At 38.2% G+C, this 72,089-nt stretch overlaps 1 protein-coding gene across 5 annotated transcripts; it reads right to left on the minus strand.

The window, feature by feature from the left end:
- Window positions 1–29,554: 29,554 nt before the first annotated feature.
- CNR1 (cannabinoid receptor 1) lies at window positions 29,555–54,406 on the minus strand. Of its 5 annotated transcripts, none has more exons than XM_028510492.2 (3): window positions 53,528–54,406; window positions 52,022–52,058; window positions 29,555–35,091 (listed from the first exon to the last, which is right to left on the minus strand). In XM_028510492.2, the coding sequence occupies exon 3, from the start codon at window positions 35,026–35,028 to the stop codon at window positions 33,613–33,615; it is 1,416 nt and encodes a 471-aa protein (XP_028366293.1). In that variant the 5' UTR covers window positions 35,029–35,091; window positions 52,022–52,058; window positions 53,528–54,406; the 3' UTR covers window positions 29,555–33,612. The 5 variants fall into 5 exon arrangements, with proteins under 5 accessions (XP_028366293.1, XP_035880343.1, XP_028366291.1 ...); XM_036024450.1 differs by having other exon boundaries at window positions 29,555–38,116; XM_028510490.2 differs by lacking the exon at window positions 52,022–52,058.
- Window positions 54,407–72,089: the final 17,683 nt, after the last annotated feature.

Below are 72,089 nucleotides of genomic sequence, written 5' to 3' on the forward strand. Positions count from 1 at the left end.
CTCTATTTTTACTTCCAGAGCTTTCTAGAGTTACTGCTTAAATAAACTATTGGCATTCAAATTTTTATCTCAGGGACTGATTCTGAGGCATGGCCACCATCAACTAAAACTAATTATATTTATGTATAACCTGTGATCTCACATTCCCCTTCTGAGTTTATATACAGGTGGGGCAAAAGTAGGTTTTTAAAGTTGTCTATATGGAAAAAAATATAATAACTAATACAATAAAATAATACAATCATGAACAATTTTAATCATGTACTCACAACTATAAACCTACTTTTTCCCCACCCTGTACAATGAAAATGCATACAAACATATGCCAAATAACATGTACAATAATACCTGTAGATATCGATATAGATAACCAAGTTGAAAACAACTTCCTTCAACCATAAGGTAGGTAAACAGATGGTAGTATATTCACAAAATGGAATACTATACATTGAAGTGAGTGAATGAACTGTCACTAAACATGACAACATAGGTGAACTTGCAAACATAGTATTAGGCTTAAGAACAGAGATATGACAATATATACCCTGTTTAATTCATTGGATTCTTATATCATAGTATTGGTGCTATGTTGTTATTGGAGGTAATAACATACAACACAGCATATAAACTATATAGTAAATTGAAAATGAAATATCTTGTACTATGCTTTGGAAAAATAAGGAACAATTAATTGGGTTTTTACCTTCTTAAAATGATCTAAATTGTTATCCCATATATAAGGCTTAAAAATCCACAAAATTCCCTTATTTATGAATGTACATTATAATGCTAATATCTTAGTGAGCTTCTTTGCCCTCAGCCTCTGATTAATTACATGCACTCAATGACATCCTGCTATGTATGTGATTCTCATTGTAATTGATGCAATTAAAAGTAATATGGCACCAATTTTTCAAGTTTAACAAGCAGAAATTAATAAATGGATGGTTCACATTTTAAGTCATCAACATATAAAAAAGCAACCAGGGCAACTGCAGGTAACTTTTGGTTGAGATAATTGGTTTGCTGCTCCAAATCTAATCCTTTGGGGTCAACAATTTCTTCAGTAACCATATTAGCATATTTTAATACCTGTTGAATCTGGAGACTCACTAATATGCTTAGTAAATGGAACAGCTATTTACAGTTATTAGCATATTCAATCTTCATTCTACCTATAAAATTTTGAAAGCATTATTAAAATCCCATTGCAGTAACAGAATCTCTGGGAGTGCTTAAAATCATTCTGCTTTAGAGCAAGCAGGAAAATATAATCCCTTCTTTTAGAGAGGACCTTTTCCATTTTGGCCTGGACTCATATGCAGACTTCTTGAGAGGCAGTTCAGTGTGGACTCTAGAATCATACTGAATGTCTTTGAATTCTGGCTCCATTACTTAGTAATAAAGTGGCCTTGGGTTAATTACTAACCTCCCTGTGCCTCAGTTTCCTCATCTGTAAACTCAGAAAATAACAATACAAGTTATTAAGAGATTTAGATAAATGCAATGCTCCTTGAATTGTACCTGGCATAAAGTTATGTACTTTTATTTATTCAACCAATGTTTATTGAGCGCCCAGTATGTGCCAAGGAATATGTAGGCACTTGGCTACATCAGTAAGTAAAACAAAGGGTCCTGCTGTAATGAAGTTTATTTATATTCTAGCCAAGATGAAAAAAAAATAAACATAATAAATAAATCATGTTTATAGTGTGTTAGAAGATAATGGGAACTATAGAAAAAGGCACATACAGAGGAAGTATGTAAGGGAGATCAGGCAGGTTGCAACAAAAGAAGTGGTCACAGTGGGTCTACTGAGAAGGTGAAATATGAGCAAAGACTTGAATAAAGCAAGGGCATTTAGCTAGTGGTTATCTGGGGGAAGAGAGCTTTAGGAAGAGGAAACAGCTGGGCCAAATGTGCTTGGTGTAGTCAAAGTACAGCAAGGAGGCCTGTGTTGTTGGCCATGGCTCTTTTCAGGGGTTCAGGACTTGCCAAAATTGCCAAGGATAAAGTCATGAGTTGTTGGCCCAATCCAGGTAGGGTTAGATCCAACCTATGTGTATGTCCTACGGAATGATCAGCACTGTTACTTAGGTAGTGATGGCAGGTGTTGGCTGAATTTTTATCTGTTCAGAATCATTTCTATATTGGTGTGAGTAGGCCAGTCACCAGCCCTCTGGCTAGCAATCATTCAAGGAAGAAAGTCCTCTAGATGCTTCCACACCTCACCAAAACACTTCATTAAGCCATATTACAGTAAGGATAGAAAATCCTCTTAAATGAGGAAGAAGGGATATGGTGTGAGAAAAAGGAAGAAAGTTCTTTGTTCTGTTTCCTCTCTGTGTTCCAAATCCCTGCTCCATCTTTCCAATGCATAGTTCTAGCATACAAATGGTGTGCAGGGATTGCATATGGTGTGCAGTTTGGTGTATGTCTGTGTGCCTGTGTGAGTTTTAAGCAATGCCCACTGTTGTGGCTATGTCTTTCGTCAGCTAATAAGTGAAATAATTAACAATGGTTTCAACATCTTACAAGCATAAGATAGCCAAAAAATTCACAGGACACTCTGGAGGCCATAGAAAAATGTAATTGCCTCTTCTTGCCTGTGCCTGATTTTTGGAGAATAACCTCAGTCGCTTTCCGAAGCTTGCCTCACTTCATGATTCTCCAGGTCAGCATCCAGTTCCCACTGCTGAACAGATTTTGTTTCCAATTTTCTGTGCATAGGAAGCAGGATGTGATGACTCATTGTATCTCCCAAGTTCTTTGAGGTTCATAACCACGATAGATTCTTTAGCTTGAATCATTTTCACTCTACTCCCTGTCTCTCCATGTTCATGGCTATATTGTCTTTTTGGGCCTTGGGGGCCACACATCTGGAAAACTGTAATCTGCTCTCAGAACCTCCCTGCCTGCATCCTGTTGTCCTTCAGGAAGTTGTGGAGAGTTTGGCAAATGTGTATAAACAAAAGCACCACAATGTTTTTGTTGTTTCAAACATTTACAAATAATTTAATAGCTCCAAATTATTTAAAAGCAATTTCACCAGAGTTCTCAGAACCTTCAATCATATTTTAGTATTTGCTGCTATGACAATCTTTGGGAATATTTTTCCATTCTTCTGGGCTTGTTATTGACTTTTTTTCTGTTATCTCTTACATCGAATTTTTGTTTGCCTACTCTTACTTTTGTGGAAAACATGATCTTTCTTTGCTTTCCTCTGGCTTTCTTGTTCCAGCCAGCAGAATTTCACTGAAGGCCTGAAGAAATTTTCTTTTGCAGTTCTTTCATCTTTTTTCTTTGGTCCCCGTCTCCCCCTCCCCAATAATTACTGAGCATCCATTATGTGCCAGAGGTTCTTCCTTACAACCCTCAGAACAACTTATCAGGGAGATTAAACATTATTAAGCCTTTGTTACAAGTAAGGAAACAAGTGTGAAGCAGGCAAGTTATTGACTCAAGGCCACTCAGCTACCAAGTCAAAGACTTAGGATTTAAATATATTCTTCTGCTCCATAGCTCTATTCCTTTTCTTGTCTTTTCCATCAAATGGCTTCTCATTATTGGAACATTCTCTGTCATATATCCATTTGCTTTGTCTGAATCTCTGGACTTGATTCTTCCACAGGCTATTCTAGCCTGTCCCAATCATATTTGGGAGTGGGATAAAGGAAAAGAGTGCTTAGACAGCCTTACAGATGCAAAACCTATCGACTCCCCTTTAGTGAAAATTCTGGTGTATCGTGTGTAGCTTACACAGTGTTTATTAAAGAAGGTATTTAACCCATTCAGACTTCAGGGACTGGATCCCCACCACATCAGAACAGAATTATTTTGGCACTCTCTGAAGTACAGGAGGAAGACAAGTCTTCCTTTATTTCCTAAACCAAGGTCTCAGGACTTTAGCAGGGTTGAAGGACCAGAGGGAAAGAGGGTGGCATTTATACCAGATGGAGGTTGACAGCAGTGTCTTTAAACGGAGGACACTCAGGGAGCTGGGAATTTAGTTTCTCTTTTTGTATACCAAGCTGCCAAAACACTCCCCCTTTTAGAATTACTTAGGTTTTAGTAGGAGCTGGACTCTGAGGCATATATGTTTGTATATATGTGTGTGTGTGTGTGTGTGTGCGCATGCGTGTGTGTATGAGTGGTAGCTTTCTCCCAAGACAACGAAATCTGTGCGATTGCAATAAAAACTGGGCAAACTCAGACCAGATTTGCAGTACTAATCTCTCCCCTATGTTCTTTATTGTCTGTTGACTCAGAGAATTTAGACCTTTGTTTTCAAGGCACCTTCCTACCCTCCATGCTCTGGGTGATCTTACCTCGTATTTGAATGACCCACCACCCTTTTAATCTCTAGCACTATCTTCCCTCTTCTTTGTACATGTATTCCCTACCTGAGTTTTCCCTGTCTTGAAGGTGCCTTTATTTGTGTACCTATCACTCTCTCTCACCGCAACATTCTTTCACACTATATTCATAGCTAAACTTAAAAATAAAGCTGTATACAACTCACAACACCCATCTTTTTCCTCTCCCCAGATCAATTGAAATTATTCTCTTAAAGATTATCATAATCTCTTTGTCACCCTCCTGATGGTTTCTGTTTATTCTTCTTGGACTTCCCATTGGTTTCACTACCTTGATAATTGTTTTTCATTATTCTTGCCCTTGTCTTGAGAGTGTCTTCCTTCTCACCTTCTAACCATCAGTGTCTGTCTTCCATTCTCGGAAACTCTGGCTCTGTGTGACTCTCTCTGAGAGACTCATCCCTTCCAAATAACTCAAATAGGATTACGAGGCAAATGGCTCTGAGATTTACATGTCCAGTTGTATCCTTTCTCTTGACCCCAGCCCTGCAATGTATAATTATTAAATATTTCCATCTAGATGTCGCATGATCATCCTAAAGATGAAATGTCATAATAAAGACATCATTTTCTTCAGAGTTAGTCCCTCCTGATGTCCTCATATTTGGTAATAGCACCATAACTTGTAAGTCATTATAGTATAAAACTCAGTCCTCTGGTGCCTTTCCTTGTTCTACTGATGATGTATATTTTCTGCGAAATCTTTTCTATGAATATTTTTCTGTCTCTTCTCACTCATGTCTCCTAGTTCTTCCTTGATCTGTTGCTAATCTATTTTACTTTTAGTGCTAAATTCCCTGTACTCTGGGTACAATATCTATGCACTTTGTGTGTTGCTACCAGACTGATGTCCCTGAAAGACTTCCAATCATCTCATCCAAACCTTTTTCTGGCTCCTCGTTGCCAGCATAGCACAGCCTTACCATTTAACCTTGTATCCAGACTTTACTCACCATGTAGACTGCCTCCTTCACCTTTCCAGCCTTATCTTCTATTTCTTTTCCACAGAAACCTATGCACCTAAAGTTCCTCTGGTTTTCACTTTCCAAAATTACCTTGCATCTTCCTTGCCTGTCTTCTTTTCTTCTTGAAATGCCTACTCTTCATCTTTATTCTTTCCTTTAGAAATACTACCACCCTCTTTCACCTTACTTCCTCCAGGAAACATCCTAATTTCCCAACTGTGGCCTCAGCTCAAATGGATACCCTAGGGTATTTGGTGTCTCTGTCTCTCACGTGTTATTACACACATGCCTTGATGCTTCCCTATGCAATTCTGTAGTTCTGTACATTCGTAATTTCTTCCCAACTACACTGTAAGGTTATGTTTACATTTTCTGTGACACTTATACTAGAACCTTCTCTTATTAATTGAACAAGACCAGTCTCCTCCGTGTATGTGTAAATTTGGATGGAGAGGTTACACAGACAATTCTTTGAGATATGGGAAGAAAAAATTAACTTCGATTTGTAGAAATTTTTCATATTTATTTTAAATTTCTATTTTGTGAATGTTTTATAGTGAAATATTTGAATAAAGTATGTATATATTCAACATTTATATGCAGTATGCATTATAACAATATATCCAAGGCTTGTCTTAAACTGAATTCACTTGAAACAGACTCTGAGGTGAAGAGTTGTATTCATAAGTTTGAATGAGAGGGTTCTTCAGAGATAGACCTTCCAGGAAGGGAAGAGGCAGGATCAGGCAGAAGGATAAGGTGACCTGTGATATGTTTGTGGCTGAGGCCTCGGTAGATCCTACTGCCAACTCTGGAGCTGGGAACACCCTTTGGAGTTATCTTGAATTAAAGTAAAGGCACTGGTCTTCCTACCTCCACACTGGCCAGTCATTAGCCATGGGCCACCGCAGGGGAGGAACATATCTTGAATGAGTCAGTTCCCTCTAGCTGAAGGCAATTGCCGGTGAAAGATGCAACTGTTACATCAGCAATCCATATTTCCAACAGCAAGGAATTATGTGCATAGCCCTGAGAAGGGGGTCTGAGGGGTGCACCAAAGTATCCAATAGTCACTCCAATGGTCAATGGCACATTCTCAAATTTTTCATTCTCTCTCTTTCACTCTGTCAAAAAAAATCTTTGGAGACTCCTAGATCAGAAGAATGATGAGGAAAAGCAGGGTAGGAAGACTAACATCATTTAAGGTTTCTCTTTCAGGCACTTGTCCAAATACTTAACATACTCTTCTCCATTTCAAAGCATAAAGGGCAAAGAATAAAAAGTGATTAACATCCTTCATGCATGTTTCATGCTGCCAGGAAAGTGAACTATACATTGAATTTAGTTTCTAAAGATGGAGCTATATGATTCACATGGGGATGACTCAAGAAACAATCATGTTTAAAGAAAGATGCTCCCTATTTCCATCAATGGCCACCACCCAACTTGGGAGGAGACAATTCTACTCAATTATATTACCTTTCTTGTTAAGTAAAGGTGTCATTCGACAAAACTTGTTATTTCCACTATGTGGAGGAATAGATATTGAACTGGAACATAGATTCTCTATGAGTTTGCTTTGAACAATTATGGAATCCTTTGTTATTGATGAATAATATCTCACTTTATCTGCAATCTCTTCTAAAACTCTTAGAGACTGAGAACATTTACCTTCTAATACTTTTCCCTCTGGTCCTTTTTAACTATGCAACTCTTCAATCCCTTCTCTAGTCTATTTGGAGGAGATAGTGCAGCCTCATGGTGTCAGTGAGGACTCCCATGTTAGACAGATTCGGATTTGTTTGTCTAGTTGTACATCCTGGGGCAGGTGACTGACTTTCTTTTAGCACCAGCTTCCTAATCAGCAAAAAGGAGAGGAGATTAGTACCTATCTCCCAGGTACTTTGTTATTAAAGATCAATGCTCGTGAGGCTGTGATAAGAAATCAAGAATAAAATTCTTATGAAGTTCTTAGCCAAGTGTCTGGCTTATAGAATTTACACATTAAATATTAGCTATTTTCAAATTTCTGACTTTTATATTTTTTTTGCTTTTCTCATATTTTTAAATATTTTTCTTCCTATTTTCCAGGAGACTGTAATATTATGAAATTTCAGACTGATGAGAACAAAAGGGTTACAGAGTTATATGGCACATTTCCATCTTTAATTGCCTTTCCAATATCCTTTATACTTTGCTCTCTGATTCTCCTTTCCAACTCTATTTTTAATAGCCTCCTCCTTCACATTTTCAGTTTGAGCATCAGATGGCACTAGGGATACATTCTGTTTTTTAACACCCAGGGGACACCCAAAGGCCAGCCCACTATGTGGCACCATGCCCTAGGCATGGCTACCTGTGAAAGTCCAGCCTGCTCACTCTGCCGTCTGGTGTGGATTAAAGCCCAGCGGTGTCTGACTGCTGTGCTTGGAGCCATGCCAAGTGTTAATCTGAAATGAAGTAATTCATGATAATTGTGACCATGTTTTCTAATGCAAAAACAGCACAGGTTCAGGCCAGCCAAAAGGGAGCCATTTCACACAAATGCAAAGAGAAAGGGTCAGGGGACAACCACATGACCAATAACTTCATGTCGCCTTGTGACCATGAAGCTATCAGTATGAAATTATTTAGCCTTTCGAAAGTCCTGGTTATTGATTCCTTGTCTTGGTTGCTGACAACTTCTGAACTCATTGCTCTACAAATGCCCTGACTGCCTCTCTCTCCACAATAAACTTTATGCTCCACTTTCTTGGTTTCCATTTTTTTCTTAGAGAAATGAATAGGTCAAATATCCTCTCATGTTGTCCTTAGGCCAAATTTTCAAGGAAGGCAAGTTCCTGCCAAAACCCCACAGCTCACACACACACATGCTCTCACACACACATGCTTATACACACACACACGCACACGCACATGCTCTCACACACACATGCTTGTACACACACACACACACACACACAGAACAATCTCCAACTCATACCCTTTTTCAAGGGCAAAATGCCTTTTTGTCCACTTGCTCTGGGAGCCTCTCCACCAGCCTGTGTTTATATTCTGCACCCTACTCACCTAACTCCTCTTGCTGCTTTATTTTTGGAGTTTACTCTTAAAGCCCATTCCAGGAGGTCTTGGTGTCTTTCCAAGGCCAGATTCTTTGCAAGGTCTTTCAAGGCTCAGGTTCTAGGAGTCTATAGGAGTTTCCCTTTTGAGTCTCCCCAAGTGACCGGCAACCCAGTGGACACAGCCCAGTTCAGCAGACACTGGCAGGATTTTCTATCCTCCTGGTACATTTATCAGAATCCCTGTCAGTTTTATTCTGGTACTGTGCAGGAGGCAGAAAAATTCCACTGTGAACAACAGCTGTTAACCAGTTCTCTCTGACCTCTTCTGGCCCTAACTGACCCCAGAACACAGTCCATAAAGATTCATCGTGCATATGCATTTGTCATTCTCCCAGAGATTTTCAGACCCTTTGAACAAGGAACAACCATCTTATTCTTTTTTTTCTTTATTTCATAACTTTCTCATACATGCATTCCTGTGGAGCATGGGTATGTTTTTTCATTTTCAGTCATTTTAGCCATAATCAGAACTATAATAATATACAATCTTACAGCACCCTTCATCCAGCAGTCTCACTGCACTTTATAAACAGTAACTAATTGGAGAGGGACTGCTGTGTATTTATTTAATAATACAGTTGTATCTTCTGTTTTAACAAAATGTTCGGTTCTCTAATGTTTATTGTCAGTGTAATTTCCCTCACATAATACAAATTAATGAGGAGAGAAAAAAGCAAATTTGTTTTTCATTAGTCACTAATTTAAGTATTTCCAAGCTGATTAATCAGAGTTCTTCCTTTGCTCCCATGCACTCAACTGATCAACCACTTTTCTTCCTAAGAATATAACATTTTCAGTTAAATATTTGTTTCAATTCTTTAACCTGTAGTAATTTTCCATTATAAATCTACATTTTTCATAGTTCTCTTTTTCTTTTCCTCCCTCTCCCACAAAACCCATGTGCATATGATACAAACATGTTGCACCCTTTCTCTCTCATTTCTCCAGCAACTTTCTCTTCCTTTTGATCTAGTCTCTCAAAATTATGCCTTTCTCTTCCTCCCTCCCTCCCTCCCTCCCTCCCTCCCTCCCTCCCTCCCTCCCTCCCTCCCTTCCTTCCTTCCTTCCTTCCTTCCTTCCTTCCTTCCTTCCTTCCTTCCTTCCTTCCTTCCTTCTTCTCTCTTTTACTACTTTTGACCTTAACTTAGTGACCTCAAGGCTGATATCTTCCAATTTGGTGCTATCTCCAAATACACACATGCAAAGATAGACCATAGCTTTCTGCTGCTGGGGAGATTATTAACTGCTCACATGACTTTATCACAGACTTTTTTGTGTCTGACAATTGCTTGTAAGATTTATATTTTTTCCTCCAGCTCTCTAACAGCATTTCTATCATTATCACATGTCTTCTCCTATTTTGGGCCCACAGGGGAAACCCAATTAATAACTGTGAAATAAACAGTTCTCCAGCAAGAGAGACCTTTTCCATTTTCATAGCAACTTTCTAGCAGGGTTGTTTCCATGGACACATGACCTGTGAAGTTGTACAGGGTCCCATGCTTAGAAGGGCCCCATTCTTGGTATAATGCTTTGTTGTCATGGCCTTAAAATTGTTAATAACTTTTTATCAAGGGGAATTGCATCTTCATTTTGTGTGGGGCACTGCAGTTAAGTAGTCAGCCTTGCTTCCTTAGTATATCTGCTTCTTTCTTCTATTTAGAGGTCCTGGGACCACAAGTGAAGTCAAAGGGGTCAGACTGGCCCTTTGGTATGTATTATTATCATGGAAGGGGGCACAATAGACTTCTTTCACCAGTAGGAACTTTCCATCATCCTGTTTACCTTCACTGAGAGAATCCCTCCAGTCTCCTACATCATCTGGTGATTTTTACTCCAATATATTCTTTTCCCTGGCCTTATATCTCAGTTTTCCAGCTCCCAGGGCTTTTCATCTGAACTCCACCTTCAGGTCACTAATCCTGATCAGGTGATTGAGGGTCATTACACAACTCGGTGATTCAATGGCAAAGTGACTGATCCTGGTATCTAAGATCTTCTGGATCTAAAGTCTGAGCTCAAATATTCAGCACAGCCTGAAAACAACTTTCCTGATAGTGACTAAAGTGATATCTAGAAGCAACAACCAAGAGGTGGGCTGAGGGGAAAAGAAGGAAACAAACACTTGGAAAGAAATGGATTAGAGGATGATAAGATAATCTACAGGAATCAAAAAATAGCAGGTCTAAGGAAGAGCAACATATCCATCACTTATGAAGATATGTGCAAATAAATATGCAATGTTATGAGAAAGGAGGCAAGGAAGGTCTCTCTGTGAGTATAAAGCTGATTGTAATGTCAACTATCACCTGTTACTTCAGATACTATTGTAAAGTAAAAGCTGAGGCTACTGGAAAACAAACCTGACAAGAACTGGATCATGTCTTTCTGTTTTAAACATCCAAACACACACATATACATATGTCCACACAGAAAATGTCAGTAACAATCATGACAATATTCTATTCTACCCAACTTATTCTGTTAGCTGCTTTTAGGGATAAAGGTCTTTATCTTTTTTCTTAACACAGCCATTTATCATAGTGTCTAAGACTTGGTGTGTGTTTTCAAAATACTAGCTCCTTCTTTTTAGTACCTGTGTGTTCTGCATGACATTGATGTTCAATGGAGATTCAGTAAGAGTAGAAGGGTAATGAGCATAAGGTATACTGATTGGCCTCAAATTCCTGATTTGCTATTGCCAGTTCTGTAGCCTTGAACACATGTCAAATTTCTCCATGCATCAGTTTCTTTATCTGTAGACAGGTTGTTGTGAGGATTCTATGAGTTAATATACTGAAAGCACTTACAATGCCTGGTTCTACACTCACTAAGTGTCAGCTGTTGTTATTGTTGTTGCCTTTCTCTCTACCTTGTGAGAAAACGGGGATGGACTCTGCAAAGTCTGTAGAGAGGCCCTGCTTTTTGGGATTTTCAGAGCCACATTTCCTGCATTGGGGAAGAGCTATAATTTTCCCAGGGTTCCATAGCATCCTCATCTCTTACAGAAGGAGCAAGGCTTGATATGAATGTACAACTCAGGGCCTTTTCCTTTGTTTCTCTTTCCAGGCAAAATGGCTTATTTCCTGAGGAGGAGAAGAATATTTCTGACCATTCACACATAGAGCAGACTACAGAAATATGAGTGTACTCTGTGGGTAATGTTATTTCCAGATACTGATAGAGCTGGTGCAGTGGTGAATGGGACAGGTAGATGAGGATGATATATTCAATGCATAAACAAGGACAAAACATAGTACACTTGGGGAAAATCTCTCTGGGAAATCAGTGCGACCAAGTAGTGAAAACACTGACATAACTGGTAGGGCTACAGCTTCTGAAGAAAGTTAGGTGCCTTTCTTTCCATATCTCTGCAGCCCCTAAAAAGCAATAAAATCAAACCCATTATACAATAAATATTTAGAACACATTATTTAGTTTAACCTGCAGCTAACACAATGATAGACCTTGGCATTTTCCATTGCTTATAGTTTCTTTGTGGAAAGAATTCACCCCATTAAGTGAGAGCTGTCCTTGATACTAAAATAACATTAAATCTCTCTTCTTGTTTTCAGGTGCAAAATGGGACATTTGTGACTTGCTTTTATAGTGCCAAAAGCACTTAGGTTTTTAATTGATTATTTTTTTAGAACAGCCAAGCTTGCCATTGGAGAATTGTTTGGATTTTCAAACAAAGCTCAATGCCACAGAAACCCTGCAGAGTCCCAGAATAAAGCAACATTATATCTCGAAAAAAGCATTTGATTTCAGCAACAGCCGTGCTAACATTCATCAACAATATCCTTCACTGCCCCCAGTAGATGCACATAAGTGGACTCCTGCTGGATGAGATTGTCATGTTCTGTGACCTTCCAGATTGTCATGTTCTGCGACATTTTCTTTCTACACAAGCATCAGGTCCTCAGACTGCACTTACTGACCAGACTCAGAGAGCCCCCAAAGTCAAATTATAGAAGACAAGAGCTCTCTATAGAAGCCAAGGAGAAGAAAAACAACCTCTGTGCTCCAAGCTGGCTTCTGTTTGAAGGAGATATGTGAGAACATTTGTGAAATTATGAGAGCAGAATCATTGAAGTCATGTTTGCTCCCTGAACACTGCATTGTCAACAGTTACATTGCCAATTGCTTAATTTAATTGTTTTGAATTTTTTTAACTAGTAAAATAGTAATAATAATATTGGGTTGAAAGAACAGCTTCCTATCCTAACATTTCTTCAGATCACAGCTGAGTGACTTAGGTTTCTTTCTTTCTTTTTTTTCTTTTCTTTTTTTTTTGCAGCCCATCAACAGGAAGGGACAATAGAGCTATAACATGCTACAAATATTTAACCTACTTGTTTGTTTTGTTGATTAGGTTCCATTTATAGAACCAGAGACATGGAAATAAAGAACAAGTTGACAGTAACCAGAGGGGAGGTGGGAGGGATATAATGGCGCAAAGAAGGGGAAGTGTCATCAAGGAACATGTATGAAGGACCCATGGACAAAGACAATGTGGTGGGGGGAGGATTGAATGTGGGAGGTGGTGGTGGGTAGTGGGAGAGAGTAATGGGGGGAAATGGGGAAAACTGTAACTGAACAACAATTAAAAAGCTACTAGAAATATTTAGCCCAATGCACTGTGACACTAATGTAATACATCTCAGACATGATAATATGAAACTATTTGCTTTAACTCTCTTGGGTTGCTGGCAACCACACTGTGACAAGTGTCATCTTCAACAAGAAGATAACCTTTAACATTTAATTTTAGAACAAACATCTTTTACTAGCATAAGAAATCCCAGAAAAACAAGTGTTTCTAAATAAATTTTCCTTGTGTACACTGACCTAAGATAAAGAGACGACAAAGACTGACTAATTAACAAAATGCTTTGAAGCTAATGCTCAGGAGTGCCTATTCTTCTGATTTCTATCCATAAATATTTTATTTTTTCTCTGCTTGTAATAAAATTTGAAGCTAGTAGACTTTTGATTGGCTTTAGGAGTTGTTTCTGGGGGTGAAGGTGGGCACAGAATTTCCCTCAGTCTAGTATGTCAATATACAATTTGCTCTTAGTGTATTCAGAATGTATAATAAAATGTTTGGTGTAGGATTTATGTCTACTCCTGCACTATCTTATTACTATTTCTTTAGTGTTCAAAAATTAAAAAGGTTCATCTCCCTCACTGTATAGGAGATGGGAGTGGGGCCCTTTGAGTTTCAGCTAACAGAGTGCTTCTTACACTCTCTTGAGGTTTTCAAGATCACAGAAATTTCCAGAACATGTTTCCAAAGGGACTGTAGTCAGTACCAAGGAGAATGGGTGAGGGCAACTCACTAAATCCAAACAAGTCTTTTAAAAAGTCCAAGATGCAAAGTCAAATATTTCAGGAACCAAGAGGATTCAATGAAAGAAAAGATTTGAAGTAGAGGGAGGTAGGTGAGCTAAGTGAATGCTCTGATTTAAGATTCTGATCCTCACTCTGGCTTTTTAAGGGTTCCTATGGCCCCTGGACTGGGTGTGTTGAAAGGGGCCAATTTCAAGTGAGTAACATGACTGTCTTCCATATGTGGGATTGTTATTTTTACATGGAACTCAGACATCTCAGAACACACTGTATTTAGAGGTAGTTTTCATGCAATGGAGAGTCTAGAGTATACTAATATGGGACAAAAAGACAAAAAATGTACACAATTTCTGTGATGAGCATGTAATTTTTCAGTAGACCCACAGGTCTTTAAATCATTCTCTTGCAGTTTAAATTTGAGCTGTATTCTTAATTACCTCTATTCACTGGGTTGGGGAATGATGTATAAGTGCAAAAGGATGGAGTTAGAGCATAATGTATAGGACATGCAGGGTGAAGATGAACATCTTCACTGTAATTAGACAAAGGAGAATGATTCCAAGTGGACAAATGTGGCTTTGGGTGATTTCATGAGGTTTGAAAGATAGGTTAAAAAATACCTGGGTGGAAAAGATTGCTTGATGTATTTGAGAATACTAGATGTTCAAAAAAAAAATGGAGATATAAGAGAGAGGAGGGAACAAGGTCAGATCCAAGAGAATAAACCTAGGTTCAGAGTTGATGGTACTTTTTAGGACTACCTGCCAAAAAGCCACCTTTACCTTCCCTAGGTATTGATTGAATCCTTGGGCCTCAGTTTGCACAGCATTAGGCTAAAAATAGAAAACCTGAGTTTTTCAAACTGGCGAGGCAACTTATTATCCATGAACACTGAAGCAAGTGTCTTGAATTATTTTAAATCTACAGAAGTTACCTAGTGTAAGAGGACTTGACTAATCTTTTTTGAAAGTTATTAGGTAGATCATTTAAGAAAGCATGTGAAAATATTCTTAAAATCTAAAATGGGACTTTCAGCAACGTGGAAGACTAAGAATACAAGGGTGCAAATTCAGGTGCTGAAAAAATATTTCTCCACCAATCATTTAGTACATAGCCAAAAAATGAAAAGAAAATCCTAAGTGACAGAAATTAAGAGGGAAATCAAAACTAGAGTAGTGCGTAGGAGCTGATACCACTTTCCTAAGTGCGTTTCAGATCTGGTAGGTACCTAGAGTCCAGACATTGAGAACCAGAAACATGGCCTTGGATCTGTGTGAGGTTGGGGGGCTGAAGAAGAACTCTGTGCACAAATTGGGGGATCTTAAAAAGCTAGACCATTTGTCTAAAGAGATCTCAAAAACTATTCTTAGCAGCTCAGAAAAACAAATAAAGCTCACTATTTGTCCAAGGCCTTGGGGGAAGGGGAAAGTTTTACTTAAGAAAAATTTAAAGCCACATCTGGTTGTGCCAAATGTAGGTATAGAGCCTGAATTTATTCTACTAGAGTGGTATGGAAAACATAAACCACGAAATTAGCATTAGAAGCCGATTTAGGACTATTGAATGACTTCAAATCCCTAGTGAAAATACATCGGAAAGGACTCAAAAGTGTTTTATTTTTTTCTCCACATTTAGAGCAATCAGGATCTCCAGGGAAAAGTAAGGTTTGCAGACGATGAGTTTACAAATTAAAAAATTACAAACCACATGAGGAAATGAATCACCATGAAGGAGAGTCAAGACATACAAATAAATGAAAACTAGCTACTGAAGTCTTCAACGTAATAAATTTGAGACTACATAGATTTTGAAAAAATTGGATAGAACTTCTGGAAATAAAAACAGTAGAGATTGAACTTTTAAATGCTAAAAAAAGTATTTGTATGATGAGAGGTTATATATCAGAAAGAGATGTTTTTATTTTACACAGTAATTGGAAGTATGAGAATAAGGGAATTTTATGTAATATTTATTAATGCACAATATTGAGATCTATGTTAAGTTCTGAAGACACCAAAGCCAGTTAGGGTGCAGTCTAGGACCTTGTAGAGCTCATATTCTAGGGCACACCACAATAGTGCAGTAAAAGCAATAAAATGTTATAGATGAACAGAGTACAGTGAGGGTGAAATGGGGGGACTAGTCAAGTCTATCTACTTGGGTTAAGTGGAGAGCAGTCAAAAAGCTTTGCAGGGTTGGAGATGCTTGAGTTGAATCTTGAAAGATGGGTGGGTGTTTTCCAGGTCCATTTGCAGAGAAAGCCATTCTAAGCAAAAGGGGTATGATAAAACCACATGGGCAGTTCTATGTCACAGCTTGTTAAGAGACAGACAGGTGGTGTACTCTTGGTCCATACCTAGGACTGCCAACCTCAAAGGAAAATCAACTGTTGACCTCGCTGGAAGTTCAAGCAATAAACACAGCATCTTTAAGGTTGAATCTAGTCTAAAGGTAATTTTCATACCTTGAACTTTGTCTGTAAGTTGATTGTTTAGCATGTGGAAAAAGTTTTCCTATCGATATCTTGATGCCTATGATCATTAGGTAACCATTCCATGCCTGTAGAATAGCATTAATATTGTGGCTTTTAACTAGACATAATCACTATTTATAAAGGACAAGGAGAAATGTAGTTGGAATATAGCTCTCTCCCTTAATGATAGGGTCACTAAAAGCAACATTTGGCGACTCAACACTGGGCTAAGGAAAGGGTAGAGATACATTTCTTCAATAAGAGTGTAGTATTTTTTATACTTCTACATCTCTATAGTGGAAAAAAATAGTTGTGAGCAAATATAAGAAGACTTCTAAGTGTACTGCACTGAACACCACAACCATTTTGATGAGTGGGCAAAGATGGTGGGTGAATTAGGCTCCTGGTCATTTTAAAACCAAGAAATAGGGGTAGGACTGGCTTTGGAGCAGCATTTGAATGTGGTCCTAGAGTCGATTCCCAGTTGGAGATATTGACATTTTTTAAGATAAAAAGCAAGAAAGTGACTGACAGTTGGAAAAACTTTTTGTGTATGGCCTAAGTATTGGAACCAATATATGATTCCTAATATTTTAATACAAGTGCAGTAGAATGCCTGGATTTTTTTTTAGAATCAAACCATGATAAAAGTGCTCCCAATGATATTTTGCCATGAGTAGTGGGATTACAAAGTTCCAAATTCCTCTTTGGTATTTGCTCAAGGTCAGACAGTGATGGAGACAACAAGGGTAGGGGTTGGTGGTCACAGAAACACCCCATGATACAGGTGGAAGGCAACTTTGCCAACAGATTTTTCAGTGTAGGAAACTGGTTATTTTGGGAACTGATATTGAAGATAATATGGAAAGCTGAGAAGGATTAGTTTCTAAGTTTTCAGTGGTTGACCCACTGCCTTCTAGGCATAATTTCTCATGAACTCTCAAAATAAAACAAATGGAGAAGCCTAGAGTAAAGGAGAGGCTAAGTAACTTGTGCAAGGTGACAAAGTGGTAAGCTGGGGTTTCAACCCAGATGCTCTAACTCCATAACTTCTACTCTTTTTAAAATTAATTAAAAAGTTTTTTCAAGTATAGTTGCCGTATAATATTACATTAGTTTCAGGTGTGCAACATAGTAATTAGACAGTTATGTAACTTACGAACTGATCACCCCAAGAACTATGTATGGTGTCAGTACCCATCTGACACCACACATAGTTATTACAATATTATTGACTATATTCTCTATGTTGTACTTTACAACCCTGTTTTTATAATTTATAACTGACAATTTATACATCTTAATTCCTCCTTTTTTGCACATCTCCTATCTTCATCCCATCCAGCAACTGTGTATGCTCTCTGTATCCATCAGTTTGTTTCTGTTTTGTGTGTTCATTTATTTTGTATTTTAGATTCCACATATAAGTGAAATCATATGGGATTTGTTTTTCTCTAACTTATTTCACTTAGCATAATACCCACTAGATCCATCCATGTTGTTACAAGTGGCAAGATTTCATTTTTGTGGCTGAGTAATATTCCACTGTATGTATATACCACAACTTCTTTGTTCATTTATCTATTGATGAGCACTTAAAGAAGCTCTACTCTTAATCAGCTAAATGATAAATCTCTGGATGTATGGACAAAAGGATGTGCTGGACTTTTATAGTCTAACCTGCTAAAAGTGGGAGATCCTCTGTATTCTAAATTCTGCACTTAACCTCAGTTATTCTGCAAGTTCAGATATGCATTTAGTGAGATTAAGGGCATTTTCATTTTTTCTTTTTTTTAAATTTTATTTTAATCATTGTTCAAGTACAGTTTTCTCCCACTTGCTCCCATTCCAGCCCACCCACCCGACCCTCCCCACCACCCTCCCCCTAGTTTTTGTCCATATGTCCTTTAAATTTGTTCCTGTAAACCCTACCCATTCTCCCTTGAAATTCCCTCTTCTCTCCCCTCTGGTCACTGTCAGTCTGTCCTGGCATTTTCAATGTATTGGTTTAGTTTGAAAGAATTCTATTGGACGATTCCTCTTCCCTCTAGTCTTCACTTACTTTCCCCAACTATCTCTTTATCCTTTAAGGGGGATAGCACAGTGGCTAGAAAACTTTAATTCCCAGATCTGCTATGTATTTGTATACGTCCTTAAAATTCTCAGGTGACTCTAGTATCTGTATTTGTAAATGGCAGTATCTATATCTATAAATAGCAGGTAATTGCAATTGCCTGATGGGTTCTTAAAAAGTAATTTGTTTGAAAGTGATTTCTGGCTTTTTGAGCCAAAGAAGTAAATCAATTAAAATAGAAATGAAAGATTCTGATATAACAATAACTATTACTTGAAAATAGAAGAATGTGCCTAAAATTAGAATTATGGAGATTGAAGAGCAAATGCATTCAATTGAGTGAAACTAATAAATCATTAGAAAACACTTTCAAGTAGAATAAAATGTCATATATGTAAACAACAGCATTACTAACTTTAAAAGAATATAGACCTTCTCACATTGCATCCCATCAAAATCATCTTTCAACCATTTTTATTCAGAAATAGTGACTTACTACAGTGTTTATTCAGAAACTGAAATTTCCAGTGCAAAATAAGCACTTATTTCATTGATGAAACTCTGGAAGTTTAAAAGACTTTAGGCTGAAATGATGAAAGCGGCCTACTGGCAGCCTACTGGCTGCTTTCATCACAAATGAGATCAAGATATCCCCAGGAGAATTACCAGAAAAGTCAGTGGTTAATCTGAAGGAGAAGCTGACAATAGATCAAAACTACATAGTAGATATGCATTTAAAATGCAGGCTTTATATAGTATCATAAATGGTAGATTCTCCTGCCTAAGTACCAGAACCATATGGTTTTCAAATCTGACAAGTAACACCCTAACAATAGATGAAGAAAAGTCCTCTAGTTTCATATTCAGTCAGATTAAAAGAATCCAAGACTTCTTGCTACCCCCTAGTTGTTCAAAGCCTTCCAACTCTCCAACCTTCTGGTGATTCTGTGTCACACTGGAGGAAGAAGAGTTGTCTTGGGCAACACATTAAATACACTGCAACACATCACCACAAAAAAAATCTCATAATGTTTTAAGCAAATTTTCAATTTTGTGTTGGGTCCCATTTACAGCCATCCTGGGCTGCATGTGGCCTGTGGGGTGCAGGTTGGACACCCTCGCAATACTTTGTGCTCCAACATTCCTTATCTTATATAATCGCCAAAATAAATCTCAGCTTCTTAAGTCAGACAGTGCGACCAGTGTGCCAGAGATAGGTTTGGAGTGGTTTCTTTTTTCAGTCCTTACGGTGGCTAGGTGGGGTCCAAGGGCAGTGGTTTCCAGCCATGAAAAGTCTCAGAAGTTTACTCTAATATTTATTATGCTCTACAAAGTGTGTGCTGTGACATTTTTTAAAAGTTGAGGGAAAATTCTCCTGAGTATTGCAGCTTCATGCTCTTACTATGAGATCAGCTAATACCAACTTAGGAAACATTTATAATAGTGCCAAGTACATAGTAAGTGAAGTAAAAGTGCTTATTAAAAAATACACATAATTGCCTTGGGTGGTGTGGCCCAGTGGACTGAGTGTTGGCCTGTGAACCAAAAGGGTCGCTGGTTCAATTCCTAGTCAGGGCATATGCCTGGGTTACAGATCAGGTTTCCCAGTTAGGGGCATGTGAGAGGCAACCACACACTGATATTTCTCTCCCTCTCTCTCTCCCTCTTTTCCCCTCTCCCTAAAAGTAAATAAATGACATCTTTTAAAAAATACACATAATAGAAGCTATTATTTTAAACCCTTTACATTAAGATATAAATGATTGGTAAGTTCAATATGTCATTAATCTGAATTCATTTCTTTTTTTAAAATTGTATTTTAATCATTGTTCAAATACAGTTTTCTCCTTTTTACTCCCAATCCAGCCCCCCTCCCACCCCTCCCCACTTCCCTCCCATTACCACCCTCCCCTTAGTTTTGAATTCATTTCTAATTGGAGAAATCAATGTGTCTCTTTCCCTGCCTTGCAAACTAGTCCCATATGGTGTAAAATGCACAGTATCAACACTGCACTTTATGAGGAAGACTCATGTCATCTATACTTCTCTATCCTAACACCTTTACAAGTGACTTCATATCTCATAGGACTTGGTAAAAATAGTCATTTTTGGAGGGAGAAGTGAATATTGGCAAGAACATAGAAAATATTCAAAAACAAAGAATTATAGACCCATGACTGCAGAGGATCACTTACAATATGAGGGGGCACCTAAAAACATGGAATTTATTTTTAAAATTGTCTATTTATTCTACATGTTTAAACTTCAGCAACCCTCAAAGTACTCTCCATTTGATGCAATACACCTATTGAGATGTTTCTTCTACTGCTCAAAAGGTTTTTGAACTTGTGGATTTTCATGCCTTCTAGTGCTTCTGATGGTTTTTTGTTTCACCTCTTCCACATCAGCAAAACATTTCCCTTTGAGGACTTTTTTCATCTGGAAAACAACAAAAACTGTTTCCTGGAGAAAAATTGAGTGACTAGGGAGCGTGGGGCACAGGGGTCATGCTATTTTTGGTCAAAAACTACTGAACACTCAGCATTGTGTGGGCAGGTGCACTCAAAATGGGCAAACACGTTGAAAGAATCTTCAAAAAAATTTAAATGCAGCCTCTCACAATAATACCAGATGGTACACTGATGCATGGGTTCATAGAACACTCACCTAGTGGGGGAAGCCTGTACTGCAAAGGGCCTGCCCTCCAGAAGATAATTTCTGTCTTTGGGGATTCCCCCTTGTATACTGTGAAGCATCACAGAACCATATAACCACCAAAGAGTTTCCCAGAACAGACCATACATTAGCACAGGAGTCTGTTGAGTGAATAACATATTAATCAACAAATAATCAAATTCTGGTTGATTCCTGTCAACTCTCATTAAGGAAGGAACAGAGTAAAATAATTTTGTATTTGTACAATGCTTTAGTCTGGCTAAAAAGCCGAGGACAATGTAGCCCTAAGCAATTGTATCAAAACATCATAATGCAAAATTTGAGAGCTGAGAATCACAGTACAATCCTGTTTTTGAAAGTCAAATGTACAAGTTAAGTTTTCAATCTATATTCCCAAAATTGATGCCCAAAATTAGACCTCAAATTGGTACTGAAACAGTGATATTAGTTACATGGAGCAGTTTCAAGTATACTTCTAAATCCACTACCTTTTTATTTTCAGTGCCCTCAATTTTTCGCATATATATGACCTTTGGAAAAGAGTAATATCTATTGCAGAATTTGAGTTTATATACGAATTCCATGCACAGAGATTGACTGCTACTGAGTCACCCAGGAGGCTCTGGGAAGAGCTAGGTGGCACTGAATTTGATCATAGAAGACAGGATCATATTTTTAAAAGAATTCTCCCAGCAATTCAGCCATATAGCAAAAGTCTGCCACTTTTTTTTTCAGTGTTGGCTGCAAACATCACACTCCCCTTCAGGCTGTCAGAGCTCTTGGAGGAAGGTAGGGAAGGTGGAATAGAATAAAGGGGATAAGCCCTTTTGGAAGTTCATGAGAAGACACAATCCATCTGACAATACTTGAACAGTTATCTCATTTTCTAAACCCTCCTGAAAAAAAACACTTACATTAATATAGCACTTTGCAGACTTAAGGTGTAGCCACAGAAGTGGCCCCATTAATTATAATTCTAGACTGTTGGCATTGCTAAGCAGCCAGGAGAAGGAGTGTTGGGGCCTCACACATGGGACAGGGGAGAAGTACAGTCAAGATCAAACTTAGCTATGAGTCTAGCCTTGAGCTGGGCCTGGCATCCTTTCTGTGGCCGCGCAGCAGCCTCACAGGGTCTCTGAGGCTTCAGGGAGCCAGTGTGAGATGATGATGCTGAGGGCTGTTCTGAGAAGCCTGGGGAGGGAGTCCAGGGAACCATGCAGGCTGAGGTACTTTGTCTTGTCAACACCCAGTAGACATGGTGAAATCATTGCTAAATGGAAATAAAGTCCCCTCTGGCTTGCTGCTGTCTTGTTTATGGTCTTCTTCTTGTTATTTAAGAGCTAATTATGCAGTCTGCTGAGTGTCTCTGTTCCCAAGCCTTGTACTGCCTGCTCCCTCACCGTTTGCCTGCCTGTTGTCTCTGTCAGCAGAGAGAGGTCCATGAGAGAAGGCATCAGATGTTAATCAGCTGCCTCCTCCACTTGTTAACATTCGTGGAAAAACCTTTACAGGGTGTTTCATATTCAGCTATCAAGGATTTGGACATCTGGGTTTTTTTTTATGGATTTCACTACTCATGCTATTCCATTCACTATTCTTGTGAATGGCTTAGGTTTGCCTACATCCCTAACACAATTTCAAATTTGCAAAGGGTTCCTTTGCCCTGAAGAACTGAACGTGTTAGTTCATCACATCTATCCATGGCAAACAATTCCAGGTTACAGAATACCCATGGACATGAGAAACGCTTGTACATAATTAAAGGGTAAAATGGGTAGAAAAGTTTTAAACTATAGGAACATCTCACTTTGAATAATAGAGCTATTCCTGAAAAGTTTTTATAAATTGGACTTATGAACATTTAGTTACGTTTGAAATCCACCAGAGGAGCTGACGACTCAAGGCTCACTCTATGATGAACTCTTTCGCAGGTGCAAAATATTGTGAGGAAATAATACCTTCCTAATTTGTCTTTTATATGAATTTGAATTTGAATATATCTAGTTGTCTTAAAACACCTGTAGAGCTAAATCTGCCAAAATGCTCTTCGTTGACTACCTGGTAGATGAGCAGACCCATTCTCTCACGGGAACATTAGAAGTTGCCTGGCTGTTTCTACTTTCAAAACTGAGTAGTACTTACCATAAATTGGACATAAGATTTTTAATGAGCCACACCTGATTAGATTCCTACAATTTTTATAAGGTTCATTCTCTCTATGTGTAGGAGAAAAGCAAATGAATTAGTTCATATGGCCAGGTTTGGAAGCTTCTGCTTTATGTAATGCTAAATCTATTGCTTATCGTGTTTAGGTATATTTGGGTAAGAAAGAACCATTTGTTTTTATTTTAAATTTCTAAATGTGGTATCTTTGCTAATACTTTAAGCTTCTGCCATCAGAATTTTCACTTAGACCAAAAAAGTTGGGGTAAATTCATTTTCATTTGTAAATTTCATATTCTTTTCTGCTGTTTATACCTCATCTTTGATAGCTTTTCTACCCCTAGATAAAAGCTAGTGTTTTCAGCTTTCATTTTTTCAGATGATTGCTCTGTCTTCATTGTCATTTGTGCAGATGGCTTCAGAGCTCTAGTGCAAACATATAGTGCCATGAACAATAAGCCAAAAATGTTTTAAGTCTTTAAAGCACAGTCAAGCTGATTTTGCCTACAGCATTAGTTTCTTTTGGGCCACTGTCTGACATCCATTAGCTATACTCTGAATATCGTGGCCCCTGGCACAAAACAAAGCACTTGCTTTTAGACTGGTTTGTACTATTTACTATCAGAGCTGATAGCAATGAGCAGAACAGCACTAAGCCTTGTTGTCAAATCCCTTGGTTCATGACTATTTACTGGATTTGACTTTCATTCTCATCTCTGCATCTAAGATGTGATGTCATATCTTGTTTATATGCCTAATTATTTTTAAAAGCAGACCTGGAAGAGCTTTCAGTTGTCCTTCAACCTGAGGAAGTCTAGGTATGTGCCTTTTAGAAAAGGAGATCCTTGGAAGCTGATTCCATTGGTGGGCACTTCATTTTCACCATGGTGGTGTTGATTTCTAGCTTCAGAACTACTAAGGTGGTCTGTTAATATACACACAAAGCCCAGAGAAGCTTCCTGTTCTACTGCAGGCATCTCTTGAGGTCACCTTGTTAAAAAATTTACTTTCATAATCAATTTCTAAGAATCAATAATTCTTTTTCTATTTCCCTTGGCTTGGACGTGATATGATTAGCACAAAGAGCTCTCAGGCTTTGGGACTATCAGAACTGTTGCTAAAGAAAACACTGTCTAGCAGTGCTCCATCACATAGCAGCTCTCCTTTCTCCTTCCACTTGGACATCATAAAGGCTGCAAGAGCGGGAACTCAACCAAGCAGGCTTGCAACTGGGGCACTGGGGGCAACTAATGTGCCCCAGAAACAAATGTGCCCATATCGTCTTGGAAAGGTCCCAAGAAAGGGCAACTTGTGCCTAGATCTTTGATACTTTTAACAACCATGGGCACTATCACATTTGCCTCTCCCTGGAGGCTGTCCCCAGGAAATAGTGGCAATTTTGCAACAAGTGTGACCTATTCTGGGTAATTCAAAGGGCTATTTGGATTTATCTAATTTTGGTGAATAATAATGAAATATGTAGGATTTTCCTTCTATTAGGAAATGGAGGGCATTTTCTAAGTCTTCCCATCTCTAATTCCTTAATCAGCGGGAAGGGATTAATACTTGAAAATGTTTGCATTTAATGATAAAGTAAGAAGACAAATTGTTCATAGGCACCCAGGTTAGAAAAACTGGGATTTAACAAGCAAGCAATCAGAGGCTGAATTGAATAGCTAAAGGGTTTCTGTCCCTTTCTAGAATAATCACAGATTTGAATTAGGCACAAAGCAGAAAAAACATTGTTCAGTTTATAAATTCAAGTAATAAAATCTGTAAGAAAAATGTATAGCAAAACTCCTCCTCCTTTAAAAAAACACAAAATTTATTTGTGTAGATTTTGTGGATATATGTATGGTAAAATCTTTACAATAACATGAATATGCAATTAGTTTGGAAAATGATTAATGCCAGAATATTTTAAAGCTTTATTCCCCTACCTATAGCATAACTCAAAGATGCTTTTGGTGTTTTTCCTTCCCTTTAAAAACTCAAACTCCTAATTGAAAAACAATCTGTGTTATTCAAGATGGATAAAATAATTACATTTGGGTCAGGTATAGGGTTGGGTTTCTTTGGACAGTTGTTAAAGAATCTTTTCCTTAGTCCTTATCTTTCTGTTCCCTAAAGAATTTCTGTGTCTCTTCAGGCAAACCAGGCAGTAGTAGCAGCAATAACCTTATTTACAAAGAGGGCAGGAGGGCAGAGGGTTGCAGCCCCAAGGACTGGCGTTCAATACTGTCCCTGTCATCCTGAGATCAGAGGGTTTGCCCCAGTCCAGGTGAATAATGACCAGGAACACTTTGTGACTGATGACTGCTCTGTTTGGGGAGCTAATTGAAGTCCCTCAGTTCCTAGTGAATAATGCTCTTTCTAGCTGTGACAGTAATGTCATCATGAGGGAAAACATGTGGCCAGCTAATGAGGAAACAGAACATGGAGTCTTCACCCCCACCCCTAGGTGCTCTACTGAGCCAAGCAGGAAGTAATACTTTTACATATATATGATACTCTGTAAAAATCTTATTGAATTAGCAGAACTAGCGAAAAGGCTATCTAAACTTTGATCTTTTTAACTAATATTGTGAATCTGCTCAGGCTTCTGTAGATCAATTAGGTGCACCAAGAACAATCAGCCTTCTGAGCATCTATGGCCTGTGCTGATCTGGGTCCTTGCCTTCATGCTCATTACTCTCCTGTAGGTACCATGTCCTAGCCACATAAGAATTTGTGTTGTTTTCTGGACACATCACGCTCTCTTCCGTCTTTCACCTGTATATCCACCCCACCAGTATTTTCCTCCCTATACCACTGTTTATCTCCATTTCCCCCTTCTCTCTTTTCCTTGCTAGCTCCTGCTTGGTCTTCAATACTCAGTTCAGTATCCCCTTTTCTTCCTAAGTCAGCTACCTGTACCCTTCCTGGTTTCCCATAGCCTCATCTATTTTAGCATTAATTGTATTGCATTGAAATGGTCTGTTTAAATATTCATCTTCTTTTGTAAGTTGATGATGCATAATGGATGCTCAATAAATGTTGCTTGAATTGAACAGAATAAATTCACAGTATGGTTTTCTAAATGGAAATTGGCTTGTGTCTATCAACTCAGTAATGTAGTGGTTAAGAGCAAATCTCAACTCTACCACTTACTAGTTGTATGAACTTGGGCAAGCTACTGTCTGTCAAATGTTAATAATAATACTTCACAGGCTGGTTGAGAGGTTTAAATGAGATGACGAAGTCAGAAAAAATAAGATAAATGATAACCATTCTTATCAGTGCCAAGTACAAGGTAGGTTGTCAGTAAATACTTGCTAAATTGTATTTTATAATTTTAACAAGTTATATCTCATCTACTAGTATTGTTTCCTAGATGCCTTGTTCTACATGCAAGTTAAAAATAAAAAGCAGGGTTTTTTCTAATTAAAAGAGTTAAAATGAAAACTTTGCTGTAGAAAGTGTCCAGAGAGCTAGAAAAATAGATACTGTAGGTGGAATCAGGAATATATTTGTAGCATTCAGCTCTGGGGATAAAACACATCAAACTTCTCAGCCACTGTTTTAGCCACCCAAGGTAGGTGATGAGTCATACTAAATAAATAATAAAGAATACAATTTTAATTTATTTTGAGATCAGAATAGATTCGATAAACTTTTCAAATTGCCATCCCCTGGGGAGTGAAGGAAGTAAAATGCAAGTACATGGTTAGAGCCTGGCACCTTATCACACCCTCTGCTCTCTTGTCCTGTGGTGTGATAGAAGGATCCAGAGTTCAGAGCCAAAGAACCCACACTTAAGTTTTAGAGATTCACTTGAACAAAATACCTGACCTCTTGGGCCTACATATGTGGAAATGCACTGCAAAATACTACAACTTTGGGCATTATTTTTACTAGGCATTCTGGTAAAGCTCTTCATCTTTACATTTCCTAGCACAAGGGAAGTTTTTGACAAATACCTGTGGAATATATGGCTTTAAATGAATCATGCATGGATAACTAGAGGCACTGTGGTATAGTAGGAACAACATGAACTTTGAATCAAGAAGGCCTGAATTCTAACTTTAGCTTTGTGGTCTTAACCTCACTGAGCTTTTGTTTTACCTATATGAAATTAATAATAAATATATATCATAAGATTTCTCAAGGATTATACACAAATATAAAATGCCAATATAAAGTGCTGGTACAATGCCTGCCACTCAGTAGGCACAACAAAATATATCTTCTCTGTTTCTGATTATTAGCTAAAGGCCTGGTAGAGACATTAACTGACTAACTAAGATAAAATGAATTATTTGAACATGAATTAATTCTAATTTACATTGGAATAGACCTTCACAGTGTTCAGAGCTCTTCAAAACACTTTATATTCTCTGATACTACTGATATTTTTGGAGCTAGCATTCTTACTGATGAGAAAACCAAACCAGACATTGTAGCTTGTCCAAGACCAAACTGCTAGAAAATGACTGATCCAGAACTGTATTCTTGACGTGATAATTTCTTCTCCAGTGTTCTTGCTGCTTCTGTCAGTCAAAGATGGGCATCATTGACATTCATCATTATTCTGATGTTAGTCAAAAGATAGTACTCTGGATAAAGAATATTGGGTCATTTTCAAAGGGATCACACTTAAAAAGATGGTTGAATTCTATTATTATTGTTATTGTTATTATTATTAATAACCGAAGTGCTGCATTAGTCATATGTCTTAACATTAAGAAAAAATTATTAATTTGCTTTAGAGATATTTTGGCACCCATGGTCAAAGCAATGAACACACTGTAATAAATACTGGAGTCCCAGAATCTCATTTTTCTCTTAATCCAAGACTGTATGACTATATATTTTAATTACTCATCCCATTTGTCACTCCTTCCTACCATTTTCTTTTCTTTTGGGTATGTCACAGGGAACTACGCATGCTATAATCCTATATATTCACCACTTACTGATACCCAGAAACTTCTGAAGTGGTTCAGACAGTAGTAGACCAATGACTTGTACTTCTGAGATGTTTAGAAACATACCCATTCCACATTTCATTACCCCTAAGCTAATCAGATATGTACACTCCAAATTTTCCTTACCAGAATTCTAGGCACAGGAAAGTTAGTAATGATGCTGAGGAGTATCATTTACTTTCTACATTCCAGTATGGAGCCAAGAACTTCACATGTTATCACCTCCAGTCCAGAAGAAACTGATCATAGTATAGTCCAGAGGTGAGGGTGCAATTTTTCTGGTTTAAACAATCTATGGACAGACTGTGGAGATTCTCTGGTACCTTAACTGATTTTCTATTTATACATCATTCTAAGTGTGTATTTCATTATAGATGGCAACATACATTATTGATTGGGGATCAGTTTTGAGTTTCAAGATGCTATGTGAAGATACCAAAATAAATATCTTATTCTCATTTAGTCTCAGTATAAAATTTAGTAACTAAGAACATGTCATTTCCTTTTCATTAGGCACATTCAATTATGTAGTTAACTATGGTGTTTGCCTTAAAAGAGGGAAAATTATAAATTTGGATTATGGTTATTAAAAATAACCTGTTTTTCAATGTTTGCCAAGTCATTATTTGAAACGTTGAAGCATTCTTCTAAAGTTAACTGCAAACATACTTTATTTCATATAGTAATATTGTATAAACTTTTAAAAAAAGATTTTACTTAATTTTAGAGAGAGATAGAAAGAAGGGGAGTGAAACATCAATGTGTGGTTGCACAGCACACACCCTACTGGGGACATGGCCTGCAACCCAGGCATGTGCCCTGACTGGAAGTCGAACCCGTGATGTTTTGCTTGCAGACCTGCACTCAATCCACTGATCTACACCAACCAGGGCCTGTATAAACTTTATTGTAATGGTTTTTTACTTCATTATAAAGTTTCTAAACTATTTTAACTTATTGTTCAAATAAAAATTATGTGGGTTTTTACAAGCTACATTGAAAAGTAATCTCTTAAACATGGTTCAGAATACATGATGTTTATAAATTCTTTAGATGTACATATTTTATTAAATCTGCTAAATTCTAATTTAATTTACACATCGTGAACAGTACATTTGTTTAGTTTAATTTACTGAAAAATTATTAAACTCTTTGATGAAAAATTGCTTTAAAAAGGCATTGCAGACTGTGTTCCTTTATTATGCAAATGATGGCCTTTGCATCTTTTTCCCATGATAAAAATGAATATATTAATCTAATCTGTCCCCATTTCCCAATAAAGTTGTGCTTTTTGGGATCTGATAATCAGTTGTTTAACAATCTTTTAGAACTTCAATCCCAAATGTCTTAACATCAGACTGTGAAAGAAGGCAGAATTCAAAGGTATTTTATGTTCTTCATGATAATCTAGAATTTTTATTTGATTCCAGGTAACTTTGGACAATAGACACAATGGGATGTTTTCTCTTTTGTAATTAATTTATAACAATTTTGTAAATAACACTTTAATTACATCATTGAAATAAAATACAGTGGGGGCTGAATACAGTGTAAGTATTACAGAAGTACTACTTTGCTATAGTAATTTAATGACTGAAGCTACAGTGAATAACAATCTTACTGGTACTTGTGTACAAAATATTATACAGATTACTAACAAAGAAATTACAGCAGTTGCAAGGATGTTACCAGCTCAACAAACATCTAACAATACAATATTCTTCTAAGAGAAGTAATAATGTTAGATTTACAGACAATAAAGAATTGTTTTCCACTTGAAACATTGGAAGTTAAAATCTAGATGATCTAGTATCTTCATTTATATTATTACAAGAAAAGGCTTCCTCTCTTGGGGACTCCAACCCCCAGCAGGCCTAGTGTACTAAATTTACATGAAGATAGCTTTTAGGATGCCACAGCAATGTAAAGAAACTTTTCTACCCCAAAACTACTGATTTGTAGGCCACTGCTTAAACATCTGACGTTTTCGAAAACCTATTTACATACATTCAGCCTAAATCAGTAGATAAGATGTTTTGTCTATATTACAATAGGCATTGTTAACATTTCATCAGAAGGCCAGTGCAAGACAATTGTTAAGAGCCATTGCCCAGCATTTAGGAGATTTTAAAATATCTTACAAATATACAGTTAGATTCTGAGAAATCTAATTTTGTGCATGGTATCAGTGGTCTCCATTACAAACATGGAATGGCATAAATTAATCATTAGGACAGTAACGAGAATGCTACTCATCCAGGGCCTAATTCTCATGTGGTGTTCGGGCCTATTTTCTGCAGGGTGAGTTTACGCGGTCAAAGTACCTTGACCCTCGCACCAGATAGACTTGACTCAAAGTGATGGGGAGGCTTCTTCCAGATCCATGTTTCTTTTACTCATATTTCATATGGAATGAAAATTAGAGGTTCTCAGAGGCAGCCCTTCTTGTCTAAATAAAACTATTGGCCTAAGACTGAAAGATGCATCATTGCTCTGATGAAATTGAGCAGGTTGGAAATTTGGCCCTTTCTGAAGACATGTGATGGTAGATAGAGGGCAAGGTCAAGACAAATGTGTTACCCTCAGAGGAAAGGAGATCAGTCTGAAGCTGGACTTTTAAAAGCTTATTAGAATCTAAATTATGTTTAAATTAATAGGTCTAATTGAGAGACTAATTAATGAATGATACTAATAAATGGTAACTGTAACGAGCATATTCATGGGGAGAACATTTGAATGACCCGGATTAGGAAATGATATTAGAAGTGTCAAAGTAAATCAAACTAATTCAAATGCTTTCAGATGAAGGTGGCATAACACATACATGATGATATTTCACAGATATTTCTTAGAATGTCAGTGAGCACCAAGTGTAGTGCTGTCAGCCCCATGGTCCCTTATTTGATTACATGTGATTTAGATCTTGAAAGCACAACACACAATCAAGTCTACATTGCATACACACAAATACGGTTTCAAAAACGAATCCAGAGTTGTTGTTTTTTTCTACCCAATAACTAGAATTTCATTTTCACCAGGTTTTCACCTCTGTGAGAAGAAAGTTGGTACTGCCTGGTAAGCTCTGAGACATGCGGATTAATATTCAGGGTAATGTGAGACAAAAGAGTGGCATTTCTAAAATGAAAATGAGGCCCTGGTGAGTTTTTTCATAAAGAATCTTTTCTCCTTCTTCTAATGAGATCCTGTTAATCCTCTAGCAACCTGAGCCCTCGTGTGCATATCACAGAAAGTAAAGTAAGGGAACCAGCAGGTGGATTTGAGTTGTACAGACAGATGAGTATAAGTATCTCTGCTTGGTCCACAGGCCACTTTTGGCCTTAGACCATACACTGCAAGAAGACTCCACCATGCTGAGCAGGTATCCAAATACCTAAAAAAGCTACCAAAAATACTAGCTCTCCACTTCACTTCATGCTATGCAGGCCTCTGGATTCTGCAGGAGCCATGCTGTATCTGTATGAGGAAATTATAGGTAAAGTTACTCAGAGTCAAGTGGTTTCTTAAGCAATATCAGTGCATACTGGGAAAGGGCCTAATTCTTAGCACCCATGGAACCATTAAGAAATAACAGAATAGGGCATAAGAGGCAAGAGAGCCATGATCATCTTCATGCTATAGCAGGTCTTGGTAACCAAGACCAGACAAGAGGCTATTCCTTAGCTCAAACCTACACAGACAAAGCTGGGTGCTGGGTTGTCCCCAAGGGCATCTGGGTGAAGCACAGAAGGAGTCCTATGTCATCCAGGCCTCAACCATGAGTGTGTCAGCTCCTCATTGCCCTTTTCTGTCTCATGCACAGGAGGTCTGATCATCCTCCATAGCCACATGGGCTAGACCTGGCCATCTAACTTTCAGCAAACCGTGTCTAGTGTTAATTAAACTGGGGTCACACTGCTTATAAACACAACTGAAAAATGTTTTCACTGAAGATTTTTTAGGGTCAATTTGCTTATAATGACTTACATCTCCATGGACCATATTAGGTGCTCAGAAACCAAAACACTCTCATTTCCTGACATTAATAATGTAAATACAGACCTTCACTTGAATTCACTACTGATTATTCCTTCCTAAACACTGGTCTTATGGAATACCTAAAGGTCGATTTAGTAATACTTAACACAACCTCTGAAAGACAGGGGTCAGGGGGAGAGTTCTGAATGCTTATCGTCAGTATGTTATCAACAAGATTTCTGAATGAGTTCAATTTTAGAAACTGAATTCATGTACAAGAGTGCAGCAATGGTACAGTTTATACTTGGTCACAGTTTTCTCACTTTATGACATTACTATAACAGTTACAGCATAGAAACACACACATACACATTTATATTCACACTTACACAGAATAATTTTACTGATCCAGACAATACTTCTTTTCAATTAAGAAAAAATGAAAACTGCTGTTTGGCCACCCAGGCATGAAATCTACTTAAACCTGGAATATAAGAATACAATATTTTTCAAGTAAACAGCAATTGCACAGTGATAACAATATACATTGAGATTGACACATGCTGTCTTAAGAGGTCCAGTAATAGCTGGAGACTAAAGAAAGTCAGCCAGAAAAAGTCAATATGCCTTCTCTCTTCCATTCTAACTGTAATCCATCACCCAAGAGAACAGCTTTAATACAGAAGGGAATAAATGTCCTTATGTGAAAATGCAGAGCTCATAAATGTTTAAGTGTCAATGAATTCTGCTCAGTACTTTGGAGAGTCTTCAAATTCTTCTTGTTGAATTAACAGAAAAAATAAACCTTTGTGGTTGTTGCCAATGTCAAATTTAAATAGAGATGTTTGAAAAAATATTAAAGTTTCTAAAGTTATATTATGAGCAATACTCTTTTAAAAAGTGGTCTTGTTGGCATATATCCACTGCTTATGTCCATTGTTTTCATAAAATTCTACTTTTCAGTTTTGCTGAACTAAACAAATATAAACAACACATAGTAAACACTGATACACATCTCACAGGACTCAGTACACTTCACAAAATAGCTCTACTTTAGTTCTATAACTGTTATCAATATAAACAGTTCTGACACTGATGGACAAATACATTTCACATTACAATGAAAGTGTGGTTACAAAGGCATTATTCGTTTGATGGCATTTTTCTTGTGGTACTTAGACTTCAAATTGTGTGGCAGAAGGTTTCCCTCCTACTTCATTGAGACTTTGAAGGACCTTCCAGTCACTTAGGAAATGGGCTTTCTTCACTGTAAATCCCTGGAGAATGGAGTTTGAGAATCTACACTACCAAAACATTAGAGAACAGACAACTGATCATGGTGAAAATCACCTTTTCAGTAAGCATGATGAAGTTAAAAATGATAACCGATAAGGACAGACTCTTCTAGATTTTGAGCTTTAAAAAAAAAAAAGAATTTCTTTTCCTGTGCTACCCAGGAGGTGTCAGGCTCACACAGCCTCGGCAGATGTGTCTGTAGACACAGACATGGTCACCTTGGCGATCTTGACCGTGCTCTTGATGCAGCTTTCCGTAGCCCTGTGAACACTGGCTGTGTTGTTTGCGTGTTTGTGCAGGCAGTCCGACTCTCCCATGCTGTTATCAAGAGGTTGTGCGGTGCCTTCACATGAGGGGAACATGCTCCGGAAAGCATGCCTCAGGTCCTTGCTCCTGAGAGCGTAGATAATGGGGTTCACGGTGGAGTTCAGCAGGCAGAGCATACTGCAGAAGGCAAACACCGTCTTAATGAGCTTGTTCATCTTCCCAAAGACATCATACACCATGATCGCAAGCAGAGGGCCCCAGCAGATGATTAAAACCACCAGGATGAGGACCAGGGTCTTGGCCAGCCTAATGTCCATGCGGGCTTGGTCTGGCCGGGTCACCTGCACCTTGCCATCCTCTGATGTGTGGATGATGATGCTCTTCTGGGTGCCACGCTGAATCATGCGGACTGCATGGCTGTGAGCCTTCCAGAGAATGTACATGTATGCATACACGATGAACAGCAGCAGCACACTGGTGACACCGATCCAGAACATCAGGTAGGTTTCATCAATGAGCGGGAAAATGTCTGAGCAAACAGACTGCAGTTTTTTGCAGTTCCAGCCCAGGAGAGGCAGCACAGCGATCACAATGGCTATGGTCCACATCAGGCAAAATGCCACCACAGCCTTGGGCCTGGTGACAATTCTCTTATAGGCCAGGGGCCTGTGAATAGATATGTACCTGTCAATGGCTGTGAGGAACAGGCTGCCCACTGAGGCGGTGAAGGAGGCTGTGACACCACCCAGTTTGAACAGAAACACATTAGGGCTATCTTTGCGGTGGAACACGTGGAAATCAACGAAGCTGTAGACAAAGATGACACTCCCCAGGAGGTCTGCCACTGCCAGGCTGCCGATGAAATGGTATGAAGGCCTGCAGCGAAGGCTGCGGGAGTGGAGGATGACGCACAGCACAAGCAGGTTCTCCAGGACTGTGAAGGTGCCCAGCGTGAGGGACAGCACAGCGATGGCCAGCTGCTGACTGGGGTTCAGGATCATGAAGCACTCCATGTCCATGAAGTTCTCCCCACACTGAATGTTCTCATTCTCCTTGTACGATGAAAGAGACTTGTTGTAAAATTCGGTGATGTTCACCTGGTCTGCTGGGACTAACTGGGGGTTGTCTCCTGCAGTCATCTTTTCTTGGAAAGGACTTCCCCTAAAAGAAGTTAGAGGAAATTTCTGTGGGAAGTACCCTAATTTGGATGCCATGTCGCCTTTGATATCTTCGTACTGAATGTCATTCGAGCCCACGTAGAGGAGGTCTGTGGTGATGGTGCGGAAGGTGGTGTCTGCAAGGCCATCCAGGATCGACTTCATAACCTCTGTCTTCAATTAGGCCACACTCAAAATGACTGAGAAAGACACTGGCAGCAGAGAGTCCTAACAGAGGGAAAACAGATAAGCTGAATGGTGAGAAAACCAGGAGAATTAAAACAAAACAAAACAAAACTTCAATGAATACCATCATGCTATTTCTGTCTCTGAACATGCTATTTCATTCCTGTCTCTGAAAACAGGTAAAATCCTTGCCATAAAATGACTCAGTCACTTAGTTAAAAGCCACCCAAAAGTTGCTGACCTGGCATGCACCAGAAACACATTTCTTTCGTTATTTAAGTTCTCTGGATGTAACTCACTGTGAGAGTCCTGTGGGGACTGCCAGGGTCTGATGTCAAGTGAAGAAAATGTGTGTTTGGTGTGGTGTGCCTTCCACATTCATGTTAGGAAGGGTTTACTACCTGGCTTCGGCAGTCACACATGCAGTGTCCTGATGCTGGTGGGGATGAGGGAGAACAAGGTGTCACACCGTCTGCTCTGGAAGACTCTAATCACCTTGTCTCACAGGTAAGACAGAATGTGCAAGACCACCAAAGATCAAGACAGTGTGGAATCAGAGATTGTGCTGTGTGGCCTGTGTGCTGAGTGTGAAGGGGGAGGGAGAAACTGCTGAGACCCAAAGGAAACATGAGCAGGAAAATCTGGGACCTAGTCCTGGCTCCATCAGGCAAGTTTCTTCACCTAGAGGTGACGTTTGGACTGAGCCGTGGCTGAGGAATACTTCTAAAATGTGTACACTAACCAAGAAAAATGTCATGAAGGGCAAACTTGCACTGAGGCTCATGAGAAGACCAAGACCTTTATCACTGGAGCAGAGCGACAGGAGACAGTGCTTCCTAGTGGTGCACTCAGGAGTGGTGTGCTGACACAGCACCCTGAAGGCAGCCGACAGACCTCTTCATGAAAGGCTTTCCATGTGGACAGCACTGGAAATAAGGACGGCTGAGAGGATAGCCCAAATTGTAAGAGCTCTTCAATTCTAAGCAATTTGGTTTTGTTTCAAAATAAACAGCCAGAGAATTGATTTTACTATTTGTAAACACTTGTTTAAAATGTGGCTATTAGAAGTTAGCTTATAAAAAATTAGAAGTACTGAGTGATATCTATAATAGTTAAAATAATCATAAACCAGTGTTTATTTACTGTCTTTTTGTTGCTACTAAAAATATTACACTGTACTGGAGGGAAAAAAGACAGTCATTATCTTGGAACAAATTTAAAAATTCTGAGTTCTCCTTCTAACATAAACTCTTTCTGTCTGAATTAATAATTCATGTATTCATCCATTCAACAAATTATGTGGCACCCACCACATGCCAGGCACTACACTAGCCATTAGGGACACATTGCATCAAGTAAGAGCCCCTGACCACATGAAGTACAGTGTAGCAGGAGACAGGCAGCTGACCCCATAAACATGAGAAAGTGTGGTGACAGCTCCAACTGGGTACGTACAGGATGCTGTGGGATCAGCCAGTCTGAGGGATCAAAGGAGGGATCCCCAAAGAAAGGGTGATAAGGTCAAGACTATTCAGGATTAGTGTGGGTGGAGACAGGACATACCATTTAATCCTGAGTTTATACATTTATTTCCATAACTAGAGTGTGGAATGTTATCTGTTTCCTTATGTCATTCACCAGCCTTATAATATGGTAACAGATGAGAAAGAGAGGGCTGGATTCCCACAGAGGTGTTCGCATGAACCTAGTGGGTGACTACTGAATTTTATTAATGTTAAAGTGGTAATTTAATAATATTTATTGGCCTTTTCTTAAAATTAGAGGAAAGAAAGGCAATTAATCTGATGAATATTTGACCCCAAAACCAAAGCTTGATCCCATTTCTAAGCAGCTTTGGGAGCCAGTCCATCCCATAGGTCATCTTCTCTCAAGTAGAAAACACTCCTCTCGCACTTCCCAATAAAAGACTGATTTATTTGAAATTTTCATTATTTACATTATACATTCAAATTTCAAAAGGCAATATAGCATCAATCTCTCTCGTCCAGATGTTCCAGCCAACCAGCTTTTCTCCTCAAAGGCAAGAAGTTTCTTGTCGCTCCTTCCAGAGATAGTCCGTGCATATTCAAGCAAATATGTCTAGCCATTCCCCCTTCACTCACTTTTTAACAAACTCTAACATACCATACACAGTATTCTGCACTTTACTTTTTTACCTACAAGAAGACAATTCCACAAAACCTCCCTGTATTTTGTAGCTGCCTTAAGTATTCATTAGGTGAATGCAAGTTTAGTTTATCATCTCTTTGCCAGTACAAAGGACGCTGCAGTAAATCACCTTCAATCATATTATTTTTCACACTTCTTGCGGTATTGTGAATGATCTTTGTAGTTGTCCAAGCTCATATCTTGGACTTACCCCTGACTCCTCCTTGTTTGCCTCTGTAATCAGGTGGACTACCAAGTATTGCTGATTTTTCCCTTTTGAAGCACTCATGGAGAGCTGATTATGTGCAAGTGGCATTTGGAACCTCTTACATATACCAAATTACTTATTTTCAAAATGGTCCTGTGAAGTAAGTGCTGCTATTGTCCCCATGTTATAGGAGAAAAGCACAGAGAGGGTAATTTGCCATTCAGGTAGCTAGTAGGTGGCAGAGCCAGAATGAACCCAGATGTTCTAGTTCTAGGGCAGTGCTGTCCAATAAAAATGTAATGTGAGCTACATGTACAATTTTAGTTTCCAGTACCCAGGTAAAAAGAAACATGCAAATGAGAAAATTAATTTAATAATACAGTTTACTTAACCCAATATATCCAAAATATCATCACTCATGTTGAATATGTAGGTTCAACATGTGGACCTAGCCACATTTTAAGTACTTCATAGCAATATGTGGCTAGAGACTACCATATTGGACAGGACAGGTCTAGAGCTCCCTTTCACCTTCATGAGATACCATCTCTCGAACCTGAGACAGGGGTGCTGCTCTCTCCCTCCTTTGCCTCAGTGATTCCAACCACTGGAGGGAACACTGAGTCAGGAGTCAGCAGTCCATGGTCAGTGTCAGACCTGTGTCAGTCTTTCAAACCTTCAGTGTTTCATCTGTGAAACAGGGAGGAGGGAGAGGCCTAAATCACAGAAGTGTGCTGAAAATTAAATATTAAAAAAAGCACTTAATATGGTCCCTGGCACAAACCTTAACTCTTCAATAAATGTTAATTATTAACATTTCTTAGTACTATGGCTCTCAGCCTTATATTATTAATTATATGTCAAGATAATTCATTGTCCTAATTGGATCATAGGCTGTTAACTCAATTTTTATTTTTGTTTCAGTATTAGATCACAAGGAAAATAGAGGATGTACACATGGGTAGAGGAGAGAGAATGTCTACATGTCTATTCTAGGCACTTGAGAGAGACTACATATAGTCTATCATGACAACTCTATCAGGTGCTTATTTGTAATTCCCATTCACAGACAAGGAAATGGAAATCATTAGATGTTAAGTAAATTGTCCAGAATATGAAAAGTATGTAGCTGAATCCATGTTGCTCCAGACTCCGGAATTTCTGCTTTTGGTAGCTTTAAGGATTAATAGTAACTAGGATAAAGCCATTCTGAATCTTATATTCAAGTCTTCTAGCTTCCTACAAACACAAATTGAGGTTTATGATCAATCGTAGTCATTAAGACTACCTTCTACTAAATCACTATTTCCTATCCCAGCCCATCTTGGTGCATCTGCCTATTGGCATGGCCTCAAGTACTAAAACTAGCATTTGGAAGAGCTATAAAGTGAAGAAAAAGGATCACAGGCCTTATTTCCATAATGTAAAACATGTGTGCCTGTGATTTACTCTAGATTAAAATCACCACATATGTGATCACAATTTCTTATTTTATTGCAACCAAGAATGGTTATGAGATACATAGTAATTTTTGTTCAATATAAGCCAAATATAATTAAAGAATACAGTTAAAAATTTATATGAATTTCATGCAGTTCAAGGATCTCAGTAATGTCCAAATACCACTGTGTACAGGCTATTTTAAGTTAATGGGATCATGGCAGGAAAACTGTTCTCTGCATTTCAGTAATTCTTGCTTTTATTTCTACATCTGGGTTATTACAGTAATTTCCACCTGCTTATTTTTTGCACTGAGAGTTTTCTTTGAGAGTTCATTAGTAATATAGTTCAGGCTTTGGGGGATGCAACTGCCATTAATTTTGTTTGTGTTTGCTACTGGGAAGAATCATAATTGAAAATTTCTAGCAAGATGCATAGATGTACTTATTAAAGAAGCAGTTGGTTTTTATTACAGTTATAGTAAAAGAATGATTGAATGACATTTAAGGGGATTTTCCTTGAATTATGCTTGAATAAAATCAACATATTCTGATACTTTAAGTTACAAACCATGCCTTTATAACAATAATAAAATATTTTAATGTGTTGTATCTATTATTTTTGAAAACTTCAATTTATTAGAATACCACCCCCTATTCTTTTTATTTCTCTATATGCACACCTGCCTCTCTATCCAACCCCCCAATCCCAAACTTATACATCAATTAGCAAGCTATGGTTATCATCAAAGAAATTTTATGCATATGGTAGCAGCATGGAGTTTTTAAAAAATCGACCCAGAGTCTAGATCTTTGTTTCTATAACCATTAAGGATATAAGATGTCCATGTTCTGACTAGGATGAGCATTGAGGAAGTCCTCAAAACAAACTTCAAATAGCATCTTTTCTATATCAGTATAATTTAATAGCTGGTTATATTATTTTTCACTGCCCAGCTGGAGACCTTCTTTGTTTCAGAGAGACGTTTCAATGGTTTAGATATTTATCACTTTTAAGTCAAAATCCATGCAGTTTTGGCCTGCACAGTATCTCTGGGGGAACAGACACCAGGCAGCGTCTGCTTCCTGCAGGTCGTCCTGTTCAGAAAGGCAGGAAACCCACTGGGGGCCTCAGGAGGACTGGTGCTCCCAATGCAGTTACAGACTGTTATCAGCCCACCACAGCTCCTTCTCCAAAATTCTAAGTTTATAAATGCTTTAAGGAGACAATGCCAAGCCCATAGTATCAAAACTGACAGGAGTCCAGGATATCAAATGTAGGAGTCACAGGCCCTGGCTTAACCCTGTTCTTTCCCTCCTTTCTTTGTTGGTCTTGTGTTGTTCTGCTTGGCTGGCTTCATAGAAGAGCCTTGTGAAGGGTGCAAAAGAACAATGGTGCCAGAGGATATACTTGTTTTTTCCCCATTCACTTCTGGGAACAAGTCTGGTTTCTACTAATTTGATCAAGAAAAATAACTTGCTAATGCATTTCTCTAAGGTTGGTAGGAAAAATTTTAATTGCTTCATAATTGCATTATGTCTAAGTCAAGTCCTCAATATACATGGCAGATCTCACAGGACAACATCATAACTCAATAATATTTCTGCTACAGCTGAATGGACAACTGAGCCTTTCCTAACTCTTACCTAACAATTAGAGTTTTGGAATTATTAAAGTAGTTTTGTAACTTTTTGCATCAACCTCTATAGCAAAGAGAAATAAAGGATTGACTTAATTATCCTGATAATTCAGGCAAAAATACATAATCATTCTTCCTAGTATTAATGTCAGCTCTTTTTCCCATATATTAAAAAAATTCCATTATGCTTGTAATGCTCAGTTAGTTCTCAAAGCTTTAGCTTTTCCTTTTTTTCTAATGTAGAATAGAAGTTATTAAATGCACTATTTTCTCTGGTCTATTCTTGCTAACAAAATGAGTGTTAGATTTTTCATAAGAATATATCAATTTATATAAACAGACATTAAGATACTTGTAAGACTATATTTCTTTTCAAATTTAACCTGAGGCATGCTTAATTATTTAACATTTAAAGCTTGTTAAAACAAAGAATTTCAGGGCTCAACAAATTAAACCACATTGAACAGGCACTCACTAGTAGGTGATGATGCCACAAGAAGAACCTACCCCGCATGCAAATTAATGATACAAATGATTCACTGACTTTCATAACTAATTCCATCTACCATTTAATTTAGCTCTGTTTTGATGTTTCCTACTACTAAGTGCCTTTGCTTTTTTTTACAGATAGCTTTTCCACATAATCTGTAAAGAAAGAAATCATGCATAATTAAAGCAGCCTTTCCTTGAAAGAGAACAACAAAGTGTTTAGTTCAGTTAGAAGCCTGGTCCATGTATAAAATACTCCATAAGATTGTTTTTATCTTCCATATGAGGTCTAGTCATTAAAAGTAAAAAGCAGTATATTATTCTGGTCTGTAATATACATAGAACCTATTAGATAGGTTATCTTTACAATTCATTACCAAGGACAGCAATAGTTTGAAGTATGCTATTTGTTGTCCAATGATGCAGCATACTTTTCAGTTTAAGGAAACTGAAATTCATTCTTCAATTAGGGGTATTTTCTCTTTGAATCTATGAGCATATGAATTAAACCCAAGTAAAACAAGTCTTGCTTCTCCAGGTTTCAATTTCAAACAATTTGCGTGTTTTAAATACAAAATAGAGAAAATTCCAACTTCCAAATATTTCAATAAGAAATATTTGAATATTTATGTGCCAGGCATTTTACTAAGCACATATGTTACTTTTGTTTAATATTTACATGAAATAGGTGCTGTGACAATCCCCCTTCTACATATGAGAAAACTGAGAGGTAAAATGTTTTGTCCAAGGTCTCCAACTAGAGAGGCAGAGCTAAAACTTGAACCAGGTCTACATAACTCAAAGTCCCTGCTCAACTTTGAGGTCCAAGAACCACTGAAGAAGACACTCTTCTTTCCATTTCTAAGGAAGGCGCAAGAGTTGATTGAGGGAAAAGCAGGTAATAAATAGTACATGATAAGTTTATATAGTGAACAGCTCAAATCTGGAAGAATGATCTGCTGACTGCAAAAAGGATATCCATGGCACGTGCAAATCATCCTCACTCTATGGTCTTCAGGGACAAAGTACAATAATTAACTGTAAGCTATAAATCCCAACCCTGGATTAGCACTTTATTTGCAGTGACCATTGGCAAATAAGAAATAAAATCTAACTCATCATTGCCACTATTGTTATTTAGTTAGATAGGTTTATGTTTTCTTCATTAGTAAATTGTAAGGATTGTGAATGGTAATGACAGCCTCCACACCACCAGTGAGGAATGAAGAGGGAACCTCCTTTAGGTCTGAATGAGATGCGACTGTTGTTAGTAAACAAGCTTTAAATGCTCACTCTTTACATGGAGAAATGCATTGAAACCACTCAACTTCCCACCAAGAGCAGTGTAGTTTACTTAGACCTGGGGGAAGAAGACTCTCAGAGGCTAGTTCCTAAAATCTTGGCTGGAATCAGGCAGAAGAAATTCTGTAGGGCTCCAACAAGAGAGTGTGATGCCTCTTGGTACCCCAAGGGCACAGAGATGGATATAACGTTAGAGGCCCTTAGATGCTTCATTTAACACATTTTATTGTGTGTTTACTCTATGCTTAGTACTGTAGACATTACATATCCACGAATCATACTTGTATAATGAATATGGGTCAAGGAAGCAATGGAAATGATTGCCCGTTCTACCTCACCCAATCAAATAAAGCTCACCCATCTGCCCTTCCCCTTCCACATATGACAGAATAGAATTGGATATGAATGCATGTAATAGGTACATTATACTTCGTCATCGAATAGTATTGAATTATATAAATCACCTTCCTACATATGCTTTAAGGTTTTCTCCCAAGGAGAGATGATGGGCACTGCTGAGACAGCCTACAGCAGTCTTTCTTGTTTCTAAACCCCTCAGATCATGAACCTTGATGGTAGGGCCCCATCTTGCATGGCCTTGCATGGCCTCTGCCTGGCAAAAGGTAGGTACTCAATACCTGCTCACTAAATGAATATTGCTGTACACTGGCAACATGGCAGATCTATCTTAGCAGAATGGCTTTTAACTATGGGTAGTTTTCCTTGGCAAAGTCAGTTGATCATTAGAGAATTAAACCTAAATCTTGGTCTCATAAAAACTTCCATCTGAAAAAAACTGTTCAAATATAAAAGTTACATAAAAGGAATGAACAAGTATTTGTCCCAGGATCTTTTAGCTCAGTATTAAGTAGCAGTGATACCGGCAGCAAGTGGAGGTTATGGTCAAAGATACTCCTTTTTGTTGTCATTTCTTTTTCTTAAAGATTTTATTTATTTTTAGCCCTGGCTGACATAGCTCAGTGGATTGATCATGGGCTGTGAACCAAAGCATAGCAGGTTGGATTCCCAGTCAGGGCACATGCCTGGGTTGTAGGCCATGGCCCCCAGCAACCACACATTGATGTTTCTCTCTCTCTCTTTCTCCCTCCCTTCCCTCTCTAAAAATAAATAAATAAATAAATAATCTTTTAAAAAAAGAAAATGTGTATTTTCTAAAAAAAATTTTATTTATTTTTAGAGAGGGGGAAGGGAGGGACAGAGGGAGAGAAACATTAATGTGTGGTTGCCTCTCATGTGCCCCTTACTGGGGATCTGGCCTGCAACCCAGGTTTGTGCCCTGACTGGGAATTGAACTGGTGACCCTTTGATTCACAGGCCAGTGCTCAATCCACTGAGCCACACCAGTCAGGGCTGTCATTCTTATTTAGCCTTGGTGTATATTATGAATGGCAATGTGTAGCCATGTAACAATGATATACAAAGAAATCTTTGTGACATGTACAACCCTCAACAAATCCTAGTTATACACTGTTGATATAGACCTTTAAAGATGATATACAAAATTATGATTTTAATGGCCCCTTTCCTTCCCTGAAATGCATGCTATTATGCATTGTTCTTTCCCAAGGAATCCCATTAATGGGTTTCTCCATGTGGAAGTGCTTTTTCAAGAGAAGTTATGTGAAAATTCAACCACTAGATGGAGTGGCTTTTATAAGCCCCCAGGAACCAATTCATTATTCTATTTACAAAATAATTCTTGCTTTGGCTGAGCAACTTCTCCTGCTACAACATGTTGTTATGCATTGTACAAGTGAATTAATTAAAACCTAAATAAGATAATATGTTATGGAGGGTTCAAATGGGTTAGTATTACTACCTACACAACTAAATTTCAAATTGCTTTTCTGGGGCAAAAGGATATTAAGAATATTTAATACATTAATAAAAATTAATTGTGAATATTTGGAATTCTGCCTCAAGAATGTAATTGAGTAAAAGAAAGTGGTTCTACTGGAAACAAATGATATGTTTATGCCAAGATATGGTTAAAAGTAAGAAGGGAATGTCTCAGGAGCCCAAAATCAATTCTAATAACAAACTCAACTCATTTCTATTTTATGAAACATTTAGCTTTCCAATTTTCAAATATGAAATCACCAACACAGATCATAATTCTGTGATGAAAAAGAATGGAAAATTATCTTCCACTATTATAGGGGCTAAAGTGCTCAAATTGAGGATACAGTAGCTTTCTAAACTATTCAATTTCCTTCTTATTATTTTCTTGCTGGAATAATTTTAAATGTTTTTATCATCTTGTAAATTCAGGGTTCCATTCAGACATGATTTTAAAAACTAGGTACTTATGTATCACCTACTTAAGTTCAAATGTTAAATAAAAAATTTTCAGTGTGTACTAACAATAAAAGATATAAACAGAAATATTCTTTCAAGATGCAAATAATTATGTACAAACAGAACTTGAAGAACTAGGTTTCAATAAAGATGCAAAATACCCTTTGTAAATACGGTTATGATTAAGAAGTATGCAAATTGTATGCAAGTACAGAATTTTTATGCCACTGAAATCATGAGGTAGTTCTATTGTACTTATACAAGGTCAAATCCTTCCTAGGGTTTGCGTAATGCAATTATGTAATTTTGTATGGAGCTGAGTAACTGAAAGTATTCAGAAAAAATAACATGAAGATAAAGAATTAGGAAATAAGAAAGGTGAGAATAGGTTGGGAAATTCCAGTGTACAAAAATAGTCAGAGAAGTCCCACAACAGTTATTAAATGCATTCAGAGTTATTTTACAGTCAGCGACTCAGTCAAGATGTCTCCAGCAGCTTCAGCATCACTTGAGAATTGCAAACTCTCAGTTGCAACTCAGACCTGCAGAAACAGAAACTTTAAGGCTGGGGTGCATATGTGTTTTACCAAGGCCTCCAGGAGATTCTAACACACTCTGAAGTTTAGGAACCATTGTTAAAGATTATGGCTAATGAAAAACACTGGGGGAGAGGGGCAGGGAGGGAATAGAATTAACCTTTAAGAAGAATCGACGTTAGATAGCAAGAAATATTATTCTATGTGCATAGGTTTTTAGATCATTGAAATGGATTGCTAAGGGGGCTTGCTCATGATAAAGCAGTCTCTCACAGATCTTTTTTAAAAAATTTATTGAGGTGACATTATTAATAAAATCATATAGGTTTCAGGTGTACAATTCCTCAACACATTATCTTTATCTTATATTGCGTTCACAACCCCAAGTCAAGTCTCCTTCCATCACCATTTATTTCCTCCCTTTACTCTCTTCTACCTCCCCCACCCCCTTCCCCTCTAGTAATCACCATACTGTTGTTTGTGTCTGTGTGAGTTTTTTTTTAATCCCTTCACTTTTTCACCCAACTTCCTAATTCCCTCCCTTCTGACAGCTTTCAGTCTGTTCTTTGTATCTATGAGTCTTACTGTTTTCTTAGTTTAATTTGTTCATTAGATTCTACATATAAGTGAAATCCCATGTACTTGCCTTTCTCTGACTGGCTTATTTCACTTAGCATAATACCCTCTAGGTCCATCCATCCATGCTACAAAGAGTAAGATTTCCTTCTTTTTTTTACAGCCTAGTAGTAGTATTACATTATGTAAATGTACCACAGCTTTTTTATTCACTCACCTACTGAAGGGCACTTGGGCTACTTCCAAATTTTGGCTATAGTACAATAAATAATGCTGCAATGAACATGCGGTGCTTATAATATTTAGAATAAGTGTTTTGGGTTTCTTCAGGTTATTCTCAGAAGTGGAATTGCTGAATCATATGGCAGTTCCATCTTTAATTTTTTGAAGTGTCTCCATACTGCTTTCCACAGTGGCTGAACCAATCTGCAGTCCCACTAACAGTGCATGAGGGTTCCATTTTCTCCACATCATTGCCAACACTTGTTTGTTGATTTATTGATGATAGCCATTCTGACGGGCATGAGGTGATAGCTCAATGTGGTTTTAATTTGCATCTCTCTGATGATTAGTGACATTGAGCATGTTTTCATATGTCTATTGGCCATCTGTATGTCCTCTTAAGAAAAGTGTCTATTCAGGTTCTTTGCCCATTTTTTAATTGGATTGTTAGTTTTGGGGGTTTTTTTGGTCTTGAATTTTATAAATTCTTTAAGATTTTGGATATTAACCTCTGTTCAGATGTATCTTGATGAATAAGTTCTCCCATTCAGTGGGTTGTCTTTTAATTTTATTGATGGTTTCGTTTGCTGTGCAAATTTTTTTTAGTTTAATGTAGTCTTATTTGCTTATTTTTTCCATTTCCCTCAGCTGAGGAGTTATATCAGGAAAAAATATTGTTATAAGAAATGTCCAATATTTTACTATGTTTTTGTCTAGGATTTTTATGCTTTCACATCTAACATTTAAGCCTTTAATTCATTTTTGAGTTTATTCTTGTGTATGGTATAAGAAGGTGGAGTTTCATATTTTTGTACATATCTGTCCAATTTTTCCAACACAGTTTATTGAATTGACTACCTTTACCCCATTGTATGTTTTTGCCTTGTTTCTCAAATATTAATTGACCATAAAGGTGTGGATTTATTTCTAAGCTCTCTATTCTGTTCCATTGATCTATCTGTCTGCTTTTTATGCTAGTACCACACTGTTTTGATTACTGTGGCCTTGTAGTATAGGAACTGCAAAAGACCCTGAATAGCTACAGCAATCTTGAGACAGAATAAAAAAGTTGGAGGAATCACACTACCTGATATCAAACTATACTACAAGGCCACAATAATCTCACAGATCTTTAAATCCATGGCATTTTTATTTGACTGGAATAAAATAATGCAGTGTAGCCTGAAAATGAACAGAAGTAGGGAACCTCTCCACCTACAATTCAGGGCTTCTCTGCACTGTTTCAGGACACTTGCTGTTATATATCTTATCCAGCAAAGAGAAGTGGCTTCAAGATCTGATATGTAAGTACCCAGTATGCAGACATAAATTAAGAACTCTACACCAACCATTTTCTCCTAATTCTCTTGGCAAAGTCTATGTAAAGTTTCATAGGACTGCTAGCAATTTCTTTCAACACCATTGTGAGGGAACCCATAGTTACTGCACATAAAAGAACAGGAAAAAAGTAAAAGTAGTTAGCATTACAGCAGTTATGTTTAAAGATGGAAATGTTTCTGTTTCTGTTCTTCTTTTCCCAGAACCATAAAATAATGTATCATAGGAGATGAACCCAGAAAACCACAAACTAAAATAGAAATTTTGCAGCAGGCTCAAGTAATGCAGATCCACTGTAAACTATCTTTCAGAACTACCCTGATAATTATACATTTTACACTGCTTATGGATGGCAAGTATCTTATATCTAAAATTTATAAGTATATGGAAATGATGCCAAATCATGAAAATATGGGCAGACTGTTCCCTCTCTGATTATTTTATCAATAAAAAATGGATCATAGATTACTCATAATTAGTTTCCTGAGTGAGGACTGAAATCATTCAAAGATTTCTTTTTTTTTAATTTGCAAGAAGTTAGATGTAGTTTCCAATAGTAGCTGTACATTTTCCAAAGTTAAATTCCCACATATGCAAAGAAACAGAATTCTTTAGATAATCTTTTGCTTACTTTGGTTATATGTCAAGTTGTTCAGTTTTCCTTTTTCTCCACACACATATTGCTTGCTCACCACAACTTACATAAAAGCTGGAGAAAACATTTACAAATTCTGGTAGCAATGCATTAAAATTAGTTGAAAATCTGGTCCATTTAACAATCTACATAGGAATAAACCAAAATACACAGATCAGAGTGGCATTGAATTAAGTCTCTCTTGTAAAAATAAGTCAAATTGATTTATTTTTAAACATAGCTGAGTTAAAAGCAAGCAAGAGTGACAAAGGCATATGACCTATGATGTTGGTTCACTTGCTGTACTAAAAACATCATTTTTAGCCTCTTGACCAGCGGAAAACAGCATTAGAAAACTTCCTAGTATGAGTGTTTATATGTGAGAGTAGACATTTTGTTAAGAAGCATGGTGGAATTTATCACCCATTTAAATGTTAAACTCCTTATAACAATTCATAGAACTCATATTGATTCCAATTCTCTTCTCTAAATATATGGTCTAAAATAATGGATGAAGAAATGATGAGGAACAGAGGGGAACCCTCCCATTTAAACATAAACTTTGACAAACATAATTTCCTAATTGCATGTTATTTTAATTATATTTAAATATATTATTGACATACACAGTTTGTGGAAGCATTTGCCAGCATGTCCAACTACCACAGCAGATTGCCTGGCACATCTTTGAAAAATGCCTCTGCTTTTCTTTAAAAAGCAATAGCATAGAATTTGCTAATAGGAATTTAAAAAAATAGATATTACACTGCCAAATTTAGGTAGCTATACTGCATTTTATTGCCTGAAGTTAAAAATTATTAAAAATGCTACTCAGAATTGATATTGGTGGTAAGGAGTCAAGTCAAAAGATATCAAATTTTTAGTCAACAAATACAAACTCTAAACAATTATGAATCTAAATTAGAGTAGAAAAATAAGACATTAGATAAAATATTGTATGCTTAGGGGAAAATGATTTGCCATCTGTGTCTAGGATAAAAGGGAACTTGCATCCCTTGTTGCATTTAAAAATACAAAATCTAGGAATCTTACTCAAAAATACAGAATATAATGCTATGACACAGTGGGTTAAAAGAGAATTAGCTAAAAAAAAGAGTTAGCTAAAAAATATTGATTCCTACCTGACCAGTCTCAACTCACATATTCAAAAACAAAACAAAACAAACAAACAAAAGAAAAACTTCGAAAGCTTTCCTAAAGTGCAGGTATGAAAATTCCACCAGCTGGGATAAAACAGAACTCACAGCATTCTGGAGCAACTGTGGTGACTCTGCCAGGCCCATTCGCTCAGGTCTGGTGAGTCAACAGTCCTTCCCTCAAACACCTACATAAACACAACTATGAACTTCAAGAATCCCATGGCCACTAAGTTATGCAATTAACCTGTCCAAATGAAACTTTTAAATTAGAGGATATCCCCAAATTATACATTAATAATCTGTATGGAAAATATCAATGAAAACTAGATAAGAATGTCCTAGAAAAAACAATTATAATCAAGTGTAGTGCTTTATTTTTTTATGAGATGCCTATTCATTGAAGAAACATGACCCAGGAAAAATTTTGGCAAATGTTTTATGTTATGAACTAGAAGTTCATAATGATGAAGTTCATCATTACTTCAATGATGGTTTTGACCTATTGTTGATATGTCCTAACTTCTGTATTATCCATGCAGCCCTGTTTGAGATAGAAGTTCATCTAACATCAAACCATTTGAATAGTATCAAGAGAAAGGCACAAAAACCACTGAACATAACCCTCCCTTTTTCAGGCCTCACAAATTTCTTATAGCTGTAACTTATTTCTGATAGCATTACAATTTGTTATGTGTAACAAATATTACTATGTTAATATGCATTTTTTGATGCAGTCATAACTGTATATTTTCTTCCAACTTTCTCCCAACTTTTTTCCCTCAAATAATAAGCAGTTAGCAAGATTGGTGAAAACTGTGTTAAACCCATCAATTAGTGTTTATGATAAAACCATGACCAAATGTGGTTATGCCCATCCTGGCATTTTCACAAGATTCTTAAAACACCTGGGACTGAAACACTGTTCCACTACGGTGGAAAACAAAAACAGCCTTGTTTTGATTCAAGGTGGATACATCCCTTTGCCTTGAGTCTTTAGTGTCCAACTGCACACCTTCTCTGAATTTGGACACTTCCCCAAATCTATAATACTTATTTAAAACCTAAATTATATGTTCAAGTATGTCCAAATATATAAAGGCAAGATATCTAATTTTCTTTTGGTCATGATATACATCTATGAAAAAGTTTGTTCATATCTATGTATAAAAGTATGTTTATATATCCAATCACCTAAAATTATGCAGCATATAATTTGATATTATAGATTCCAAATGACATTTACTGTTTCTTTTAGTCCAGAATATAACTGAGAGAAACCTAAGTTGACCTATATAATAAGTCATAAAGTTAATCTGATCTAATTAAATGGTTATCAGAACAGTTGATAGCAATTCAGTGGCAAAGTTAAATTCCTCCACCCCTCAGAAACAGCATTCATGGAATTATAAAGTTAACATTATTACAGATAAGGATTAGGAAAGAGCAGGAGATATGGGGGGGAGGGGTGGTATGAAGTTAAAATTATGCTAATATAAAGTACATCAATTGCTTTTGATTTCCTCTTATTCTTTAACTTCTTTACCAATTTTCAGTCAAGAAAAAAAAATCGGCAGAGCTTATGGTCCCTCAAAATGTAGATGTGCAAAACATAAGTCTGGTCTCAGCACAGTCTTCCACACACTGCTGGGTCAGGTTGTTGCAGAGTGAAAAACAGAATTATAAATAATTTAAACCCAAATGCTGGTTTCATCTAATTTGTTGGTTCAATTAGAAAGTGATGAATACAAAAATAGAAGAGACAGACTTACACTGGTGGAGACACAGCATCCTTTTTTGCAGGAATGAAAGCTCTCATCTGTGTTCTTCATGCAACTGAGCTAACATAATTACCCCCTAGAAGAACATTACAGGCAGCAACCTAAAGGACAGGCTCCAGCTTACTGGCCAAATTCAAGACGCTATCACCAAATCTCATTTTATTCATCACATGTTGTTCGGGATTTCCAAATTCAATTTATTACTTTTTTTGCAGCATTCCTGGAGAGCTAATTATAAGAAATAAGCCCCTTTCTTATTAGGCCAACTGTTTTCTGGGAAGAAACATTTGGTAAGCGTGGTGAACTGTAAACTGCTGTTAGGAGTTCCATTTCATAACAGTTTATTCTTATACAGCAAAGTATTTCAATTCTAATCTCTACCACTAATATGCAAGACAACCAGGGAGCCTGTCTAAGTTTCCTGGTGGTTAATGTTAATTCTGGGTCAAAGCACAGAAAGATGTCATACAGTGTTTTGAAAGAGTTTTTCAAGCTTTGCGTTAGTAATTAATAAGCTGACACCGCATACTAAACACTTATCAACACTAATCAAGTGGGCTGCTTCTTTCTTGAGAAAAATAGGTAAACCAATTCAAGGGGCTTTCTTTTGGAATACACTGAAATATGCCACAAACATAGTGGTTCTTCTGGAGAATTTCATTCCCAGCAGTTTCATCTTGGTAACATTTAACAATTTCACTATTTTAACATTTTGAAATGCCAAAAAGAACACACTGATCCTGCAGCTAGGCTTATTAGAGAAGAACAGCCTCACAGGCGAGACAGGGAGGCAGGCAGTCCACTGGGAAAAGGGTAACAGAAAAAGACAGAAAACGCTGGATAACAAACAAAGCCGAGCACTACTCCAATGTGAGATCACATTTTCACCAGGAGGGAAACTTCACACAGCAAATTGGATACTATCACCTATGTTTATTGAAATGACTAGGCATAACATTCTTTTTGTATGCATGCATGTTTATTGATGTTGCTTATTAAAACTGGGGGGCATGAGAGATCTGATTGGCCTTCCTAACAACAAGCATAGTCATTTTGTTTTTGAAGGGTCAGGGCTGAGCATTTCCCCCTGTGGCATCATTTTACCCCCATGGAGACTTACGAACACAATGAGACATCTTCCTATCAGACACTTGATACATACCTCAGCCAAGACTGCTCCTTGCCTGGAGTGAAGACATCTTTGAAACAAAAAGAGTCCTTTTATAATAAGTTCTTTTGATAACCTAAAATGAATTAGTTTTTAAAAAACCATATCCATTCTCAAACCTTCTGCCCAACTATGGTACCTACCGTTGTAGGTACCTACAAATAACTGCCAGCAATATATTATGATTACAATTCTGGATGTGTGTGGATACTCAGAATGGATATAATCAGAAAATAATTTGTCTCACTTAAGAAAGTATACATGGCCTTTTATTTTTATAAAAATTGCTCTGAACTGAGTTAGAAGAGTGGGGGAGGGGAAAGGAATATGGGGTGGGGGAGGGACCAAGAAAAATCAATCAATCTATCTTCCCTTGCAAATTGTCAGCAGGGTGGGATTAGAAAAGCAACACTTTAAATCAGATAAAGCCCTAATGGGAACCTTAAAGGTTGGTTGCTCTGAGCTTCTCAATATTCTGCAAAATAGATTGATGGCAGTAGCCGTCCCACTGATAGTCAATGTCCACTCAGTTTCCGCTAAGAAATTGCATATCCCCCGTTGTTCAAAGGATATTAACTTGGTAATAAAAATGACAAGTTATGGGACCCACAGAAATATCTTTCAACACCTTTAAAACCAATAAATCTATTCTAATCTCTTATTAGATTAAATGCTAGAGGATGCCAAATGTATCTAGAAAGCAACAACAGAGGCAAGAATAACATTTTTTAAGAAAAAAAGATGAGAGACAAAATGATTAATTGGTTGACTAAATCTTTTTCTCATCTGTTCAAGTTAAAACTAAAATTAGAAACATGCATGTCGCTTTTAAACTTTCAAGTGACCAAATGACAGCTTCTCACATCGAGCACAGCAAACACATTTGCATTCAGGAGGTGATCCATTATGGTTGTGAGCCTTAGCAAGAAATGTGTTTTTAAAAAACACATCAACTTTTCTCAGCTAATGGCCACTTCCGAGTTAAATGTTCTATCACTACTCAGATTAGGTATTAGTTACATGCCCATTTATTTCCCCTCAAAGAAGAGTGCTGCCTGTAGCTGTATTTTTCTATATCAAAAGTTTATTATTTGACATACATTTCTTTATAGGACATTTGATCATTTAGACAGTTTCTAGATTTGGTGCAGAGATCGATGTATTTCTCTGGGAAGAGAGCTGCTGATACGGTTTATAGACATTAAGCACTAACTGTTTCTGAAATAAGCACAATTACACATTTTCTACAAACAGACATCAGTGAGTGCATACAGAGAGCCAGGTGCACACACATTCAGTAACTAGTAAACGGTAGAAACCTCCAGAAGTAGCACAGACCACAGTTAACAGGCTGGGGCTACACAGCTAAGTAAACACCAACGCACGATTCGCTCACAGAATAACAACTCCGCGATGGACACTTGGGGACCACACTGGTCAGCACCCAAGCAGGAGAGAAGCGGAAAAAGTATTTTCAAACGCAAGTCTGCCACGTCTTACCCTTCGCATGCCCTGGTCCTTGGATGGGAAGCTCCCTGGGCACCTCTCGCCCGGCGCAGAGGCTGCTGCTCTGCTAGAACGGAACGTCCCCCTTGACTCTACCGAGAGATCTGCAGGGAGCGGAGGCGCCCCGCCCGGGCCAGGGGAAGGCACTGGCGCCGAGGGAGCCTACAAGAGGCGGAGGCGGAAAAGAAGTGGAGAAGGAAAGGGTGGCCGCGAGAGTAACAGGAGGGAAACGGCGCCGGCGCTGGGATGTGGACGGGGTGGGGTGGCGCGGGACGTGCCTCAGTCCGTCGGTCAGTAAGTCAGTCGGCCTGCGCTAACCACGAGCCGACGTTCCCTGCCTGCAGCGCCCGCCAGCGACAAGTGTCGGGACTGGCGCCCCCTCCGCCCGCGAGCCTCGCCCCTTCCCTGGGCTCTTCGCTGATTCCTCCCGCTCGCCCCGCCTGGACCGGCGTGGGGTCGCACGTCTCCACAGTCCCGGTGCCCGTCGCCTCGCCCAGCTCGCTCGGTCCCTGTCTGTCCCTCCGCTCGCGCTCTGTCTCAGGCTCCCTCGCGCTCCGGTCCCATTTATGAGGCGCGGTCCCATCACGTGTTAATGAGCCTTTGTCCTGCCCCAGCAGCGACGGCGGCACAGACCCCGCCGAGGGAAATGCGTAGGGAGGGACCCGTGCGGCGCAGCGCCAGTGGCTCCAAACTTTGCTGACTCGGGGGACTAGCCGCGGAGCCTGCCCTGGGGCTAGAGGGAAAGAGCCTTTTCGACCCGCGTCTCCCACTTCTCTTCCTCTTCCGCGGCCGCGGTCCCGGGGGCCCCCACTGCCGTGACCTGCCTCTCCTCCCGGATACCCTCACACCCTGGCCGAGGCAAGGACAGTCTAGTGCTTGCGTCGTCCCCGACCTGGGGCCGTTAATCACGCGCGCCCCGGCTGCGCGCAGCACCAACACCTTGCGCGGGGGGTCATGTCTGGGGCAGCGGGCTGAGCCGGAAAGAAAAGGGGAGCGCGAAGGAAGAGGCGGAGGTGCCCCACTCCATCTACGCCAGGCCGCCCCCGCTGCGGGCAGAAGCTAGCCGGGCCCGGGGCAGGAGAAACCTTGGGACAGCGCCGCTCAGGAGCCACTCGCTACCTGGTGGCGGCTGTGCGGCTACCTGTCCTCCGCCCTCGGGGCAATGCCTGGCTTTGCGCGGGGGCGCCTTCCAGTCGCTGTCCCCTCCCGGCGCGGACCACTCCGGCGCTCCCCCACCCGCCCAGCCCCGGCAGCAAACAGTTGGGCTCCGTAGGCGGCTAGCTCTGAGCCTCCTGGCCCGGCGTGGCCCTCCCCAGTCGCCCCGCGGCCCCGCTCCTCGCACCTTCTCGCTGGAGGAGGACACCTGCCTCCAGGGAGGACACCTGCTTCCAGGGCGCGGCAGGGGCTCGGAGCTCCGGGGCAGCCGCAGCAGGCCCCTGGGCATCCACAGTGCACCCGGCGGCTGCGGTAGGAATTAGGGGACATGCTCGTTAATTGGTTCCACTATCAGCCTCCGTAAGCCTCCCGTGTGCACGGATCAAACCTTAATTGGTCTTTACATTTATCATGGTGAATTGCGAACCTACAAACAAGCCCCAGACGCAGTTTCAGCAGAAAAGGCGCCCCCTCCCCACTCCTTAGGCCTGGGCAGGGTTGTGACGGCGACGGTCGTGGTTATGTGGACATCTCTCACGAGTTGGGTCATTGGAGGACTGCATGGTGTCCACCTGATGAGGCCACGTCACTCTGGCCCCAAGAGCCCCGCGGAAGGCACTCGGTTCGGTTCCCCAGTCTCTCTCTGTGGCAGCCTCTGCGTTCAGTTTATGACGTCTCGCCAGGGATCTGGCAAATTCTGCCCTAGTCCTCATCCCGCACCTCATCTAGTTCCCGCCTACACTCTCCTCTGGCCCGAGCCCAGAGCCCCACGGCAAGAGTAACAGATCTGGTCCCCATATTTGAACTACATACTGACAATCCGGAAAAGTGAACCTCTCATGGAAGGGAGGAAAATCGCGGGAAGGAAGCCCAAGGTTGGTGGGTACAGAGGCCTGAAGGAGGGAAGACTAAGTGCTTTTTGAAATCACTGGGCCAAATCTAGAAAGACTTTTCCAGCAGAGTGCTGCTTCAGTCCTTGAAGATCCTCCTAGACTGCTTTAGGTTAGAACAGGTATTATTTCCCATTTCCCCAACAGGAAAATGGCCGTTTGAGATAGAGCTGAAATGATCAGTCTCTACTAGGTAGACAGATGGAAGACATTATAAATAAAGATCTGATGTACCCATCAGTAGATGGAGGAATGATTGATAGGTAGGTGGGTAGATGTGGGATGGGAGCTGGGCATTAAACCTGAAGTGTCAGCCTCAGGCAGATTCAGCCCACCTCCGCTGCCAAGACAGTTGCGTCTGGAGATTTATAAGGGGCAGCGGGTGAAGGGTATAGGAGAGGCTACAGCATCTGTTGTCTTTTTTTCTTTTAGGGGTCATGTCATGGGTAGATTTTACCCTCACCTCACCCTTGGGAGGAGGAAGTATTCCCAAAGTTATTCCCTCCTTGTGACTTTCCAGACTCTCATTTCCCAACCGATCTGGTGACTTGACAAGAAATAACTTCAAAGTTTTACAACTTCCTGGTAGCACAGGTTCAAGTGATGGCTGGTAATTGAAAGCAAGGATCTAGGGAGCCCTTTTGGCTGTGACAAGGACATCTTTTAGACAACAGAAAAAGCTGGGGAGCTGGGCTCACTGAGTGCTTTCGAGCAACAGGATTTCACATGGGTGCTGCCACCCTCTCCTACCACTGAGTGATCTGTGCAGTTGAGGTGGCCAATCCATTTAGCACCACTCAGATACACAACACTGACACATCCTAGAGGTGTCCCTTATAAGGCATTCTCCCACTGATCAACTTACTCTTTGGTAGTCAACATCATATCTAAAGGTGGGGACCATTTACAACCTTAGAGGGAACTCCATGGAAACCTTCTGTGTCAACTCAGCCACCTCAACTTTTGCTTTTTCACAAAGAGGAGTACCCTAATTACCTTAAGTGTCTCTAAGTGATCCCAAATCTCTTTTGATGGTAGGTTTCTTCACTGAATTCCACTGATGGTGGAATTCCAAGCAGAAGCCTAGAATCCAAATTGTTTGAAGTCTATTTGTTGAATGACTGGCTGAAGTGACCTGTGGAGAGAGCCAAGTCATTAAGAATTGAATCAAGTAGTGATTACAGCAGCTATAACTGTTTAGCCTATTATTCTGTTGCCGTTCAGGGGTAAGGCTGGAACCCAACAGCTTGTGAATTGTACTGCCTTTCCACTTAGAATTCAAAGATAATGCTCTGTAATGGAGTCAAAATTTGACTTGTGACCTGGCATTTTATTACCACAAGTGAATGCTTTGTGGAAACTGAGAGAGTTATTATGTTGTTTGAAAAACACTATTCTTGTGGACATGCCTGTAGGTTTTTATAATTTAAAGTCTGTCCTGAGCTCATTCGGGTGTTAGATTGCCAGTCAAAGAGCTGCTATACTTTTTTCTCGGAGATGGAAGAGGGGCAGACAATAGACAGTGTGAAAGCAAGATGTTCTTTGTGCCTCAGAGTTTACATTTTGTAAGGATCATCTTTATATGGCAGGGAATGATTTAGTTTCCACATGTGGTTAGCCTTCCACTGTACTCCTAAGAGAGTCAGCAAGAATGACAAATGCAAGCTGTCAGCATCCCTATTAGGAACATTATGTTGAAGGCACACATACATTTAACACAAGACATTAAATGGTCCTTAGTCACCACAAATCTAGGTTGAATTTGGACCCATAACCTTCTAGGGAAAGACTGTGGCAGCCCCTTAAGGGACTTCACTAGTCCCTGAACTACTGCATGCGAAGCTTTCTTGTTTTTTAGTTCTTTATCCTTTTAAAATTAGAACAGGGCTATCTATGATGAGCCAATTTACTGCCATTCCCTGTAATTTAGGTTATTCACTCAGTGAAATGTAGAGGATGGGAACACAGTGAAGGCTGCATATTTCAACTTCAAAGAAAGATCTTTATTCCTGCCAGTGTGAACAGTTGCACTGGACATAGACATTAGAGAAGCATGTCCTGCCTCCCTGAGATAGCTGTCGATTCAAAAGGAGCTGTACTTTAAGATTTCTTGTTTTTACTTGTTATGGTTGGTCATGCCTCTCCCCCACTCCCCAAATGAGTGGTCTTTTGGGAATGATGAGAAATTATTTCCTGGTTTGAAAACTGGTGGACCAAAAACATCATTCTCAGAGTTTTGAGAGTTCTTTCTGAGTTTGGTTCTCATGTTTTACTTGGCATTTTAGGTGTGATGCTCACACACAGGTCTGGAACGTTCACTGATGAAAGACATTTTTGGAATGATATTATGACTACATGATTTCATTCTAATTCAGAGCATTGCTTTAGAGGTTTGACAGCTATTATCGACTCTCCTTTGAAGCATTGAAGCATTTTGTTTTCCAGTGGCTCTGTATTGCTAGATGGGAATTTGCTTCTTCATTCTTAGTCTAAAGGGTAAGTGTCAGCAAACCTGCTGTCCAGGCTGGGGCTCTGTCATCCTGAGCTGTAGAACTGAAATGCCTGCTCATGAGATGATCTACCAATGATGCAAACAACCGAAAGAACCTCCTGCAACATGTCTGCATGTGTCTCAAGGGCTGTAAGCTAGTGATGGGAAATGACATTGTTTTTCACTCCACCATCAGAAATTAAACTTCACCGAATCTATTCTAGGTGGAGAAGCTATTTGCCAGGGTAAGGGAAGGATGGGTGGGGAAGGAAGGATGATGGGCTTCCTTGACCTAGGGGACACTGCTATGTTAGGCACAAAGAAAATGACAGCCGCTTCTCAGTGATCTTTCCATATAACGAACCACATGCTCATTAGGGCTTTTTTTCACCTTCTCACCTTCTTTCATTAAACCCCACTCTTTAACGTCCCAGCTGAGCAGCAGCAAGGAAGGCTGAGAAATGACAGGAACGCATTTTTCCTTTGTTCCTATGTTTTGTTTTGTTTCTCATCACCAAGCAGAGGATTGGTAATGAGGAGATGGATCATCCTTTCATTTCAAACCATATGAGGAGTATGCTCTCACAGATAATAAACAAGCACATAGTGCAAATAAGGAGAGCGAGAAAACAGGTTACTACAGCTTTTGTTCCCTCTTGATTAAACTCTTGGAAAATAGTCATCAAAACTCTGTAATGAAAAAGGCACGAAATTGTATACCTAAATATTACATTTAAAAAATAAGGCAAGCAGCAGCAGTATTAGGATATGAAAATATGGCAAGTAATAGAAAAATAGCACTAAAAGATGTGTACCTCTTCAATGGTTACTTGGCTGGCCTTCTGAGTAAACTCTCTTCCTAGTGCTCTTCAAGGTCTTTTCAACTTCAGAAGGGAACTTAAAAAAGCAAAAGAAATGACGATCTATCTTGGGTTATGAGGATGAAATGAAATAATAAACAAAGCTCCCAGCCTGGCACCTGGATCTCGGGCTCTCAATAAATGATAACTGCTGCCACACTGTAACTGCGTTTGTATTCCCCGTCTGGAGAGGACCACAGTGTGACTGGAGGCTCTTTCATTCTCAAACCAGAGGGTGGGCAGCTGATTCATAAATAAAGTGCTCACATTCTGAGGGTTTCTTGGGGCTCAGCTGTGACTTTTTTGCTGTCACTCCCATTCTAAACAGATGCTGTAGATTATCTGCTTTAGACAGTGGTCTGGATGTTCTGATTCTTTGAGAAGTGAAGTCCACATTATCTACTCCCTACAGTTCACTAGCTTTTCCTTGAAATGCAGCTGCCAGTAAAAATGAGAATTGACAAAAGCCAATGGGGTGTATGATTAGTTTATGCATGTGTTGTCTTGTCTGTTTTATTCAAAACATGTTAAAGAAACCAAGTATAACTCAGACTTAATGTTTCAACAGCATTGCAGAATTGAATGTATATTGTTTTCTCTAATTTTTGCTTAAAGAACTATTGATTTAGATAGGATGAGGCGAGGTTTGGAAACAGAACACCTGGGCATGTAGATATTAAACCCCCAGCTATGGTACCAGTGAGTAAGGTGATCAATGGGCATTTCTAGACCTCACTTTTCTATTCTGTGAGATGGGAATAACACTAATCTGTCTGACCTCTTTTACACAGTCTTTGAGAATGTCTAGTGAGATAATAAAGGTAGAAATGCATTGAAAAAAGCTTCAAGAAAATTTCAATGAAAAAGTTTATTACCATTTATAATTTATCTGATGTGATGGTCCACTATATTCTCAGATGTATCAAATTTCATAGGATATTTTAATTATTCTGCTCATTTCAAGGGAAAACAATAAACAAATTGTGACTCTGAGAGCTTTGAAGACATTGAGTTTTGCCTAAGGGCCAGAAAAGGATGCAGTGTGCTGATCACCAAGTTGACTGTTAAGTAAGAATACAGGGTATATGTAATGGATGATTATGTATATTGAAAGGTACTTCAGTTGGTGGAATGATGATATGTCTCTTTAAGGTGGTAAATTGCCTGATCCACCCATGATTATTGCTGCTGCATGCTACAAATTGTTGCCTGGTGGAGGTTACTTTTTTAACTCAAGGAGACATAGTATCCTTATACATAAAAATCAGAAAAATGGTGATTTTCAAAAAAGGGTGATTTATTATTACCTTTAAAATATTTGCCTCAAAACAAATTGGTAAGTGTCAAGACTGCATAACTCACATTCTCCCTGAAGTACATGCTGAGTAAAATAAGGGTGATATCCTTTCTATGTAATGTGTGGTTCTCAGGTGTCAGAAAAACACCTGTAAAATTGGAAATTCCATGCAACAAATTCATTAAGAAGCTGTTAATAATTTACCAGATATGATCTTATATATTAGCTCAGTACAACAGTTCAGAAAAAGAAGTCACATGACAATTTTATAGTATCAAAGTTACTAAAGAACATATGGGGAAATATGTTTTCCCATACAGTTGATTCTCTTTTTATTTTACTATTGTTTTCTTTAGCCATGCAGAAGCTTTTTATTTTGATGAGATCCCATTTATTTATTCTTTCCTTTATGTCCCTTGCTCTATGATACCTCAGACAAGGGTTTAATCTCTAAAATATATAAATAACTTACATGACTTCACTCTAAGAAGACAAGCAACCCAATTAAAAAATGAGCAAAGAACTTGAACAGACACTTCTCCAAGGAGGACACACAGAGGATCCAGAGACACATGAAAAGATGCTCAATATTGCTAGCTATCAGAGAGATGCAAATTAAAACCACAATGAGATACCACTTCACACCAGTCAGAATGGCCATCATAAACAAAGCAACAAACAACAAGTGTTGGAGAGGTTGTGGAGAAAATGGATCCTAGTTCACTGTTGGTGGGATTGCAGACTGGTACAACCACTATGGAAAACAGTATGGAACTTCCTCAGAAAACTAAAAATGGATCTGCCTTTTGACCCTGCAATTCCACTGCTGGGATTATATCCTAAGAACCCTGAAACACCAATCCAAAAGAACCTATGCACCCCAATGTTCATAGCAGCACAATTTGCAATAGCCAAGTGCTGGAAGCAACCTAGATGTCCATCAGTAAATGAATGGATCAAAAAACTAAGGTGCATTTACACAATGGAATTCTATGCATCAGAAAGAAAGAAGGAGCTCCTACCCTTTGCAACAGTGTGGATGGAGCTGGAAAACATTACGCTTAGTGAAACAAGCCAGGCAGTGAAAGACAAATACCATATGATCTCACCTTTAACAGGAACCTAAACAAGAAAACAAACAAACAAGCAAAAAGTAGCCAAAGACACTGAGATAGAGAACAGGCTGACAGTGACCAGAGGGGAGAGGGGAGGGAATTTCAGGGGAAAGGGGTAAGGGTTTACAGGAACAAATATAAAGGACACATGGACAAAAACTAGGGGGGGGGTTGGAAATGGGAGGGAGGTAGGGAGGGATGGGTGGGGGTGCTGGGATGGGAGTAAAGGACAGAAAACTGTACTTGAACAAGGATTAAAATAAAATTAAAAAGAAGAACATATGGGAACAATAAACCATCAGCAAATGTCATTTAAAAAAAAACACTTCAATTTTAAAGTTTTCTATCATGATCTATTGTGAAGAGAATCCTAATGTCAAGACCAATGCTTCCAGTACGCTGAAATATTCTCTCCTCTGTCACTTTCTAGAGCAGTGGTTTTCAACCTGTGTGCCGTAAGAATGTTTAAAACATGCAATACCTGACTATTTAGTCAGAGGCATCGACCTCTTTTCTCTTATACTGTCAAATAAAAAAAATGACCACAGCTAACACAACAATAGCCATATGGTATAAATGAATCAAAATTAAACACATTTTTTTGGTTAGGTTGGCAATAAAAGAAAAACAATTTTTTCAATATTTATTTTTTGGTGTGCTGCAGAAGTTCAGTAATTAGTGTATGTATGCCATGAGATGAAGAAGGTTGAAAATTGATGTGCTAGAGAAAAGGTTTCTCACCCTTTCTCTAGGTCTTTCTCCTTTCAATAGGAGTTGAGGTTAATAAGGAGCCCACTGGCGGGTGAATGGCTGGGTGGGCAGCAGATATAGGAAAGGAAAAATCAACTGAAGGGAAAAAGAAACAGGAGGAAAGTAGAAAATACGGAACATTTCTCAAGAATATTTATACCTCTAAGAATCTCTTAAATACTAAAATTGAGAAACTTGAGGTGGCAGGTGAAATTTGGGATCTGACACTTGGCCTAATACAAAGCAATAATACTGGTTAGCTTTCTCAGGGAGCTCAGCTCCAAGGCTCTGACTTTGGAGAATTCTGGAGTCTTCTGCCAGGGCAACCTCTGACTCATTTTTGCTCTGAAAGACTTCAGAGGAGCAAATAGGTCTAGGAATAACACTGAAAGTTAGAGCACATTGAGAGAAATTGTGAATATTTAGTTTTATTTGATTAAAAAAAGGATTCGAAGATAATGCAGTGTTGAGGCAACATCTTTTACTCAGATTACAATAATATGTTGGGGCTCATGTGCTCAATTGATTAGGCCAGTGAAGCAAACCATGGGTTCAATACTGAAATTGATCTTTGCATCCTCAGCCTTTAAAATTATTTTTGAGTAAAAATAGAATTTAAAAACTAGTGTTTTAATAAAAAGTAAACATGCTCAGTATAATTAAAAACTATGTATTAGAAAGTAAAAAGTCAAACCCCATCTCATACCCTCATCTTCCAACTCTTTAATCTAGAAGTGTTTGCTGTTAGGTGTGATATTATCCGTTAACACATGTTTGCAAATGTTTGCAAGTATAATTGGCCAAATGAATTAAAGGAGACATTTCTAGAAATGAAATTTTGAAGAACAAGCCTTGTGTATTTCAAATATTGAAAGAAAATGTGAAATGCATGCTGAGCCCTTTAAATGAACATGATCAACCTATATGAACACATGGCTGGAGTGAAGTGAAAACCCAATCTGGCCCTGTCTCTAAGACGGCACTGACTTAAAGCCGATAGACCAGTACTGCCCCCAGGGGCTTTGGGGCTTTGTAGGAGAATGAGTATTCTGTTGTCACCAGGATTGGGAGGGTGGACTAAGGGGCTGGGATGTTAAACAAGCTGCAATGCATGGGACAGTCTCACACAATTAAAAATTGACCTGTGTTCCATACAATTTACAAATGTATTGATGGGCATTCGTGTTGGTGAAGAATATTATTCTGAGCCCAAAGCTTAACTACATTTTATGTATAAATTCATTCAAAGTCTTTTTTATGTTTTTTTTGTTTTATCCATATTTTTAATATACATTAAATTTTGCAGGACTACAACCACCATGTAAATTGAGAGTGAAATACTTTGGAAAATAGCATTGCTGTGGCATTTAAGCCCTAATCCAACATGTCTTTATTGGTATCTATTTATAACTAGTGCATTCACAGTGATTCTACATGTAATCTGACTACGGGCATCACTCTGCCCAAGCTTATACATAATGATATATATGGATATTATGTAAATTACTTTCTTTGGCTCTTTTATATTTTATTTAAGGCAAGGTGTTAATTTTTTTAAAGCATGTGTGTAACTTATATTACCTACGAATTTTATTTCACTTTAGTTAAGACTGTGCAGTAGTCACGCCCATCCTGGTTTTTCTTTCTATGGTTTTTGTTACCTGTAGGCCCACCGCAGTTTGAAAATATTAAATGGAAAATTCCAAAAATAAACAATTCATTAGTTCTAAATTGCACATTGTTCTGAGTAGCATGATGAAATCACAAGAGGCCTGTTCTGCCCTGCCTGGGCTGTGAATCATTCAGTGTCTCCACATTGCATATATGCTCTGCTCCCACCCATTAGTCACTTAGGAGACATCTTGGTTATCAGTGGCAGTGTCCTAGTTCTTATGTTCAAGTAACCCTTCTAGTAGCCTAATGTTTGGTCACAATGCCTAGGTCATTCATCTCACTTCATCTGGTTGCATCAGCATCATCTCATCTCATCAGAAGAAGGGTAAGTACAGTACAAAAAGATATGTTGAGAGAGGCTACATTCACATAATTTTTATTATAGTTTTCATTGCACATTTTATTGTGCTTTCCTTTCTTGTGCGTCATAGGTGTTATGTGTTTTACAAATGGAAAACAAGACCCTCCTCCAGCAAAAAGGTTATAGCTCACTTCATTGTGATACTTGCTTTATTATAGCAGTTTGGAATGGAACCAGCAATATCTCTGAGGTATGCCTCTATATTGTTATAATTGTTCTAATTTATTATTAGTTATTATTTTTAACCTCTTATTTGCCTAATTTATAAATTAAACTTTATTGTAGATATGTACGTATGGGGAAAAAAAACAAACTATGTAGGGTTTGGAACTATCTGCAATTTCCGGCATCCACTGGGAGTCTTGGAGTGCATCCCCTGCAGATAAGAGAAGACTACTGTACTACAAAATATTTGTTACAAAAAGAGGCCTTGTGCCTGACAGGGGCGAAAGCCACTTTTGTAGGGGACATTTGTGTTCCCCAGGTCAGATGGGAAATGCTGATTTGTGTGTCTTCTGGTTTTCAAACTTACCTTGACTTGCTCAGGCTCTGGAATCTTTTCTTCACCCTCCAGGCCACAGAACCCAGAGGCGAGTGTTACTCCAGTCTTACAGAGCTACTCCAGAAAACCAGCCAGCCTGGATAGTCTGCCCAGTGCTTTCTAAATGTACAGGCAATTTGTGGGTGGAAAAGCTTCTTTCTGTTACTACGAGAAAGTAAATTGGTCAAACCAGTGACCATGAAGCACAATGAAGAGTAGTGAAAACACAAAAATACTCACTCATTGCCCTGAGGTCTACCGCAGGTCTAGGGGGTATGTATCATTGGTCACCCATGGATAAGAGGCTACAAGGATCCATGAAATCCTCACCACTACTAGAAGCAGGTCAGTAGTAAAACTTCATATGTAAGCAGAGAATATTGTTGTTGCTATTATTATTTTCCACTGAAGTACTGCCATAGACTTTTTTCTCCTTATAAAAGTAATAAATACTTATTGTAAAAACTTGGAGAGTATAGAAGAGTATGAATAATAACTTCTAAGTAATTTATAATTCCATCACCGAGAAATGATTATTAATATTTGGTCTTTTTGTATAAACTGGTTACTCTAGCTATATAAATATTGATATTAAACAATATTTTACAAGTGTATTTTACAATATCATATAATCTGATTTCACTTTAAAGCAGATAGATCACCTAAAAATACACCTGGATACTTATATAGTTAGACATGTTAATGCTACTAATCTACTATGCTACTATGTTTTGTTTTCTTTTATGCTTGCTTAAAGTCCATCTCAATCTTAGCATCTCAATCTTATTCTCTCAATCTTATCTAAAAATATTAAACCACTTTTCTTCTAATTACTCCAAGAGCACATTTTTTTGTGTGTATGCAGAGAGCCTTCCTTTTTATTTGTTACACTCCACTAGAACATGCTTGCTAAAGAAGCTTGCTATGTAGGTGCTCAATAAAAGTAAAAGAATTAAAATATATATATCCATCCATTTCTCAAAATGTAAGATATTACATATCTTACATAGGAATGTAAGAAAATATTTTTTCTTTATCTCACATAAGAAAAAAACATTTTCTTGGTCCTAAACAAAGTTCACATTGTAGAGAAATTTTAAACATTCTCCATCGGAGAATGTTTAAAACCATGATGTGTAATGGGGACTGGACAGTCAGGGTGGCAGCACATTGAAGGAGATTCCACAGGCTATCTATCGCCTGACCTTTGGTTCTGTGTGATGAGAAACACAGTCTTGTCATTGATTGGGTCCTTAATTAACCTAGATCTCCTAAGAAATGTTGTCTTATGGTAACCAAACTCACAAGAGACCGGTGTATATAAGCTGAAATGATAATGAATGGTGAAAACTGCACACCTGTGATTTTTCTGGCCTGCACAGTCTTTCTCAGTGGACAGGAAGTTGAATTACTATCAGACATAGTTAGTAGGCATGAGAACAGAGGAAGGAAGGTTGGTGACCTTCCCAGAAGCTGCATGAAGCTAAGGAAGCCTAACACACCCATCTTTCATTACAAGAACCTACTGATGGAGTCAGGTAGCCCTGTCAGCTGATCAGTGCACCGCTTTCCCAGCACATGGTCAGAGAATCAGTTCTTATTCAGGCTGCATGCAGCTTCCCCACATTTGGGTAACAGGAAAAGAGTATATGTGATACAAGTAAGTTTTGAAACATTAATAAGACAAATACTTATGTGCATAGCTACCCAACTTAAGAGCCAGTAAGTTTCCACTTTTTAAAATGCATATTTGTACTCCTGTCCTGTCCTATAAGCTGTCTGTCTCCCCATTGGAGTGACTGATATCCTGAAATTTGTATTATCATGTTTTGTTTTTTATCATTTCAAATAAATTATATCATGTATTTATCACCAAACCCACTGTTTTCAATACTTATAAAAGATATATTGTACTGTGGATTGCTTATTTCATTCAGTACTATGTAGATAAGATTTATCTAACTTGTTTGTTTAATAGCTAAATGTATTTTACTTCTGAATGGTATATCTTTGTGTGGCTATACCACAAGTAATTTAACTGTTTTCTTTTGAAGGATGCTTGTTGCTATAAAGATTCTCGTTCAGGGATTCAGATAAGAGATAAAAGTTTCTCAAGGATAAATATATCTAAGAATGGAAATGCTGGGTTATAGTATATGGGCATATTCAACTCACGTTGTAATGCTAAATTATTTCCCCAAAGTTCCTGCACACTTTACTCTCTTGTGCTCAGTGTAGGATACTTCTGCCTGCTTCATGTCACCATCAAAACTTGGTTTGACTTTTTTTCTAACTTGGTAGGTATAAAGTTGTATCTCATTTTGACTTTTCTTGATTGCCATTGAGGTTGAACATCTTTCATATGTTTATTCACATTTCTATTTTCACTTTTGTGAAATTTCTGTCCGTGTCTTTGCTCCTTTTTATTGTACATATAGAATATAGTTTTTTCTTATTGATCTGTAGACAGATAATCAGAGAGAGAAATTGATTTTGAATAATAATGTTATTCATTACATGCATTGCAAGTATCTTCTCTCATTTTGTGGATTGGCTTTTTTGCCTTCTTTACAGTCTTTCAATAAACTGAAATTCTAACTTTGTCCTTCTTCAGAAATGTGTTGACTATATCACATTCTTTGCTTTTCAATATAAATTGTAGAATCAACTAGTCAATTTTCTGTATATACCTTGTTGAGATTTTGAAAGAATTATATATAATCCATACATTAGAGGGAATTAACATCCTTATTACATTGAGTCTTCTTCTCTAACATTTGTATAATTTTATTCAAGTCTTCTTTAATATATTTCAGTATTTCATAAAGGTCACCATAAAGGCCTTGTACATTTTTGGTAGATTTCTTCCTGGGTGTTGCTGGGTGTCTTATATATTTTATAACCACCATAACCATATCTTTCTCAAAAAAGTACTTTTTTCTGTGTCTTTATAGAAATGCAATTAATTTTATATTATATATCAATTATAATATCAATTTCATATTCAGCCACTTTGCCAAACCTTGTTTAATCTAGTAATTTGTAGTCCAGTAAACTTCTTTTGGATTTTCTATGTAGACAGTCATATTATTGGCAAGTAAAGTTCGATTTGTTTTTGTTTTTTAATTTCCAGTCATTTTGCTTTTATTTCTTTTCCCTGTTACCATACTATATAGGATTTCCAATTTAGTGTTGAATAGAAATGTTAAAAATGGGCATCCTTTCTTGTTCCTGATTTAATAGGGGATGTTTCTAAATTTCACAACTAATAATGATGCTTACTGTATTTTTGTGTTAAATTTTACCCTTCATTGTGTTAAATTTTATCAAATGCCTTTTTCCCCCTGTCAGTTGAGAGGGTTATATTGTTCTTCTCTTTAACCCTATACTTTGAATTCTATTTCAGTATTTTCTAGTGTTAACTATCCTTGCACTTTTGACTTGGTTTGGTCATCATATATTTTTTCATGCACTGCCAATTTCATTTACTAATATTTTCTTTAGAATAAGTAAGATTGGCCCTGGCTGGTGTGGCTCAGTGGATTGAGTGCCGGCCTGTGAACCAAAGGGTCACGGGTATAATTCCCAGTCAGGGCACATGCCTGGGTTGCCAGTCAGGTCCCCAATAGAGGGTGTGCAAGAGGCAACCAAACAGTGATGTTTCTCTCTCTCTCATTCTCTTTCCCTTCCCCTCGTTCTAAAAACAAATAAATAAAATCTTAAAGAAAAGAATGTTTGTCCTGTAATTTTGCTTCCTTATATCATCTTTGTCTTGTTTTAGTAATTAAGATTTACTACCTTTATAGGATGAATAGAGAAGAATTTCCTCCTTTTCTATCCTTTGAAAGACTTTATATAAGATTGAAATAGTCTAGTTTTTTGGGTTGTTTTTTTTTTTGAAAGTTTCTTAAATTGCCTGCTAAACCATCTGGGCTTAGTGTAGGAAGATTTTAAACTACTGATTCAATTTCTTTAATGGTTGCAGACATTTCTGGTTTTCCATTTCTTCTTGATTTAGATTGGTTAACTTATATTTTTATAAGAATTTAATATCATATACTTTTATAAATGTGTTAGTGTGAAGTTTCTGTATGTTCTTTATCGTTTTAATCTCTGGTATATTTGTACTAAACCTGCCCATTATTTCCTAGTGTTATTTATTTATACCCTATTTCTTTTTTCCTTGATTATTCCCACAAAATGTTTGATTTGAGAGATATTCAGACACCAGGAATTTTTAGAAATTTCACAAAAAGCATCAATGTGCTGAATCATTGACATTTTCTTTGGTTCATTTATTTTTATCCACAAATTTTTAACTCGTCGACCAAATTATTACTGTATAACATGCTTATGCTATGAATACAACAACCTGTTACATTTTTGTTTATTTGTTCTTTTTCTCCTATTTTTTCTTCTCCTTTTGCTCTTTCTTCTTTGTCTTTTGATGTAAAGGTAATCTTTATTACTGGATAAAATCATTTATGGATTTTTTTAATCATGAAAGAAATATTAGATATAGAAAACCTTTCAGGGTATAAATGAAAAATCAAAGTCATTCTCCTTACACCATACCCAGTACCAATCTCTAGGAACAATCATCCTTTGTTGTCTCATGTCTATTTTTAAAGGCACTTTATACATGTGTATATATGCATATCTTACTTTTTACACATGTTTGATCATATTATTTCTGTATCTATTCACTATTCTTTTTTATTTAATAATAAATCATAAAGATTTTTCTTTATTAGCAAATGCAGCATTAGTTTATTTTGTCTATCTATACAATTTCTATTTTGATTACCAATTGCATGGAAAATCTTTCCCCATACCTCCAATTTCAACCTATGTGTGCCCTCAAATCTAAAGTGATCCATTTTTAGACAGGATATTGTTGGATCTTATTTTTTAATATAGTTTATTGATTATGCTATTACAGTTGTCCCATTCCACCCCTTCACTCCCTCCACCCTGCACACCCTCTCCCACCCACATTTTCCCCCTTTAGTTCATGTCCATGTGTCATACTTATAAGTTCTTTAGCTTCTACATTTCCCATACTATTCTTGCCCTCCCTCTGTCTATTTTCTACCTACCATCTATGCTACTTATTCTCCATACCTTTTCCCCCTCTCTCCTCCTCCCACTCCCCTGTTGCTAACCCTCCATGTGATCTCCATTTCTATGGTTCTGTTCCTGTTCTAGTTGTTTGCTTAGTTTGTTTTTGTTTTTGTTTTAGGTGTAGTTGTTGATAATTGTGTTTGCTGTCATTTTACTGTGTATGTCTTTTATCTTCTTTTTCTTAAATAAGTCCCTTTAACATTTCATATAATAAGGGCTTGGTGATAATGAACTCCTTTAACTTGACCTTATCTGAGAAACACTTTATCTGCTCTTCCATTCTAAATGAAAGCTTTGCTAGATAGAGCAATCTTGGATATAGGTCCTTGCCTTTCATGAGTTGGAATACTTCTTTCCAGCCCCTTCTTGAGCTGTAAAGTCTCTTGAGAAATCAGCTGACAGTTTGATGGTAACTCCTTTGTAGGTAACTGTCTCCTTTTCTCTTGCTGTTTCTAGGATTTTCTCCTTCATTTTTTATCTTGGGTAATGTAATTATGATGTGACTATGTGTGTTCTTCCTTGGGTCCAAGTTGTTTGGCACTCTCTGAGCTTCCTGGACTTCCTGGAAGTCTATTTCCTTTGCCAGATTGGGGAACTTATCCTTTATTATTTGTTCATATAACTTTTCCACTTGTTGCTCTTCCTCTTCTCCTTCTGGTACCCCTACAATTTGGATGTTGGAACATTTAAAGATGTCCTGGAGGTTTCTAAGACTCTCTTCATTTTTTTGAATTCTTATTTCTTCATTCTTTTCTGTTTGGTTGTTTCTTTCTTCCTTCTGGCCCACTCCATTGATTTGAGTCCCAGTTTCCTTCCCATCACCATTGGTTCCCCGTACATTTTTCTTTATTTCACTTAGGGTAGCCTTCATTTTTTCATCTAATTTGTGACCAAATTCAATAAATTCTGTGAACATCCTGATCACCAGTGCTTTGAACTGTGCATCTGATAGGTTGGCTATCTCTTTATTGCTTAGTTCTATTTTTTCTGGAGGTTTGACCTGATTTTTCATTTGGGCCATTTTTTTTTTTTTTTTGACATGCCTGTTATGTAGTGAGGGGCAGAGCCTTAGGTGTTCGCCCTGGGTAGGGCAATCCAGTTGCTGGGTTGTGATGCTGTATGTGGGGACAGGGGCTAAGTGGGAACAATGGCACTTGCTCCACCCTCTCCTGGATTTCAATCAATTCCCCAGCTACCCCCAAGCAAACAGGGCCCTTCAGGTGCTGATTCCCATGTCGGTGGGTTTGTGTACATTCTAGGACCCTGTGGGTCTCTCCAATGAACTCTCCTGTGAGGCTGGGAGTCTCTCCCACTGCCTCAACCCCCACAAGTGTTTTCAGTTTGTGTTTTGAGGCTTTATTTCCCCGCACTAGGACCCTGCATTGCATGGTCTGTCTCGCTCCCCAGTTTCACCTGGTTTATCTGCACATGAATGTGGGACTGCCAGGTCTGCCAGCTGCCTTGTGCACTGCGCCCCTCCATGATCCACTGCCTTGCTGGGTCCACCAGCTACTACTTTGCCGTCACCCACAACCCGTCTCTGCCTGGCCACCTGACTTTGCCCTGCCTACTGGTCTGGATGAATGTGTCTACTTTAACTCCTTGGTTGTCGGACTTCCATACAGTTCAATTTTCTGTCAGTACTGGTTGGGGTTTTTTTGTTTGTTTGTTTCTAAATTTGCGTTGTTCTTATTTTGGCTATGCAAGGAGGCACAGTGTATCTACCTATGCCTCCATCTTGGCCAGAAGTCCAGTTTTGGATCTTACTTTTTTAAATTCATTCAGCCACTCTATATCTTTTGATTAGGGATTTTAATCCATTTGTATTTAACATAATTATTGATAGAGGAGGATTTACTATTGCTGTTTTGTCATTTTCTGTCTTATAGTGCTTTCATCCTCATTTTTTCTCTTGTTTTATTTTGTATTTCATTGCTTTTTTTTTGTATTGATATGCTTTGATTCCTTTCTTGTTTTCTTTCTGTGTAACTTTTGAAGGTATTTTTTTTTGTGGCTACCCTGGGGTTTACATAAAATGTTATGGTTATAATAGTTTACTTTAAAATGATAGCTTCAATTACATACAAAAACTCTACACTTTTCCTTCTCCACACTTTGTTTTTGATCTCAAAGTTAACATATATTTTATTGTATAGTCATTAGCATATTAATTATAGTTATATTTATACTTTTATCTTTAATATAATATAAGCTATATACTCACCTGTTTGGCTCAGTTCGTTGTGCATTGCCCTGCAAAGTGAAAGGTTGCTGGTTCAATTTCCAGTCAGGGCAGAT

This window comes from Phyllostomus discolor, chromosome 4 (genome assembly GCF_004126475.2).
Source record: "Phyllostomus discolor isolate MPI-MPIP mPhyDis1 chromosome 4, mPhyDis1.pri.v3, whole genome shotgun sequence".
Lineage (NCBI taxonomy): Eukaryota > Metazoa > Chordata > Mammalia > Chiroptera > Phyllostomidae > Phyllostomus > Phyllostomus discolor.

Excerpts from the sequence above, each read along its gene's own strand:
- CNR1 (XM_028510490.2), bottom strand. The coding sequence starts at position 35,028 with ATGAAGTCGATCCTGGATGGCCTTGCAGACACCACCTTCCGCACCATC.